Source organism: Schistocerca nitens, chromosome 8 (assembly GCF_023898315.1).
Source record: "Schistocerca nitens isolate TAMUIC-IGC-003100 chromosome 8, iqSchNite1.1, whole genome shotgun sequence".
Lineage (NCBI taxonomy): Eukaryota > Metazoa > Arthropoda > Insecta > Orthoptera > Acrididae > Schistocerca > Schistocerca nitens.
In genome coordinates this window covers 503,125,374-503,197,462 of record NC_064621.1, presented here as the reverse complement: position 1 = coordinate 503,197,462, position 72,089 = coordinate 503,125,374, and the positions used below count along the sequence as shown (strand labels likewise).

The 72,089-nt window shown below is 43.8% G+C and overlaps 2 protein-coding genes and 2 non-coding genes across 4 annotated transcripts; 3 read left to right on the top strand and 1 right to left on the bottom strand.

Annotated features, from left to right (window-relative positions):
* Positions 1 to 1,555: 1,555 nt before the first annotated feature.
* On the top strand, positions 1,556 to 2,383 carry LOC126199645 (uncharacterized; the record flags this gene model as incomplete). The annotated part of the gene is made up of 1 exon (XM_049936572.1): positions 1,556 to 2,383. A coding segment is annotated over one exon (828 nt), but the record flags the coding sequence as incomplete, so codon positions are not given.
* A 40,977-nt stretch (positions 2,384 to 43,360) lies between these two features.
* LOC126199644 (uncharacterized) lies at positions 43,361 to 45,939 on the top strand (the record flags this gene model as incomplete). The annotated part of the gene is made up of 2 exons (XM_049936570.1): positions 43,361 to 43,603; positions 44,887 to 45,939. Coding segments are annotated over 2 exons (1,296 nt in total), but the record flags the coding sequence as incomplete, so codon positions are not given.
* Positions 45,940 to 57,008: 11,069 nt separating this feature from the next.
* On the bottom strand, positions 57,009 to 57,083 carry Trnas-cga (transfer RNA serine (anticodon CGA)). The gene has a single exon. It is a non-coding gene; the product is annotated as a tRNA-Ser (tRNA).
* Positions 57,084 to 57,260: 177 nt separating this feature from the next.
* Positions 57,261 to 57,335, top strand: Trnas-cga (transfer RNA serine (anticodon CGA)). Its single transcript has one exon. It is a non-coding gene; the product is annotated as a tRNA-Ser (tRNA).
* The last annotated feature ends 14,754 nt before the right edge of the window (positions 57,336 to 72,089 follow it).

Sequence of the window (72,089 nt, the reverse complement as noted above, 5' to 3'; positions counted from 1 at the left end):
TAGCCAAAGCGACGTCGAACGGCTTGTATTTTTAATATTGACATTTAAATTTCAAAATGCTCGCAATTTGTTATTCACTATTTCAACATTTTTCGGGGTGCCCTCAGCCTTGTGCTGTCAACTGAGGAGCTACTCCACGGAATAATAGCGGCTCCGGTCAAAGAAAACCATCATAACGACCGGGAGAGTGGTGTGCTGACCACACGCCCCTCCTATCCGCATCCTCATCTGAGGATGACACGGCGGTCGGATGGTCCCTATGGGCCACTTGTGTCCTGAAGACGGAGAGATTTCAACATTACTGTAGGTCAGGCTATAATTCTGACTAATTATGGGCAAAACTTTACCCTTAATTTCGCGGAATATTTTACTGGCTGTGACAGTTGTACCACCATGAAGGAATAATTTGAAATCAGTGAAATGTGTTCCACATATGGAGTAGTACCACAAAGAAAATTACACGAGTACATCTGTGAGCATCGTGGGAGGTAACTGATCTACAATGCCACTCATCGAAACTTATTATATATAACATGCGCTCCACAACAAGAATTATAGTTATTCTTGTGTCATCACATGTTTCGGCTTCACCATCTCACAACTAAACTGCCACCTCGAAGACTAACCTACATAGGTCACCATCACCTATAATTCCAAAAACCGTATAGTCGCAAAAATATTGTTTGTATTCTGTCTTTGAACGTGTATGGCGTTCCTCGCCACATCATCAGTGCATCACGGGTCAAAACTGACGTTCAGTATCGTAAATGAAATCGAACCAAATGAAGCGGTCGAAGAAATAAAAAGTTGTTATTGAGTGAGGCATTCAGAATTATTGAAAAGTTGTAGAGTATTTTAAGAGGGTGTTGTCCCCTAGCTCGTGAACATTTGAAAAAAACGTCATGATTTGCTGACAAATGTGGCTGATAAAAACTGCTTTATTATACAACCATTTCTGGTACACAGACCATCATTAGGTACCATAAAATATTTACAGCAGCTTAGAAGGCGATACAAAATTAATAGAGTCAAATAATAAAAAAAAATCTATGATGCAGAACCCATGGTTATATAGCCTTGTAAGCTTCTGCAAATTGTCATACCTGGTGATGGTTTTAAAATAAAGGAATTCTCATCAGCAGCTCTTGGCGATGGATCACGATGTTTTTCGAAAATTTGTGAATTCTAATACATTTGGTAATAATGAGATGTGGTCCTGGTTTCTGTTGACAGCTACTCATTCGAGACGTACGAGACGAAGTTGGTGCCCGCTGAGAGCGCCCCGCGGCGCAAGCTGATGCGGAGGCCGGCAGCCATGGTAGAGGCCGCAGCGCGCCACGAGCAAGCGGCCGAAGAGGTGGCGGCGGTCGCGGAGTCCAAGGTGTCTGAGGACCTCGCGCCCTCCGCATCGCACCACGGTGGCGGCGGCGGTGGTGGAGGAGGTCACGGTGGTGGCCACGGAGGCGGTCACGGAGGCGGTGGAGGAGGCCACGGAGGTGGAGGCGGCGGTCACGGAGGCGGCGGTGGAGGCCACGGAGGAGGAGGCGGAGGTCACGGAGGTGGCGGTGGCGGTCACGGAGGTGGAGGTGGTGGAGACCACAGCGGTCACTGGGAGAAGGGCGGAGGCAAGAAGCACCACTCCGACCACCACGAGAGCGCCGGCCACAAGGGCGACAAGGGCTACAAGGGCCACCACTCGTACGAGAAGGGTGCCAAGGGCGAGCACGACAAGGAAGGCCACAAGGGCCACTACGCCGACCACGGCGGCAAGAAGAAGAGCCACCACGAGGACGGCGGCCACTACGGCGAGCACCATCACGGCGAGAAGGGCGAGAAGGGAGCCAAGTACGGCGAGGGCGGCAAGCACTCCAAGGGCCACAGCACCAAGGGCGGACATTCGGTGCACAAGAAGGACGAGTACGAGAAGAAGCACGAGTTCTACGACGAGCACCACGAGGGTGGCGAGCACGAGAAGGGCGGCGAGTTCCACGCCCACCACGAGGCCAAGGGCGGCGGCCACAAGAAGGGCGGCCACCACCACGGCGAGCACCACGAGGCGCACCACGGCAAGAAGGGCCACCACGAAAAGGGCGGCCACCACGACGACCACAAGGGCCACAAGTCCGCCGGCGGCCACGAGGAGCACCACGAGCACAAGGACGACTACGGCAAGAAGGGCGGACACGACGAGGGCAAGCACTGGGGCTACAGCTCCGGAGACGGCGGCGGCGGCGGCGGCGGCGGTGGAGGCCACGGGGGCGGCGGTGGCGGAGGAGGTCACGGAGGCGGTCACGGAGGCGGCGGTGGAGGCCACGGAGGCGGTGGTGGAGGTCACGGTGGCGGTGGCCACGGAGGTGGAGGCGGCGGAGGTCATCACCGATAGGAACGCGTCCTGCAGCGCAGCACCGAAGGTTCTTTTTGAAGCCTTCACGTCTGTGATGCCGCCGTACGGTGGCCTATCCACTACGACTTGTGCGATTACGCGCGCTGATCGTCTCGTGTACAAGGTCTGCCCCCTCTGACACGTCCTACCTGCGTACTGTGTCCTAGTCTTTCCTTATGCGGTACCGCAAAAATTCGGCCTGATGTGTTCTCTACATCTCAGTAGACTCGCAACTAGTCTGTGATAATATCCAACTAGAACTGTCTTTCCCAATACCGTCTAGCTAACTCGCACATTTCCCAATCAGACTAAAATAATTCTCTTTTTCTCTTCCTAATATGACGATAAAGCCCACAATTTTTTTCGCTGAATATGTCGTAGTACAGTAAATCGGACATTAAATAAACGGTATTATCTAAAAAGTCATATTCTAGCCTGATGTAGCGATGTCTCAAGTCTCTCACACTTTCTTCATGCAGTATGAATAATTACGAAAAGCTAAAGTAGCTGTCAATGCATCAACTTATTCGACGAACTCGCTTCATTTATACTCGTATACTGACTGACGTTCGCTGCATCATGCATCTCTTTCGTTCCCTGTTACATAATACAATCCTGTTGCTTGTGAAATACGTCACACTAGTTACATAAATTTCCCTTTTTCCCTTACTACTGAGCAGTCAGTAGTTGCTCATAATCTGTGATGAAGAGTGTAATTGTTAGTTTATAAATGTTACAAATAAAAGTGATAACTTCAAAATAAAATCGTCTAATTTTATCTTCCCCTCCTACTATTCACAGCTTTACTTACTATGTCTTCAGTATATACTAAGTATGAATTAATGCTGCGAAGTGAAAAAATAAAGTGTAATATAAGCTATATACTCAGGACATGAGCATACCATGGCGGACCTAAAACTGATGAGAATTCGTTCGCTCCAGAAAATGGAAATGTAATGACAGGTTCTTCTGTTAGGTGCCTCTACTATAGCCCATACTGAATCAGGTGACCAACTGTCATATGTGTGGAAGAGCCAGATAGAAGTGTTGATTTTGGTAACTATTATTTCACAAATTAGGCTCTTTCACAGCTGCAGGCTTGACAAAATCACGTGGTGGCACATAGTCTTGCTTCCTGTAAGAACAGTCAGCAAAGTGAATCGTTATGCTAGAAACCAAGCAACATTCGATCCAGTGAAGGACAACGTCACCACGATTGAAGAAAATAAGCAGGGTAAGAACAACAAATGAAAGGAATGATTTTCAGATTTTCGACGTAAAGGGATAGCCCAGTATTAATAAGTTCAAGTCTTAAATTTATGTGTTGGCACTGCAGAAAAAACGGTCCACATTCCGGGGATCGAAGGACTAGCTCCTACACCACTAGGAAGCTCCCATTCACAGGGCTGACTACCAGGCAGCTTTTAACCAAAAATAAAGTGCAACTGTTTCGCACTCACCCCACCACCAGTTCTAGCCCTTGTGATTTTGCCTCGTTCCACTAAATAAAAATGGATCCAAAAGCGCAGCATTTCCAGGTGGTGTGAAACAAATATCACGACGAAACTTCGCACTGCTTGAAAAGATGTTCTCTTCAGTGGGTTCCGTTATTTAGTGTTAGTTCACATATACAGGGTGATTTTACTATATGGGGATAAACTGCAGGAAACGAACACTGACGGTATAAGAAGTCAAAAATGTCGCATGGGCAATTTCCCGGGAATGCATGGTGTCAATACTACCGAGTATTTGTTAATTCACCGTTCCTGTACAGCTCAATTCAGTGTAGGACATGCTTTGGGAACATCACCGTTAGACAAGTGTTAGAAGCGTCCCCACAGGCCTCGACATATCTGCCAATACACCGGAGCAGCGACTAACGCACATGTTCAAACGTACCACCCCACAAGTTAATAAAGTCACAGGCAGCATGACCGCTTTGGTCAAGTGTTCGCACGTCCGGGATGGGTTCCATCAGAGCCGACTTCTTTCAAACGATACTGCAGTGCCTCTGTTGTTCAGAAGTACGATGCAAAGTTCCTACAGACACGCATACGTGTCCGAAGCAACAAGCACTGCGGTGACTGCAGCTGACGGTTCTTCGTATTGGCAACTGCGGATACATTTCATGTATTACACAACGGCTGTAGTCGCCGCAGTGCCTGTTCTTGCACGCATGGCCGAAGGAACATTGCATCGTTCTTGTTAACAGCACAAGCTCTGTAATATCGTATTTATCCACCGAAACCGGGCAAGTGACTTTCAAGTAAAGCGTCTCCCCCGTACAGGGGTATACATAGTGGATGTATGAGGAGGCACATGGTTGAAGACATATAGAAGTTTGAGTCTGGGAGTGAGATGTGCTGCGATAGCGTAAGACTAAGCTGACCGCTCACCATAAGATGGATTTCCGGGACCGAGACCCTGTTAGGCACAAATTTTCACTGTCGTCATTCCATTGTCCATATTCGTGACTGCGAATACATTTAACGACGTCTTTCAGGTAGCCCCACAGGTGGAAATCTAAAGGGTTGAGGTGCGATGACCAGACGGGCCATGCGACTGGACCACATCGGTAGATCCTTCGGCCGGGGTAGATGTTGTCGAAATGCCACCGTAGGGCAGTGCGCAAGTGAACAGGAGCACCTTCATGTAGCCCTTCGAACCGGCGGTGCTTGTCGCTGCTGTCATAGTATGGGGATCTCCTTAGCCCTTAGGCGAGTATTGTAAGAGTTGCCATACCGCTCCTCTTAAAGGCAGTCTCATCTGTGAATGAGATGGATGACGGGATTCCCAGCACCGTGTGGGTGTGTGCAGCGAACCAGTGACAAAACGCTCGTCACGGAAGCAAGTCCGTAGGTAATAACGCCTGCACGCATTGTAAGTGATACAGATAGTGGTAGTTGTCCTGGAGAACGTTCCACACGGTCGTCTGGCCCACTCCATGCTGCGAACCACCTGCAAAAAACTGTGGTGATAGCGTGTCATATTCGACAGTGTGCGACATCTGTATTTCCGAGACTTATATACGTACCAGGCGCATCTGCCTTTCTTCATTACCCATTCCTGTAAATGATCATGTCTCACACAAAAGACGATGTACTGTTGCAAACAATTTATAGCTGTTTGCTCTTGGCGAGACATACTTTTCCCAGTACAGTGATGCCACCCACCCATTTCCATTTGACTGTCCGTATGCAAGGATCATGTTGGCCTGTTCCTAGTCGGTATATCGGACTGTCACATCTCAGAGCGCTGCGCTATACGACGCACATCCACACCAAGGTCAGTCGACACCTTTACTTTTTTTTTCCATCAGGCAGCGAAGCGGATGCGCCCTAGTACTGATACGTGAGTGTACCAACATTATTGACCTGTTGAGTGTGGAGCTAAAACACTGGTACAGAAAAAAAAAAACATTGGCACTTGTGTGGTCTGTTCTCACGTGTGCGTTCAATCACTGAAACCTGCACTGTCAAGATCTTTTATCTCAACTTCCCAGTGGGTACCTCCCTTGGCACCCACTTCTAGATACAACCCATATGACTTGCTCGTTAATCGAGGTGCCGTCCCATCTTGAAAGTGATCCTCTGGCAGCAACACTCCAACCGTGCAATTCGATGCTGCGGCGTGAGTGGAAGATGGGATGGAGATGTGTGCGCCCGTAGTATCACTGCTAATAACGTGCTCACGAGCTAACGCCTGGGCTCACGAGCCCTCTTACCTGCGCTGTGGTAGCTGTACGATCTGCCCTTGCGATACGGCGATCCTGGCTGTCGTCTGTGCTGTGTGGAGGTCCAGAACCTCGTTTAAGGGTGTGAGAATGTTCACGTGACCAGGTCCAACTTGTTTGTTAATTCTCCGAAAGGACCACACTGCCACTCGGAAGGCCACAATTTAACCCCTTTCAAACACCCTCAGTTGGCTCTAGGAAGCACGAGTGCATCTCCGTGGTTGGCTGCCTACTTGCTTGATGCGTTTGCACCACACTGAGCCTTCTGCCTCCTGAGCATTTCCTATTAAAGGGGAGACACAGATGTTTTTGTAGCTACGCCACTACGCTATCTGTAGGCGGACGATGTTGAAACCATCATCAGTCCATCTACTATCCCACAGGTGGCATAAGCCGTCATCTGAAGGAAACAGATGTCGTCTTTCCAGGTGTGCTAATTTTTTTTTTTTTCGGCAGTGTATTGTTGAGGCACGTCAGAAATATCTTGGAAGTTATGATCTGAGATCAAGCAATAAGGCCGAGGACAACACAAGCAAAACGAGCAATCAGTAAGCTGAACTCCACCCACTGATCAGTTAAAATTAAGAAAAAGGCAAAGAAGCATTTGTTTCTATAATGCCGAATCCTAGGAAACGACAAAACAAGACATAAAAAGACTTGAAATCGAGCAAATGGATTTTTTTAGGGTAAGTTGTAGAATTTCAAGGCAAGAGAAAAGCCAAAAACATTAAAAAAATTAAAATATGAAAAAAATAAATCAGGAAGCAAATAAAAACTCCCATGTACATCCGAAAACACGGAAAAATGGCATTTAAAATGGTGTGGGCATTTGATGAGAGTAGGTCGTGATGCCCGAAAACAGTACTCCGTTGGTAACCTCCAAACAAGACGAAAATAAGCACACCATGCGCAGAATGGAAAAGTCAAATGGAGGAGTATGTACAACGAATAAAAGTCCGAGAAGCTTAGACACGAGGCTGCGAGGAATGGCCTCAAGAGCTATAAATAACACATAAATTTAATTAAAATTTATTTCCATGTAACATATGAATATAATGTTTAGCAAAATTTGGTTTTACCATTTAAAATAGAGGGAATGGTTTAAATATGGTAACCGTATTTTTCTTATCACTTCAAGCTCGTTATATCGCTAAAAATGGGGTTCAGGTATGGGCCTTCCCAAAAAGGGCACAAAAACCTTTTAAAATGTATCATTGGAACTAAATGAGACGATAAAGAGCAGTACAATAGCTCACCGTAGCAACTTCTGCATTGTAGCAGCTTAACTGAACATAAAATCGCAAACGTAATGGCTCTTTCAGCCCTAGCGCAATCTGCCCACATTTAGCACATCCAATATTGAACCGACGTTTTTCTACGTCTTGAGAGAACTTCTCATCACAAAAGCTGCAGGTTGAATCGCTCGATTCTCCTGTTTCCACTTCGTTTGCGTCCAGGTCATTATCTGTGTCCGCAAGAGGAGGTTCGCAGGAGTGTGGTTAGCGTGAGGAAGAATCGGATCGTTTCCTGCGTTTGATTTTCTTTCTCAAGGCCTTTTGTCTTCCCAACCCTGTCCCCTAGCCGGCATCGAACCCTTGTAAAACTTAATGACCTCTTTTCAACAGCTCTTCTGTCAGGCGACTTGGTCAGCCGATTCTTGCACGGGAATCTTGCAGTATTAAAATTGGGGGGGGGGGCACATTACGCCAGCCCCATCTAAGGGTGTTGGCTTCTGTTACATATAACGTAAGAACATATTGACCGAAGATGTGTTTCTAATAGTAGCTTAGGATTCTGCTTTCCGGATGGAAGCGCGGAATTACTTTAAACTAACGGTAAGGCCGTATGATTTGCATAATACAATCAAGTGGTTGCAACAAGACTTCACTTGACTTGGTTTCGACACCGACTAAGGGTGTCTTCATCAGAAAAAATCTGAGAACAATTACCTGTAAAAGATTACAAAACGCCGCGCGGGATTAGCCGAGCGGTCTAGGCCCTGCAGTCATGGACTGTGCGGCTGGTACCGGCGGAGGTTCGAGTCCTCCCTCGGGCATGGGTGTGTGTGTTTGTCCTTAGGACAATTTAGGTTAAGTAGTGTGTAGGCTTAGGGACTGATGACCTTAGTAGTTAAGTCCCATAAGATTTCACACACATTTGAACATTTTTTTGATTACAAAACAAATAATATGTAGGAAAAGCCAAGAATAGATTGTTATTATACGGAACAAATTGATGAGATGCCTATATTCACATGTAAACTCTGTTGGTCCATTATGGCCAGGGGACATCAGCTGATACGTACTTTTCAATTCAATAAACTTTACCAACAGCCGTACACTGAAAGATATTTTACTTTATTTCGAAAGCACCCAGTTTCAGCAATTCATTTTGCCATCTTCAGGCCCCATACGCTTTTTTCGAATCAACGAGCTTATCGTATAGACCCATAAAACTGGATATCGTGAATTCCAATCATTGTCCAGCTGATTCATGCGAAAGCGTGACAGTTGCCATTTGATTATAAGTCGGTGGCTTCATTCAGTCCAATGTTTCCTTAAATGGTCGAGTAGGTGTTGCACCATCACGCGACCATTTTGCACTGCTGTCATCTGGTAAAGGTTCGCCAGAAGAGCTAGGTTCAGCGTGGTGTTTATGAAAGTAGGACAAATTTAGAAAGGCATGTTCCGTAGGAAAATTAACGAACAGCTGCTTTTAGAGTTGTGGTTTCGGTAATGGGGGTAGGTAATTAAAAAGTGAGACCTCAAATGTTGCACTGCGTCCCATTCATTAGCAACCCCTTACCATGCAGCTCTATGCACTGGGCTCTGCTAAAATGTACTTCCCCATAGCAGGTGGCAATGACTACTATCTGTGTTGGTACTGAGTACAACCACTGTGAACCAATCTTCTGAAAAAATTTAATGACTTCCGTGGTGTAGGATATTTGGTCACAGACTTGTCGAAGCGAAACGGAGTATATTCGCATAAGTCAGGTTCTGTGTGTATTCGCTTGGTGGAATCTGTGGCATCGCTTTACGATACACAACCACGTAAGGTGTATCAGGAGTCAGTCACCCAATTTTGATCTCATAAAAAGGGGATAATAACCGACTCTTCTTCGCATGTTGTTCTTCCAGGTGCTCATAAAGGTACATCGATGGTGGTTGTCTCGCTGACTGCTACTTGTCAAGCATAGAGCGGTGTAATGTGCCTACTTATACAATGTTAAGTAAGAGTGGTAGTCAGTATTTAAACGTCCACCCTGATAATTTAAATATTTTTGCATACTGAATGGATGATGACGAAATTGAGGAGCATCCCCGTGGCACAGCTGGACGCTAGGGAGTTCACACGTATTCAGTGGAATCACTGGCTTCATGAGTCGGCACTCGCAGTACAGTGTACAAGTATTGACTATGCAAGCCCATTCCTTTCCGCTACGCTAAATTTGTGAAAGTGCGCGTGTGCGCATGCGTGTGACAATTTCTATTCTGTTTCACGAGTCAGATACCGTTTTCAAATTGCATGACAACTGCACATTTGCATAGCTTAAAAGTATCAGGGCTCGAGTGTCACTGCTTATGGGTGTAGTCTTCCATATTTTTATCGCACACACGTCTTCCAAATTATAAACCCAAAGAAATTTTGAGCAGAGTACAATCATAGAGCTATGAGGAAAGCAGAAGTCTTCCTAAGTAGGAGACGGTAGCCAGCAGTAATATCTCAGGAGTAAACGAAAGTTTCACGATTAACGCTTGTTATCACTCTTGCAAAACTTGCTTCTATTATATAAAGATAATAAAAGACGCTCATATATCGTATTGCGAAGAATACAAGCTTGCGATACAGAGATATGACCAGGACCCAAATCGAACATGTACACCAGAGGAGGAAACGTTTGAAATTATCAATTCCATCCCTGATGTGAACAATTATCAGTCCTTTTAGGTTGCTGTACTTGTATACATCTTTTGCAACACTGAAAATTGACAAAATTTTCATTCAGATATTCGTGCTTTGGTTACAATCTCCTGTTCTGAAGCACATTGTGGAGAGAAAGTAATTTACTTGCATTAGAAATAAAATTGTCTACAATTTAATATTGAAAGGAAACATTGATAATACAACAAGGGAAAAAATGGTTCAAATGGCTCTGAGCACTATGGGACTTAACTTCTAAGGTCATCAATCCCCTAGAACTTAGAACTACTTAAACCTAACCAACCTAAGGACATAACACACATCCATGCTCTAGGCAGGATTCGAACCTGCGACCGTAGCGGTAGCACGGTTCCAGACTGTAGCGCCTAGAACCGCTCGGTGCCGGCCAACAGGAGAAAATTTTAAATCTGTATTTATTACGATTTAATCTAGGCATTGATTTACACGAAGGATAGAACTTACGAGTCTGACGAGTCAGCAGAAAGAATCTCACATACCGCTATGCTGGTCTCCATTTTAGATGCATTCTCACATTTATTCTGTTCTGTCGGCTACTGTGGGACCGACACAAACAACGTAGGAGAGACGTTGCGATGGACTGTGGCAGGAATTCAAAATGACCCGTACCAAACGCTTCCTAATTAATAGAAAACTATTTCTGTTAAAGGCTGAAACAATACTTAACTTCATGCCTATTCTTCCTGCGCCTCCGACATTAAGGTACTCTATTACTACTCGTAGAACGCAGGCTGATAACGTCTTCTAATTACTCAGTACTGACTCTTTCGAAGTTTTTGACCGAAGTGGGCCGACGAGTTATGGGAGGCTGGATAAATCAGCGTTTACAGGGGCGATGAACTGTCATGGCGGTGTGGTGCTGCCCGTTATTTCCCTTGGCGCGCGCAGTGCCTTCTTGATGCCGTTTCGCGGTGCTGCGCTGGTCAGTGAGACGTCGACGCTTTAGGTTTGCACATTCCTCCCTCCACCCCCACCCCCACCCCAAAAACGGAACACAGGTGTCATCTAGGGAGCCCTCTTACGACAACTGGGGGCGGAGGGGTGGGGGGGTGGGGAGGCAGGAAAGTGGGTGGCATGAGGTGAGGAGCCGGCTGCCATATTCCTTGACTTCCGGTAAGCGTTTGACTCGGTGCCTCACTGCAGACTCCTAACTAAGGTACGAGAATATGGGATCAGTTCCCAAGTATGTGAGTGGCTCGAAGACTTCTTAAGTAATAGAACCCAGTACGTTGTCCTCGATGGTGAGTGTTCATCGGAGGTGAGGCTATCATCTGGAGTGCCCCAGGGAAGTGTGGTAGGTCCGCTGTTGTTTTCTATCTACATAAATGATCTTTTGGATAGGGTGGATAGCAATGTGCGGCTGTTTGCTGATGATGCTGTGGTGTACGGGAAGGTGTCGTCGTTGAGTGACTGTAGGAGGATACAAGATGACTTGGACAGGATTTGTGATTGGTGTAAAGAATGGCAGCTAACTCTAAATATAGATAAATGTAAATTAATGCAGATGAATAGGAAAAAGAATCCTGTAATGATTGAATACTTCATTAGTAGTGTAGCGCTTGACACAGTCACGTCGATTAAATATTTGGGCGTAACATTGCAGAGCGATATGAAGTGGGACAAGCTTATAATGGTAAATGTGGGGAAGGCGGATAGTCGTCTTCGGTTCATAGGTAGAATTTTGGGAAGATGAGGTTCATCTGTAAAGGAGACCGCTTATAAAACAGTAATACGACCTACTCTTGAGTACTGCTCGAGCGTTTGGGATCCCTATGAGGTCGGATTGAGGGAGGACGTAGAAGCAATTCAGAGGCGGGCTGCTAGATTTGTTACTGGTAGGTTTGATCATCACGCGAGTGTTACGGAAATGCTTCAGGAACTCTTGTGGGAGTCTCTAAAGGAAAAGAGGCGTTCTTTTCGTGGATCGCTACTGAGGAAATTTAGAGAACCAGCATTTGAGGCTGACTGCCGTGCAATTTTACTGCCGCCAACTTACTTTTCGCGGAAAGACCACAAAGATAAGAGAGATTAGGGCTCGTACAGACGCATATAGGCGGTCATTTTTCCCTCGTTCTGTTTGGGAGTGGAACAGGGAGAGAAGATGCTGAAACTTCCTGGCAGATTAAAACTGTGTGCCCGACCGAGACTCGAACTCGGAACCTTTGCCTTTCGCGGGCAAGTGCTCTACCATCTGAGCTACCGAAGCACGACTCACGCCCGGTCCTCACAGCTATACTTCTGCCAGCATCTCGTCTCCTACCTTCCAAACTTTACAGAAGCTCTCCTGCGAATCCTTTCTTTCAGGAGAGCTTCTGTAAACTTTGGAAGGTAGGAGACGAGATACTGGCAGAAGTAAAGCTGTGAGGACCGGGCGTGAGTCGTGCTTCGGTAGCTCAGATGGTAGAGCACTTGCCAGCGAAAGGCAAAGGTCCCGAGTTCGAGTCTCGGTTGGACACACAGTTTTAATCTGTCAGGAAGTTTCATATCAGCGCACACTCCGCTGCAGAGTGAAAATCTCATTGTAGAGAAGATGCTAGTTGTGGCACGAGGTACCCTCCGCCACACACCGTATGGTGGATTGCGGAGTATGTATGTAGATATAGATGTAGATGTACTGGGAATCACGCTGCGCCTCCGACCCCGCCCGAACATCCGTCCTGCGGTCCGAAGGGAACATCGGTCGGAAGACACCCGGAAAGGCTCCCGCCCTCTTCCTGAGCAAATCCGACGAAAAACGGAAAGGGTGGCAATACTGCCGACGGCGACGACGACTGCTCGTCCACGGGGGGCGCCGGGAGGTTAAGCTGCTGCGGCGCCGAAGGCGATGGGCCCCAGCCCCATCGGTTCCGCCGGCCGCAAGACCCTGGTGGGATGCAAATCTGGGAACAGAAAACTGCAGAAGAATCTCGCAATAGACAAGCACTAATCTGGTTCTGATGGCGTCGCAGTAACCCAGCATGAAAGCTCCCAAGATTCGAAGAATCATTCCTCTCTCCCAGCACCTTGTGCGACCAAAACCTCCGAAAAAAATAGAAATACTTGTGTAGATGGGAGGCGTCATGTGCTGCCGTGGCTGTAGCAACTGGATCAGCGTTTGGTGCCGCCGGCCATGTAGAAACGACAGAGCGTATTTTGAGCAGTATCTTGCGAGGGGCGCGTAGTTTATTCATCTGTTGCTTGAACGTATGCACATAAATTTCAGCTTCTCCGCTCGAATGAGAATGAAACGGACCACTGATAAGGTGAGTGTTACCATTGGCTGTACAAAACTGTTCAAAGCTATGAGCCATAAACAGTTGTCCGTTGTCTGTAACCTACACTTCAGGCAAACCTTCCAAGTAATAAATAGATGAGAAAGCTTGAATGATACTCTGCGACGTAGTCGAGTTCATGGGCATTGCAAACGAATATTTGTTAAAAGAGTCCACAAGCCAAAGAGTGTTCCAATAGGAACCACCAACGTCAATATGCACCCGTTGCCAAGGCGATTGAAACTTTGGCCAAGCTGAAAACGCTGGCACCGCGGGCAATAAAGATTCAGCACAAACTTGACACTGTGAAACTTCTTTATTAAAATTCTTTTCTGCTTCTGTTGCTGAATGAAATGGGTAGTTGAAGCTTCTATGTTATTTAATTCTGAAACAGCTGAGTAAACCTGAATGTACTGAGCCTACTTTCTCTTTACTTATTTATATCATGTCAACACTGACCACAATATTCTAGCGCAACGCAATCTTACTGCTCAAAAAAAGGATAACTTTACTTCAAATAATTAATTCAAAAGAATGACGCTGACTAAAAAGAAATCCTAACAATAACCTATACATTTCATGAAGCACTTATCTCAGAAAAATCTTCATTACGCGAACTACTGCAATACAGCGAGCGTCAATACTGCCAGCTAAATAAAAGATTCTAACTACTAAAGCCACTAACTACTAATAGGTATGTGGTTAGCAAAGGAAAGATAATGTTGCAAAAACAAATAATGTATGTTCTTACCTTAATATGTGACATCCAGTTCAAACACGAATATAAATCGTCATTGATATCTACTACAAAGGTATATAATCATGACTAATATTCAGTCTCCAAGTCGAACATGTAGAGATCGTTAGCCTACGCTAACACTTCGGACCTCTACCCTCCATCAATGCTAACTTCTCACATCTAACATCCATCACTGCTGGCTGTTCACCTCCAACTGCCCAGCAGTACTTTCATCAGTGCTGGCGGCTGACTTCCAACTGCCCAACAATACTGGCGATTAACTTCCAACAACGAGTCCAACCGGCCACAGAGCCTTTTACAAAGAAAGCGCAGTTACAGATCCAACGCAAAGCGCTACACAGCGTTGCCAACACAGACGCAGCCCACTTACAACTGTGACGCCATCTGTTCAATGTGGGCGTCCATGGCCGGCCAAGTACACGCTAACTGTTTTGTGCGTACAATTCCCCTATGTTTTCGGTGGAGCAATCGCAACGATTATTTTTTTGCAACACTTTGGGAATTAGCACATGCGATTGTCGAGAGTCGCTTTGCAATAAAATCACGCCGTGGTAGGCGGAGAGGCTTTGGCGAAGAGCAAAATGTCGGTGCCCAAAAGAGTTCTGAATGTTTCTCACTGAACGAGGTCAAGCAGAACGAATGTAATGCAACAAAAGGTTTAAGTCAAGGTCTGCTTCTGTGGCTTGTGCATTTTCCTATAGCTCAGTGGAAAAGTCTGTAAAAGCACAGTGTCCTGCGTATCGATCTGATAAGATGGGATAGGAGCATCGAATTCAGAATCAGGACCAACAGGAAGGCGTAAAACGGTGTCACCATTTGCAAGCATGGACATGGGTAGGTACAATATTTCCTGCTGATACTGTGACAATAACAAATTGACAATAAGAAAGCCCAATGCTGCAGTTTCTGAGCCGTGCATGGCTGACCAGGTTTGGACGGATGAAACAGACTGAAGTGGCTTACGGTCCGTCACTAGATAAAACTCCCGACCAAACAGATAATGGTGAAACCTCGTCACGTCATAAATAATAGCGAGTGCTTCCTTCTCGATTGAGGAATAGTTACATTGACTATTGGCCAATAAGTTGGAAGCGAAAGCAATCGGCCTGTCCTGCGAACCAATTCCGTAAAAAGAAGCGTCCACTGCCAAAACCACAAGCTTAGCAGTATCGAAATGAGCAAGGCCTCTGTCACTCAACAAGGAAATTTTATTTCTGAAATGCATCCTGACACCTTTTTCTCCAAAAAAGACACGTTCTTCCTGCTCAAACGATGCAATGGAGCCGCGATCTGGGTAGCATTGTGTATAACTCCTACATAATAAGTGATCTACCCGTGAACTGACTGCAATTCCGTGACGATCCGCGGCGCAGGGAGGTCCCAGATGGCCGGCAAACGTTACTGAAGGGGATCAACACCTTGACTAAGAAGAAAATGGCCTAAATACTAAATTTCAGTATGAAAAAAAAGGCACATTTGTCCAAGCGATGCTGCAAAACTGCATCTGAAATCGCTTGAAAAAGCGTAAGATAATTACTGGTATGTTCCTCCAGTGTACGTCCTGACACTTTCGAACACTCATCGCGTAAGCCAATTTTGAGACATAGCGGCATGCACCAAGCCTCTCGGTTAATTTTTCAGGGCGGGGCAACGCATAGGTATCAAGTTTTGTTTTGTGGATTCACAATGGAAATAAAATCAATAAGATGACGAAGGCTTCTAGAAAGCTTTGGTATGATTACTAAGGAAGAAACCCATTGAGCAGCCTGGATAGGAGCAATAACACCATTGTCTTGCCATTCTTTAAGTTCACTTGCAGCTTTGTCTCTAGGTGCATAAGGGATAGGAGGCACCCGAAACGTTGTGCATTGTCCTTCATTGTAATGTGCGCTACAAAATTATTTGCTCTGCAAAGTCATTCGGGAAATAGATCAGTAAACATTGCAATCAATTAACACTGCCTTTTGCGTTGAAAGCAGACACAGAAAGTACATTGTCCTGAACAAGAAGACCAAAAAACAACCAAATGAATCTAACCCAAAAATATTTTCACAGTCTCACGAATGCTAAATGCTAAATGTCATTGTGCTGATATCAGCCTGGATTGTGGCCGACAGACTAAATGTACCAAGCACTGGAATGTTCTGACCATTCTACGGAGTAAGTTCCATGCAAGATTTTGCAAACTGTGGCGAGTCTGACTGTTTATAAGTTACACGATTAGGCATTGTAACGGAAGCTCCAGTGTCTAATTGAAGTCGCATACAGTGTCCGGTAACGACTAATTTCACAAACAGTTCATTTAACTGTCACTGCACAGCACTGGGCGGGACGAACGCATACCCTGAATTTGTTCATTATTAGTACCGGTAGCCGGTTTGGAAAAAAACGACATTCACTGAGTGAGGTGCTTACTATAGCGAACATGGGTAGAATTCTTTCTCTGTTGCAAGCACACAGACTGTACATGGCCTGGCTTCCCAGCAGCAAAGCAACTCGCATTCCGCGAATGTCAGTTTTCTCTTTTATGCGTGGAAAAGCAGCTGGGGCATCATTTCACAGCAGACACACGCGTTGACACTTTTTTACTCTCGCCATGGCACGGTGCCCTTTTGCCGTGTGTCAGTCGGTCGAAAACCCATACCTGCTCGTCACTTTGCGATACACTGCAGACGGTAGCTTCCTCCAAGATTACTGTCCACAGTTACATTGAAAACGGCACTGTCGTGTCAAATTCTGAAGCTCAGTGACTTACTGACGGTATGTCTGTTCTGGCTTTTCCTGCAATCGAAAAAACCTGTAATGAGCTGCAGCAACCTACACCTGATCCTCGTAATACTTAGTAAGGGCGGGAACTAAATCTTCAAAAACCAGCAACTCCGGCCTAATAGTAGGGAGAAACTTCTGAGGGGGGCAGCAAACTCCTGTGCCGTTGACAAGAAATAAGAAAGTTCGCAGTACCTTGCATTTGTGTAGCGCATTGAGCGTCGAACTGAGCGTAGTACTTCTTCCTTTTCTCTTGTTCATCGAAAGCTAGGAATGGTGGAATGCACGCAGGTGATGCCCTGGATGTAGCTGGCTGTAATGGCGGAGTTGATACAGCAGCTGCTTGTGCATTAATGAGGTGCTGGAATGCCGTCATCAGCTACGACAGTTGGTGGTTCTGGGAATGAATAAATTGCATTAAATTAAAGCCGGCAGCAACAGGAGGCGTAGGCAAAGGTGGTGTAGGAGGCGGTTGAGAGACCATTTTAATGAGAGGAGTGCCGCAACAAAGTAATTATACACAAATAGCGAAAGCGGTGCCGCTAGCCTGTAAGAAAGAACACAATTAGTAGCAATGCGTCTCTGAAAGAAAAGAGGGAAATATCAATGACGCGCTGTGACGGAGCGGTGTAGAGCACAGGTAGCGTTGGTTCTGTAATCCTCGTCGCAAGATAATGTGCCGGCTACTGTTGGAGTCTGCATCGATTCAAACAAGAAAGGAGGGCAGTTGCAATGGCCGATGTTAGGGATCCAAAATGATCTCTTCAAAACACTTTCTAATTAATGAATAACTATTTCTATTAAAGGAAGAAGCAATACTTAATTTTATTTCTATGCTTCCTGTGCCTCCCACATGCAAGTACTTTACCACCGTCGGAGGGTCGATTCCTCCCTCGGGCATGCATGTCTGTTTGTTGCCTTTAGCGTAAGTTAGTTTTAGTTAGATTTAGTAGTGTGTAAGTCTAGGGACCGATGAATGGTTCAAATGGCTCTGAGCACTATGGGACTTAACATCTAAGGTCAGCAGTCCCCTAGAACTTAGAACTATTTAAACCTAACTAACCTAAGGACATCACACACATCCATGCCCGAGGCAGCATTCGAACCCGCGACCGTAGCGGTCGCGCGGCTCCATACAGGGACAGATGACCTCAGCAGTTTGTTCCCATAGGAACTTACCACAAATCTCCAAACAATACACGTACTTTACCTCTATTACTACTCGCAGAACGAAGGCTAAGTATCTTCCTACCACTCGGTACTGACGCTATCGAAATCTTCGATCGAAGAGGGCCGCCCAGCCGTGGGCTCCTGGTTAAATCAGCGTTGACAGGGGGCTCTGAACTCCGCCTTCATGGAGGTGTGGAGCTGCTCGCTCTTTCCACTGGCGCACAAGTCAACGCTTTCTTGGTGCCCTTTCGCAGCGCTGCGATGGACGGTGTTCAGTGGATGCCTTAGGACTGCAAACGTTCGTGGTCGAAATTCACCTCAAAAATACAGCCACTATACAGTTAAAATAGGGAACTTCCAGAATGCAGTTTAGGCCATTTGTATGCAAGTGGTCTGCACAATATTTGGTAATTTCCTAGAATGATTGTCTATCGAATTCGGGGGGTCCAAACGATATATATCGAACGTGCTATCGTAAGTCGATCATGCGACCCTGGTGGCGGGCGTTATGAGTAAGTTTACAGTGGTCGCTACAGCAACGACAAAAGAAGACCGATACAAAAACTCTTGTAATTGCAAAGGAGACGACTTACCTTACTCGTCGTCGGTGTTGTCATCATGTGAAAGTCCATTACGGTGGTCTGGATGGATAATTTAGAAGAGTCGAACCATGTATTCTTCCTGATACTCGTTCGTTTTCGGCACTGTCCGCAATGAAATTGTAAACGGTATTTCAGCATCGAAACTGTTCTTACGAAGTTTTACACACTTCGCACCACCACCTTGTACATAGTTCGGTTTTGCTCGTCCGGTGGTACTCCATACTTGCGACAAAAAGTCAAACAATTTTCTACGCTGGAAAAACATGGAATTAGATATTTCCTTGTGACAGAGTCCGCCCAAGAAACGTCAAGAACACCAGACATCCCACTCACTAACGACATAAATCGTCTGGGATTCTCTAGCAACTTATAAATAATTCGCAGAGGTAGGTAGATAATTTAGAGCAACTAAAGGAATGACGGAAAACAGATAAAAAAACGATCAGAAATTATACAACGCCCGCCACCAGAGTACCATGATCGACTTACGATCGCACGTTCGATATGTATCGTTTGGACCCCCGACTTCGATAGGCAATCATTCTTTGAAATTACCCAATATTTTTGCCCTTAAGATTAACTGACTTTGGGAATGAGATATTTTGCCATAAGAAATAAACACTAATCCCTACAATCGCTGAACAACATTAAAAACAAATTACAACTCTACGCACACACATATTTAGAGGACTGTTTCAGTGACTTTCCGTTTAAAATATTAATAAAAACACAACGCAGCCAGTCACTAAGCTAAGTTTTCTGTTTATCGTAGACTTTGGAGGACTCGCTCCATGATCATGTGGCAGTTCAGGTGTTCAGCTTACGTGCATTACTACCGAGAAACGAACGATGTCGAAATATGTTGTCCATATTGCGCGTGATTACTCCCTTTGGCCGTTACCAAGCAACGGCTTCATGTGTGAGCGCTTTTCAGACCGTTTCCTGTTGCTGTGCGTCTGCACCATGGTGCCGACTTTAACTTGCTGTTTTCCGCAACTTCGCTCTCTATTCGTCTGCCGTAGTTTCTTGCTTGTTGCTCGTTACTGCCGCCGACAGACTTGAAAAAGTTTGATGTTAAATTGCTTCTACCTGTTAATTTGTTCCTATTATCACTGGCAGGAATAAAAATGTTATTTGCCCTAAGTTTAAATTGGCCATATATTCGTTTGTGTACCGGAGCGTAAGGGAGAATAGAGCTGACTCATAGAGGAGGCCTGAGGTTGCTCATTGGATACGTCTGGTTTTAAGATTTTTATTGTGTGAGCTTTATAACTTATTCTAGTGAATGCTGTATCACTTGCCTAGTTCTGTTTGGTTAGGCTTGCGTCACCAGTACTGTTTCCCACTGGTTTCAGACCAACTGTTTTACGCTTGTATCAGGTTCTCCGGGACAAGTTGTTGGTTTATTATTCAAGATTTAATGGCTATTGGCTTTAGATTCAAGGACTATTGTTTTAACTTATTCTTATTTTTGTTTAAATTACTGTTTAGTACTGTGAAATGTTATTTTAAACTTGTTTTTGGGTGTGGGAAATGCAATGTGTAATCCTGTGAAACTCTGAAGAGCCGCCTGCTTTTGTGAAACGGTTAGTGTGCATTCGTTATGTATGTGCTACTTGTATGCTTTAGAAGTACCTGTGACTGCACTATTTGGCCAGCATTCTGTAGAGCGACGCGTCCAGTACTGTGAACTGGTGATGGGTTTGAGTCCCAGCAATACTCAGCTAATTGTAAAAGGAAGCTAATAGGACACCTGCTGGCATTTATAATTGCACTGTCAACTTTCAGGCAGTCATTTGTAGCTTGTTACCCAAGTACCTACCTCACAGTCAGATTCACTTAGCATATTCTGTCACTTTGATTGAAGAACGCAAATTGATATTTCGACATCGTTGCTTTCCCAGGAGCGATGCACATGAGCAAAACGCCAAAACTGCCACCTAATCATGAAGCAAAGCCTCCGAATGTTATTGTAAATTAGGAAACTTAAAATTCAGTTTCTGATTGCATTTTGCTTTTATTTAAATTTTAAGAAAGTATACGTTATATAACATTTGTTACAATAAACACAAGTTTTTCGTAAGTTTACTGCTATTACGCTAAACTAAGCGAAACGATTGGTCATTGCGTCCCTTGTTACATAGATGTCACATCGTGACGAGCGGTTTCCCCGGCGTTTCCCCGGCGTTCATATAAGTGCTGTCAGCTGTTTCTAAAATGTGGTAACGCAGTATACTGCGCGAGAGTAGCCATATATTGTGGCCAGCTCCAGTTCAGTCTCCTTCACACCCGACAGTGAGTAAGCGAACTGGCCACCGTCACCTCAAGAGAACTTTCTGACTGTTTACCCTCACTGTTCCCCTAATCATTTCTGAAACACGTTGCCGACGACACCCGCGTAATTTAGCGCGGCTATTACGCGGTCGGTAGGGCCGCCCCGAAGCACTAACGCTTCCCTCGACAGGTCGTAAGGCGTTCCTTTCTATAAAGCTGTCGTCTCCAGATTCATTTAACGACCAACACAGTCCCACATCCGCGCACGCCGAACATCCATCGTCTTGCAGTCGTAGGGAGTGTATTTGCTGTAGGTCACACCATACATCCGTATATACAGCAAGATCCCGATTACACGCGTCAATGCAGACGCAAGATTTCACGGATGAACGAAACAGAAGGATAATCCGAAACAGACATGTTCCTACCGGAAGCTGCTACACACTGTACGAGGTGTGGTTAGAAAAAAACCGGACTAGTACTGGTGAAACAATAAAACGAATGCAATAAGGCTGAAAGTCGCGTGGCCTGTCACGTGACTCTCGCGCCGCCTACTGCTCGAGTTTCATCTGCCTCCTGCACTCAGTCTGCCCGTGGCGTCTGTTTTAAGTAGTTGACGTTTTGTCTGAACAGCGTGTTAACATCAAATTTTGTTTCAAACTAGGAAAATCTGCAAGTGAAACGTTTGTAATGTTACAAAAAGTGTACGGCGATGATTGTTTATCGCGAATACAAGTGTTTGAGTGGTTTAAACGATTAAAAGATGGCCGCGAAGACACCAGTGATGACACTCGCACTGGCAGACCATTGTCAGCAAAAACTGATGCAAACATTGAAAAAATCGGTAAACTTGTTCGACACTTTCCTTGTCAACTCCTGTTAACTCAGACACTGCTCTGATTGTTAAACGGCGATCTTGTCGAACAAGTTTACCGACAGGCCACGCGACTTTCAGCCTTATTGCATTCGTTTTATTGTTTCACCAGTACTAGTCCGGTTTTTTCTAGCCACACCTCGTATGTACAGGACTGGTCTTGTGACGTGAGAGTAACTTGATTTTCATGTTCTACTTCGAGTTCAAAATGGTTCAAATGGCTCTGAGCACTATGGGACTCAATTGCTGTGGTCATAAGTCCCCTAGAACTTAGAATTACTTAAACCTAACTAACCTAAGGACAGCACACAACACCCAGCCATCACGAGGCAGAGAAAATCCCTGACCCCGCCGGGAATCGAACCCGGGAACCCGGGCGTGGGAAGCGAGAACGCTACCGCACGACCACGAGATGCGGGCCTACTTCGAGTAGATATGTTGAAGATGTTACACAGATCTCTGACGGTGATCTACAGTTTTTTGAGTGAAGTTACTACGCAACGCAGTGAAAACAACCTTCAAAGAACTGTGTATTATCTTCAAAAGTTCTGCTAGTTGAAGCGCATGAAAATAATTGCACATAAAAATAATGGTCCTTAGAGGTGTTTATTTAGTCCGGACGAAAGCAACAAAATACACACATCAAAAAAAGTTTTGCATCACCCCGGTTCCCAGAACTCCTGAAGATAGACGTTGACTGTGGATATTGTATCACAGACACAGTCCCATTGACTGTTCAGAGATGTCACTAAAGCCGCACAAAGATGTAAACAACCATGCATGAGCAGCGCCTGTCAGACGTAGGGGGTCAGACATACGATTAGTTCCAGTCGTTCCATCAGGAAGGAGGTACATAACTCGTGTTATCTGTAGTTCAACCATGCCTAGACGGTCAATACCGCGGTTCCATCGCGTCCGCATTGTTAGTTTGTGCCAGGACGGACTCTCAACAAGGAAGGTGTCCAGGCGTCTCCAACTGAACCAAATCGATGTTGTGCGGATATGGAGGAGGTACAGAGGAACAATAACTGTCGATGGCATGCCTCGTTCAGGCCGCCCAAGGGCTACTACTGCCGTGGATGACCGCTACCTACGGATTGTGGCTCGGAGGAACCCCAACAGCAACGCTACCAGGACGTCTTTTTACGACTAAAACTGTGCGAAATAGGCTGCATGATGCGCAACTTCACTCCCGACGCCCATGGCGAGGTCCATCTTTGCAACCACGACACCATGCCGCGATGTATACATGGCCCCAACAACATGCCGAATGGACCGCTCAGAATTGGCATCACGTTCTCTTCACCGACGGGGTCAGGGATTTTCTCTGCCTCGTGATGGCTGGGTGTTGTGTGCTGTCCTTAGGTTAGTTAGGTTTAAGTAGTTCTAAGTTCTAGGGGACTTATGACCACAGCAGTTGAGTCCCTTAGTGCTCAGAGCCATTTCTTCACCGATGAGTGTCATATCTGCCTGCAACCAAATAATCGTCAGAGACGTGTTTGGAGTCAACCCGGTCAGGCTGAACGCCTTAGACACACTGTCTAGCGAGTGCAGCAAGATGGAGGTTCCCTGCCATTTTGGGGTGGCATTATGTGGGGCCAACGTACGCCGTTGGTGGTCATGGAAGGCGCCGCAACTCCTGTATTATACGTGAATGCCATCGTCCAACCGATAGTGCAACCATATCGGCAGCATACTGGCGTGGCATTCGCCTTCATAGACGACAATTCACGCCCCCATCGTGCACATCTTGTGAATGACTTCCTTCAGGATACCAACATCGCTCGACTCGAGTAGCCAGCATGCCTGGGACAGATTGAAAAGGGCTGTTTATGGACGACGTGACCGACCAACCACTCTACGCCGAATCGCCGTTGAGGAGTCGGACAATCTGGACCAACAGTGCCTTGATGAACTTCTGACTAGTATGCCACGACGAATACAGGCATGCATAAATGCAAGAGGACGTGCTACTGGCTATTAGAGGTACCGGTGTGTGCAGCAATCTCGACCACCACCTCTGAAGGTCCTGCCCTATTGTGGTACAACACGAAATGTGCGGTTTTCATGAGCAATAAAAAGGCGAAAACGATGTTTATGTTGATCTCTACTCCAATTTTCAATACCGGTTCCGGAACTCTCGGAGCCGAAGTGATGCAAACCTTCTTTTGACGTGTGTAAATACTGTGAAAATAAGTGTCCCACTTCGGATTCCTTGAGTGTCACGTAACTTATCACATTCATCATGAATAGAACACAAATTGGATAAGTACCATGTTATATAGGGAACAATTCGAAAAATGTTACCCAGGAAAACGAGTAATGAATCAAAATGAAATTTTGTAAAGTAATGGCTGCTCTGGGTGACGCATAATAAATATCGTAGTGAGTTACAGGGATCAGAAATGAGATTCTAGAGATCAGTGAGAGGCTGCACGAGACTCGATGGATTTAAAAATGGCGACGTTCAGAAAGATCTGAACATTTTAAAATGAAGAATAGAATTAACGAAAATATAGTAAGATTGCTATCACATCTGCACTGAATGGAAGAGGGAAGAATGCAAAAATAAATTTTATCACACTGACAAAATGGTAAATAATGAACCGGAAGACCAAGGAAATATGAACAACTTTCTCTGTGAGCTGAAGAGGCGTTTGAATGAAGAAGGCAAAACATATTATTTGTCACATTACGTAAGTTTGCCATACTATCTACATGCTAGATGTCGGAAACTGACAACTTAATTACAAAGTTATACTTAAAACACACTTAATTTCGTACATGTTGCTGTGAGTTGTTTTTTGGGAAATAATCGTCCAATTATTTCTGTTTCTACAATGAATTTTCAATCTGCATCGGTGTGTGCGCTGATTTAAAACTTTCTGGCAGAAAGGAACTGTGTGTCGTATCGAACCTGACCATAAGCTTTTCGCCGGCAAGTGTTCTGACGACTGAACTACCCAAGCACTCCTCAGAACCCATCCTCAAAGTTTTACTTCCGCCAGTATTCTACTACCTTCCGAACTCCACAGAAATTCCCCTGCATACCTTGTGGGACTATACTAGCTCTCCTGGAAGAAAGGATATTGCCGAGAAATGGTTTAGCTGCAGCCTAACGGGTTGTTTCCATAACTTAATTTTCAATAGCATGTGAAATACTTCATTTATCTAGAGAAGTTCTGAGACTCCTTATTGATTCAATTTCAAACGGGACATGCATTTGAGAAGGCTATCAACACGAAAAGAACAATAAATGAGATAAAGATTAAAAATAGTAGAAATTAAATTCATGGTGGAGAGTCTCGCAGATGAAGCCGTACATGGAGAGTGCAAGGATGGACTGGAAGAGGTGTTGTCGAAGTCCGACAAGAAAATATAACATGAAGTTCCGTTCAGTAATTTCCTGCGAAGGTAAAGGTCCACTTTCGTGCCCAATTGTGGCATAGTTTTGATCTACAGGAAGTTTTCCTTTGTTTCTGTTTTCCACTCACTTTTTCCCTGATTATAGTCTCTAGTTACCGGGGAGTCAAAACATTCGCATAGTCAGACAAATATTGTTCCGAACGCTCTAATAACACGAGGGGTGTTCAGTAAGCCATGCAACAAGTTTTCGGTTTTAAAAATGTACAATTTGTTGTGAGACATCGCGGAATATTTCCGGTTCAACCCCTGTAGTTTCGTAAAGTTCCAATAGGTGGAGGCTCTATATGTAGCCTTCAAAATGGCGTGTGTAGCGGAGCTGTCACTAAGTTTCTTTTGATGGAAATCCAGAGCATCGCAGACATTGATAGGCACTTGCAGAGTGTCTAAGGAGATGGCAATGAACAAAAGCGTGGCGAATCGTTGGACGAGACGTCTGTCGTCATAACAGCAATGTCGCGCTGACCTGCCCGATCTGGTGCGTGCGGGCCGGATGTACACAGTTGTGGCTCCTGCAGTTTGGAAGGTGAGGACACACTCATTCGAAGTGATCGACTTTAGCGTGTTCATTATCACAAAAAACTGCAAATGAACTTCTCCTTCTCCATCACAACGGAAAGCCTCACGCAAGTCTGCTCATCCGAGAGGACTCACAGAACTTCATTGGATTGTTGATTCTCATCTGCCCTACAGACCAGAACTCACACCTTCCCACTTCTAACTGTAGCAGCGGGAAGCAGTACGTGGATGATCGGGAGGTGATCGATGCAGCAAGATGTTGCCTCCGGGGTCGACCAGTAGAATGATACCACGCTGTCATACAAGCCCTCCCAGTAAAGTGCCGTCATGCCGTCGCATTGAACGGAGACTGTGACGAAAATTGGGGTTTTGTAGCTAGAGGAGTGGGGGATAATATGGTGTATAGGAATCCTGAATAAAAGCAACCTGATTTCAGAAATATAATGTGTTGCGTTACTTATAGAACTCCACTCGTACATCAACACATTTCAGTACCTCTTTTTGCGTTATGACGGATTCCTCGATTCCCTCGTATTCGCTATCTTCCTCTATAGAACACCCTTTGTTTTCTACGTTGTCAGAACAACACTTTGCGTCTATCAGTCGTCTTCCTAGAACATGTAAACCGTTTGTAAATCAAGTAACAACAAGAAATTTGATAAAGATTAACCCTCATTGTCAATTATCAACTTTATATGCTATTGTAGAGACCTGTCGGCATTTAGAGAATTCCTCCTGGCGATGTTTAGTTACATACTTTCATTTTGTATCCCCACAAAGCAGGATGAGATAAGAGAAACACTAAATGCTCAAAATGACGTCCGTCAACCTCAATGCATTTGGCAATACGTGTAACGACGTTCCTCTCAACAGCGAGTAGCTCGCCTACCGTAATATTCGCACATGCGTTGACAATGCGCTGACACATGTTGTCAGGCATTGTCGGTGGATCACGATGTCCTTCAACTTACCCCACAGAAAGAAATCCGGGGACGTCAGATCCGGTGAAACGTGCTTAGACGACCAATCCACCTCTCATGAAATATGGTATTCAATACCGCGTCAACCGCACGCGAGCTATGTGCCGGACATCGTAGTAACGTCGGTAGAACATTACGTAGGAAATCAGCATACATTGCACCATTTAGATTGCCATCGATAAAATGGAGGCCAATTATCCCTCCTCCCATAATGCCACATCATACATTAATCCGCCAAGGTCGCTGATGTTCAACTTGTCGCAGCCATCGTAGATTTTCTGTTGCTTAATAGTGCATTATATGCCGGTTTACGTTAACGCTGTTGGTAAATGACGCTTCGTTGCTAAATAGAACGCGTGCAAAAAGTCTGTCATCGTCCCGTAATTTGTCCTGTACCCAGTGGCAGAACTGTACACCGACGTTTTTGAGATTCCGGATTCTCGAGCAATTTGTCTGCTACTGATGTGCGGATTAGCCGCAACAGCAGCTGAAACATCTACTTGGGCATCATCATTTGTTGCAGGTCGTGGCTGACGTTTCACATGTGGCTGAACAGTTCCTCTTTCCTTAAATAACGTAACTATCCGACGAACGGTCCGGACACTTGGATGATGTCGTCCAGGATACCGAGCAGCATACATAGCACACGCCCGTTGGGCATTATGATCACAATAGCTATACATCAACATGATATCAACCTTTTCCGCAAGTGGTAAAAGATCCATTTTAAAACGGGTAATGTATCACGAAGCAAATACCGTCCGCACTGGCAGAATGTTACGTGATACCACGTACCTATGTGTTTGTGACTTTTGCTGCACCATCTATCACAAAGGGAAAAAAGTGGTCCAACTGAAACATTCATATTTCTTTACGTACTACACGAATATGTAATAAAGAACGGGGGTTCCTATTTAGAAAAAAAAAAAACAGTTGATATCCGTTTGACCTATGGCGGTGCCATCTAGCGGGCCAACCGCAGCGCCATCTGGTTTCCCCCTTCAAACTACAAGCGTTTCGCTCTTTGCAGTTTTATCGTTTAATGCTTATTTCGTGAGATGTATTCACAAAGTATTATACTAAATTAAATCACATTAATTCTGTTGCTGTGTGCAACTATGAGTATACCTAGAGGGATTGTGTCACATAGAATAATGGCGGTGTGCCAAATAATTATCTACAGCGATGGCAGATATGCGTCCGATCAGGACGGTTTCCAGAAAAAAAAGGGTGCCGCTTTCTCGGTAAGACAACTGAACAGCGTAATTATTCTAATGTTTCAGCAGTTGCACATCACAATCGATACAACCGCTTACACTAATTAATATCTTATGTGATTCTTTATTTATATTCTGAATTTATATCTACGTTTTTGTTACATATCCACACCCACCCTGCAAATGTGCCTTTAGATGGTACAGTACATGCCCACACCAGGTTAGGTTTCTTACACGGCTGGAATCCTTGTGCTTGCCTTCCCCTTTCACTAATCTTATTATCCTTCCTTCCGCTATCTTCTATTCTGGTCCTCAAGTAGGCCTACTTGGAACTTTCACTTTCTTTAGTACTTTATGTTGTGTTGGCAAAAGAGCCAACACCGTGTTACTAGTGGAGGCCGAAATGCACGCGTTTTGGCTCACGCAGGCTGGCGTGAGGAGGGAAGAACTGTACTGACGTGAGGTCTAGAACATGACAAGGAATGAGACTTCAGAAAGTGGACGTAATTAGTTTGATACTTAACTTTAATCCATTAATGATGAACGTCGCTCTTGACGGTACATGATTCACAATATTATCTGTTCAGAATACATTCATAGTAACTGAATATGGCGCCTTGCTAGGTCGTAGCAAATGACGTAGCTGAAGGCTATGCTAAACTGTCGTCTCTGCAAATGAGAGCGTATGTAGGCTGTGAACCATCGCTAGCAAAGTCGGCTCTAGACTAGACCTGCCGTGTGGCGGCGCTCGGTCTGCAATCACTGATAGTGGCGACACGCGGGTCCGACGTATACTAACGCGCCGCGGCCGATTTAAAGGCTACCACCTAGCAAGTGTGGTGTCTGGCGGTGACACCACACTTTCCCTCTAAAACAGACTCCGGCGGAATGAATAGCAGGACTTGAGTCACGTAGTACGGCGTCGGTGTTGCGTTTGCGTTAGATATGCACGCTTGCGCCGCATTGAGTAAGGACTACCATTTGTAATTATGGCCTTATAGAGTTCAAGCATTCGCCGTCGAGGCGTATTTAAAAAGCAACAAGTCTCTCATCAAAGTTCAGCGATCCTCCCGTCGCCATTCCGAGTTGAAACGACATGGTGAAGTACATGGTGAAGTCCTGGATCATTGGCTGACTGAATAGTAGGTCCAACAATTCAGAACTAGTGCAAAGAAGAAAAGTCCAGGGCAAAGAAGGACGCAGCGGACCGCAGGGGAGCACTGATCCGAAGACCCCACTGTTCTGCTGCGTCATTTATTGGCGCTAACAGTGACAGGTCTTTCCGTGTGGCGCATCTTCCTTGATGACGTACATGTCCACCCATACAGAACGCAGGTCGTACAGAAACAAGTACATGATAGACCTTCGCTTTACGCTTCCTGGCTTCTTCCAGATTTCTTCTTATGGGAATAATTGATAAGTCAAGTGCACACCGTACATCCCTATACCGTGGCTGCACTCATGGAAAGAATACGTATGGCTGTGTAGGAAATCCCGTCGAACATGCTGAATCAGTTGATGGCAGCTTTCGTCGCCTCCTGGAGGAATACACGGAAAGCGTTGGCGACCTTCTGTTTGGTACTGTATTCAAAACTAAATATGTAATGGGCGTATATTACACTTAATAACATATATTTTTCGTTGGTTTCAAAGTGTGTTTCAAGACATTTTGTAAATTTGTTTCCATGATCAGTCCGTTTTAGATCCCACTATTCGTTCTGCCGGACCCTGTACTTATATCTGCTGCTACTCTCCTCTCATTTCTCATTGTCATCATCACCTCCCACTTCTTTGCATCAAATTTCTATCCATACTGTCCCATCAATTCGTCCTATACATTAAGCCTTTCTTGTACCTCTCCTTCTCTATTTCCCCATATCATTAAATCATCTGCAAACGCAATTGCTTTTATATTTTCATCTTCTATTTGCACTGTCTCTCCTGTCGTTATCTTATCCTCGTCGGTAATGAAAATAAGAGGGTTAGTTCACTCCCTATTTTCTGTTAAAATCAGTTTTTCTCTTGTCCTATTTTTACGAACTTCCTTAATGTGAGTGGCAATGAAATGACAATAATAAAGAAGTAAAAATGTACGTAAACAATGTATTATTTCCGAAGGAATCGCCACTGTGAAGCAAAACGCTCAGTGTCTTCTTGGAAAAATGATTGTATGGGAACATGATTGCGCCCAGGCGTGCATCTCTTCTTCCGAAGCAAATCGACGGGGACGAATGCCTTTCGTCAGGACTGTGCCAAAGTTGTGTAAGGACTTCGCAGGGAAGCTTCTGCAGCGATCTCGAAACAACCTTGGCAGCATGTGAGAGTGAATTAAATGGATTAATAATTATGACGATTACTTTTGAAATAATAAATAGTTTACTTACTTTTCTCCCGTCTGCCTCGTTTTAACTGGACTGTCCCTTATGTATTTCCTTTATTGTTCTCATAGGCAGACTTCCCCTATTCTGAAGAGTTTCCCAGGCGTTTTTTCCATTCACAGTATTATACTTTATGTTGCGCTCTACCAAAGCTACAGTTCAGTGGTTTTGATACAGTACATAAATGACGTGGTAAATGGTAATATGATGTGACGGAACCGGTTTATAGTATTTCGTGACTTCAATTACTTATAAATGATATTTCAGGTAGATCAAAAGAAATATAAAACCAGTTACCTATTGTCAGCGTAACAATTCGTTTGATCTCAAAAATGATTACCCCGGCTAATATTTGTCACTCTGCTAAAGAAATCTCCACTTGACGTTGTGTAGAAACGTTGTCTGTAAAGTCGTGTGAGTGGCACGAAATTGCATATCACTTATCAGATTTTACACAACTGTTACTTAATCTATTTCATGTAAATCGTCATAAATAATTAGGCTTCATACATCAGCAAATAAGAAATTGATATTACGTAACATGCTGTGAGCACTGTTTTTAAAGATTCAATCTGAGTTGAATTCTGTCTTTTAAAGTAAATTCGGGACCACCGGTGCACATTTATTTCCATTCATTTATATCTAACAACATTTATGTTTTTTTTTTTTTAATTATCGATTCAAAACTGCTGCGGAGATATTTTTGCTAAGATGGCGGCAGACAGACGATAGTCAATTTGTCTATAGTTATTCTCGATTCCTTTTATATCAAGTTAATGTATTCAGGTAAAAGTCTTTAAGCCTTTTGTTCTCTATTCTTTAGCACTTAAAATTATTCTCAATGAAAAATGTTTCATATTTTTTATACCAGCTACTAGTAAACTCCGCTGTAATTTAGTAGCGCTAATGGCTGCGCTCCTAATTGCGGAGCTGAAAATTAACACTTAAAACAGTAATTAGATTGGATTACAATTGAAATAAATACAAATCCACGTCTAGACAACATCTACTCTATTTTTCAATAAATTATAATATTTTTCAATAAATTATATATAATTAACAGGTTTTCTCTTTACAGGCCTCACACGTCTCACGTCCGAACAGTTCATCGGTTAGCACAGGAAGAACAACTGAACCACAATTACCACAGATAACAAAAAAAGATTATAATTGTCGTTGTCTATGAATGTAGTTCTCTGATAATAGTTTTAATTCCCACAGAAATTAAATTATTACAGAAATAATGAAATAATTATCGTCATTTTTACACGGTAGAGCCTTTTTTATAAGTAGTATCGATGATATTTGTTGAAGTTTGTACACTTACTTCATTTTAACATCTTGTGACTAGAACATAGTGTCGTGGATATTACAATGAGCGGTAGTATCAGTAGCACTAATAGGGAAGGAAACATAAATGACTGTGTCAGTAACTGGGAACCAACCGCTTGTCTTGGTATTTTGTTTGTTTGCTTATTTTGTATGTTACTAGTTTTGTAAACCCTCGTCGCCAGTTGTGTAAAAGGGCTCGTTGCTACTGCTGTGGAGACCTAGTTGCCACTGTTGTTACTGCAGGCCGAGTTTGTGAGTTCGTGAAACGGCTTCTGGGGTAGTATACCGGTAAGACAATTTTTCCAAGCCACGATTACACAGCTATGCCCCAGGGTCAGGTAACAGGACAGGAGCACGAAGGTTCTGCAACACTCCAACAAATCAGTAACAAAGTCGCAGAAATGAGTTAAAAGGTTTACTTATCTTTGTAACTTCTTGCATAATGAAGTCTGCAACACAGCTTCTAATGTAACACGAAAAAGGCCCCCAATGGCTGAGTGCAAATAATCATAGGTAAATTTCACAGTACATAACAAGCGCAATTTACAACAACTCTCTGTTCATTCTAAGAGTTCACCAAACGACATTCTGTGTCTAAGTCAGCCCTGGACGATGAACTATAACCAAGGGGGCGAGAGCTGCTCTTCTATTTTCCGAGAAGACTTTTGTCCGTTGTCGTCCGGTCACTTGCAGATTATACTCGGCGGGCAATTGGCGGCGCCGGCGGAACCCGCGCAAGTGGAGAACCTCAACGGCCTGCATCCCTGCGCCCGCGGCGCCCCCACCCCGGCCGGGTCCCGCTCGGATGACACAGCTGTTAGAACGACATATGGTTCAGTGTTAGTTCAATGAGTATTGTATAACTTTAAGAAATATATATTGCATTTTATAGGTGATAAAAAATTTGTTTATCACGTAATTGCTGCCTTTTTATGTGACCAAATCTATCACTTCTGATGTAAGTACAGTTTACATGCACAAATATAAAAGAAACTACATAATCATTATCGTTATTTTGTAATCAATAGAACATTCTTCGGTATGAAGAAAAGCAAGAATCTCCTGTTATTATTGATAAGTTCGAAAGTTGTTTATAAACTATAAACATCTTTTATAGAAGCTTGACGAAGTATTGAAGAGATGGTTGAAATATTTTTGTTCATTGTTCTTTTGTTTTATCTTTTTTGAGAAAATTGCGTTTTCTAGCGCAATTCAGATAGTGAAGAGAAACGAAAATTTAATAGTCATGGGGGACTGGAATTCGATAGAAGGAAAAGGAAGAGAAGAAAAAGTAGTAAGTGAATATGGAATGGGGGTAAGGAACGAAATAGGAAGCCGCCTGGTAGAATTTTGCACAGAGAATAACTTAATCATAGCTAAAACTTGGTTTAAGAATCATGAAAGAAGGTTGTATACGTGGAAGAGGCCTGGAGACACTGGAAGGTTTCAGATAGATTATGTAATGGTAAGACGGAGATTTATGAAAAAGGTTTTAAATTCTAAGACATTTCCAGGGGCAGATGTGGATTCTGACCACAATCTATTGTTTATGAACTGTAGATTAAAACTGAAGAAATTGCAGAAACGTGGGAATTTAAGGAGATGGGACTTGCATAAACTGAAAGAACCAGAGATTGTAGAATGTTTCAGGGAGAGCAGTAGGGAATGATTGACAAGAACGGGGGAAGAAATACAGTAGAAGAAGAATGGGTAGCTTTCAGAGATGAAATAGTGAAGGCAGCAGAGGATCAAGTAGGTAAAAAGACGAGGGCTAGTATAAATCCTTGGGTAACAGAAGATATATTGAATTTAACTGATGAAAGGAGAAAATTCAAAAATGCAGTAAATGAAGCAGGCAAAAAGGAGTACAAACGTCTCAAAAATGAGATCGACAGCAAGTGCAAAATGGCAAAACAGGGATGGCTGGAGGACAAATGTAAGCATGTAGAGGCATATATCACTAGGGATAAGGAAAATAAAAGAGACCTTTCGAGAAAAGAGAACCACTTGTATGAATATCAAGAGCTCAGATGGCAACCCAGTTCTAACCAAAGAAGGGAAAGCAGAAAGGTGGAAGGAGTATGTAGAGGGCGATGTACTTCAGGACACTATAATGGAAATGGAAGAGAATGTAGATGAAGATGAAATGGGAGATATGATAGTGCGCGAAGAATTTGACTGAGCACTGACAGACCTAAGTCGAAACAAGGCACCAGGAATAGACAACATTCCATTAGAGTACTGATAGAACTGGGAGAGCCAGAGCTGACAAAACTCTACAGTCTGGTGAGGAAGATGTATGAGGCAGGTTAAATACACTCAGAGTTCAAGAACAATATAATAATTCCAATCCCCAAGAAAGCAGGTGTCGACAGGTGTGAAAATTACCGAACTATCAGTTTAATAAGTCACGACTGCAAAATACTAACACGAATTCTTTGCCGACGAAAGGAAAAACTGTTGGAAGCCGACCTCGGGGAAGATCAGTCTTTTCTGAAGTATTTGTATGGAATGTAGGCATGTATGGAAGTGAAACATGGACGATAAATAGTTTAGACAAGAAGAGAATAGAAGTTTTCGAAATGTGGTGCTGCAGGAGAATGTTGAAGATTAGCTGGGTAGATCACGTAACTAATGACGAGGTATTGAACAGAATTAGGGAGAAGAGGAATTTGTGGCACAAGTTGACTGGAAGAAGGGGTCGGTTGGCAGGACATGTTATGAGTCATGAAGGGATCACCAATTTAGTATTGGAGGGCAGCGTGGAGGGTAAAAATCGTCTAGGGAGACCAATAGATGGATACACTAAGCAGATTCAGAAGGATGTAGGGTGCAGTAGTTACTTGGAGATGAAGAAGATTGCACATGATAGAGTAGTATGGAGAGCTGCATCAAGCCAGTCTCTTGACTGAAGACCACGACAACAACAACAACAACAGCAGCTCTATACGATAAATCTGAAATTAAAAAAAAAAAAAATTAATACCCGTCCCTCTGCTCCACATTTACAAATCAACAGTTTTCTAATAAAATCGGAATTAAACAATGACAATTTCAATTTTGCTGTAAATACTGTTAAGTTCTAAGTAACAGAAGGAGGATATCTATGTAGAGCAAAAATATTCAGTAAGTGCTTTATTCATCCTCACTCACTTCCCAACCCGTTCACCGCTGCCGTTTTCTAGGGGAATCTGGTAAGAGACTGGCTACATACGTAAACGAGGCGATCGAAATGAGGTATGCAACACATCGAACGGACAGGTTGTGATCTTAAATGACCATAACTATAGGTGAAACGTCCCCTTTGAACAATTATACAGGACTGTGCTTACACTGACACACAGTATTTTTAGCGCAACGCAATCTGACTTTCAAAAATCCCTACAAAAGAATGGCCCTGACTAACATTAACCTATACCTTTCACAAATCACTTACCTCACAAAATCTTCGTTACTCGAACTACTGCAATACAGCGAGCGCCACTACTGCCAGCTAAATAAGAGATTCAAACTACAGAAGGCACTAACTACTGATAGGCATAGTTAGCAAATGAAAGATTTTAATAGAGAACAAACAATGTATTTACCTTAATAGTGTTGAAAAATCACAATATACATAGCAGTTCATGACATCCAGTCTTACAAATTTCAAAACTCCGCCACCTCTCTCCCCACATCCACCACTGCTGGCGGCTCACCTCCAACTGCGCAACGCTACGCGCTGTTAACATCCAGCTGCCCAACACTACAATGGCAGACAACAATGCAAACTAGCCACAGACTGCGCACAGCACATACAGAGCGCTACGTGGTGTTACCAATATAAAAACTTAAACAGCCTACTTACATAGGAAAACTGCCGTAGTCTCCGCTGACTTACGATAGTCTACGTTAGTCTCCGGTAGTTTCACAATTCTAGTCACACGTCTCCTCACTGTCCACTAATACCATTACCAAATCCTCATCATGTTAAAAGTCTTTCTATTGAAGGTGTTTTGGTTCAAAAATTACTATCTCTGTCGACCGTCCCGGTGTAAACCCTTGTCGTTTCCCGCTTGGTCCTCGTCCCCTTGGGGCAGCCTTAAGCGTCTCTAACGGCTTTTCGGGAATGATCGTCAGCAACTTCTGTCTGTTGCAGAGCAGAAGGGAAACGCATTGACGAAAAAAAAAATCTCAGCACCGAGAAGGAGTTGTCTGAGTAGGAGTTGTGCGACATAAATGAAATTTGTTAGTAGTGTTTCTACATCTAAAAAACGATATCAACTCCAGTTTCGCGCCAGTTTCACAAGAGCGGCGCTAGTAGAGCCACTATGAGGTGCAAATCAGGTTTGCTTTAAACACGCGCTGTAACGGCTGTGAGCGTCAGGTACCTTTGAGATTGGACGTGATGAGTTGATATTGATCAAGAATGCCTTTAAGCCCACAAAGACGCCATTATCAACACCTTAGTTTGAACGATATCGTATAATAGAGCTACGAGAAGCTGGCTGTTCCTTCTGCGGTGTTGCAGAAAGACATAGAAGGAGTGAAGCCACTGTACATGGTTGCTGGCAGTGCCGGTCACGGGAGTGTACAGTCGCAAGAAGACCGGGCTCCAGCGGACGACCACGTGGTACTACCGAAAGGGAAGACAACCATGTTCGGCGTATGCTTCTGGATCATCGTAGTCCATCAGCAGCAGCAATCTGATCAGGACTTTTCACCGCAGTGGCATAACGAACTGTTAAGAATCGGTTACTTCAAGGGCAGCTTGGAGCCAGAAGGCCTGTAGCGTGCATTCTGCTGATCCCAAACCACAGTCATTTGCGACTTCAGTGGTGTCAAGTGAGAGCTCACTGGAGGGCAGGTTAGAGGTATGTTGAGTCTTGCGATGAAAGCTGACTCTGCCTCCTTCCCAATGATCGCAGTGTGTTGGTTAGCAGGAGACCAGTGGAGGGGCTGAAGTCAACTTTTCTGGTCTCACACCTGTAATTACGGTCTGGAGTGTGATTCTGTATGACAGCTGGAGCAGTCTAGTGGCTATCCCAAGCAATCTGTCGTGTCCTGAGAGAGAGTAAGAAGGACATGTTTTAATTACAAGGGCTCACCTCGATCGATGGAATCGACGGGCGACTTTCGCTTGGGCAACTGATGGATTCCGCCCTGTAAAGAAACTACAAGCTTAGAGGGTGATCGGAGGGACGGAATTCGGTGTAACTCAAGGAATCTCAGGTTGTATTAAACTACAAATAACGAAGTTTAATGACAATTCACTTCTGGCATTAATGACTTCAATTCATTTATTCAATGCACGATGTGGCACACTCGGCTGTAACAATCAGCTGCTGCCTATCTTCTCAGTACTGTCTATTTCCCAACACGGCTCTATATATTCTAGGTCCTCAGCCTGACGGCGACCGGCACAGAGGAAGTGTCGCAGATGACTACCTACTGTGCTCTCCTTTTAGTTCGGGCGATTCCCCTCTTTATAGCGCTCACGAAGTTGCTAGAACATATCCTCTGACGCACATCACCGGCAGGTGGAGTGTACATTGCTGTATATGGGGCAACTCGTGATGCACTTGTGTCACTATGACGCCTTGCTATACAGCATCTGGGTATGCGCTGGCTGTCCGTATCTGTCTCCATATATGTATAGTCTGTGTACCGTCCTCGCCTGCCTGTCGCTGTTTGAATAACCGACTGTGCCAACGCTTCCACCGTTTTTCCTGAACAGCTCCTAGCTGCAGCTTGAATATAATGCCGTATTTCCTCCCTTAATACTGCAATCCGAGACAGTCCTGACTGCAAATGTGTGATTTGACCTCTTGTGGCTACGGTCGCAGGTTCGAATACTGCTTCGGGCATGGATGTGTGTAATGTTCTTAGGTTAGTTAGGTTTAAGTAGTTCTACGTTCTAGTGGACTGATGACCTCAGAAGTCCCATAGTGATCAGAGCCATTTGAACCATTTTTGACCTCTTGTGCTGCCATTCATGAACATCATTCCAAGGGCATGTTCTCCGAAAGATAACGCTCGCCGACATACCGCTGTGGAGCGCCGAGATGTCGCTTTAGCCTCCTCGATCATCAGATCTGTCTCCAATCGAGCACATATGGGACATCATGGAGCGACAACTCGAGCGTCATCCACAGCCAGCATTAACTGTGCCTGTATTGATACTGACCGTCCAAGTGCAATAGGCATGGAACTCCATACCACAACTGACTTCCGGCACCTCTACGATACCATGGATGTACGTTTGTATGCTTGCATGCAACTTTGTGGTGATTACGCCGGTTATTAATGGACCACATTTTCAAATTTACAATGCCTTATCTCGCCCTTACATTAACCCGTGATCTTGCAATGTTGATCACTTAAATTCGTTACCTACCGAACGTATTCCCGAAATTTCAATACCGTACATTAATTATTTTTTTGGTGTTGCAGCTTGTTTTCTTCAGTGTACAATACCTATCTTGGAGTCCGCCTGCTTAGCTGAGTGGTGCCGGCACAGTAGCTCTGCGTGTTCAGTCAGAGCGTTAGCTGCCCTCTGTAATATAAAAAAAAAAATTAGTTCATGGATCACCGACGAACTCGAACTAGCGTCATGGTACGTCCGCCCCGAACAAATAGAACGAACACTAACGAACAAAATGAGATTAAAAGAAAGTGGTTACGTTCTTGGCTACCATGCAGAGGGCCCGGCTTCGATTCCCGGCCTGGTTGGAGATTTTCTCCGCTCGTGGACTGGCTGTTGTGTTGTCCTCATCATCATTTCATCCCCATCACCGGCACGCGAGTCGCCCAATGTGGCGTCGACTGAAACAATGCCGGCCGCTGTGGACGAGTGGTTCAAGGCGCTTCAGTCCGGAACTGCGCTGCTGCCGCTGCTGCCGCAGGTTCGAATCCTGCCTCGGACATGGATGTGTGTGATGTCCTTAGGTTAGTCAGGTTTAAGTAGTTCTAAGTTCTAGGCGACTGATGACCTCAGATGTTAAGTCCCATAGGGCTTAGAGCCATTTGTACCATTTGACTGAAACAAGACTCGCACTCGGCAGCCGAAATTCCCGGATGGGACCTCCCGTCCGGCAGTACCATACGATCATTTCATTTTTTCACCTATCGTGGACCATAAAGGCTGGAGATAAAATTCCATTAAGAAATATAGCTATGGAAGACCAAGCGATGTTGTAGTGGATAACATACAGGCATTCGTATCCGTACCGAGGGTTGTGCCTGCTAATAATAAGTAAAGTAAAATAAATAGCACGATATCTGACGATTCCGAGTGACATTGTCTCTATACGAAAGAATCTACATTTCGAAGAGCTGCAGAGACAGGCGAGAGGGCGACCGGCCGCCCTGCGGATCATCGCGAAAGCGTGCAGCGTGCCCTGTGCGCGGAGACGGGCGCCTCGGCTCCCGGCGAATGGGACCAAAGAAACCGCGCGGCCAACGCGGACGGCGGGCCGCGGCAGGGAAGGGACCGCCGTAGGAGAGCAGGGAACGGCAGGCCGGAGCAGCGCGGAGCGAGCCCTGGCGGAACGGATCGCGCCGCCGGATAAATAGCGCCGCCGCAGACTCCCAGCCATCACAGCCCGGCCGTCTCCAGCAAGCGACAGTCGCACAGGTGGGTCCGCCGCTCGCTGGCTCTCTGTCTCACAGCTAAGCTCGCCTCACTCAAGCTGACACCCAGGACTTTCGGAAGCTGCACTCGTACCACTCATTTTTCAAATTTCTAAACATTTTCTTAAAAATTTTGTAAGTCTTTTTAAGTGGAAATACTATTTTACCTTTCCAGCCTCTGCTCGCACAAATACTATCATTACCAATTTACACAACTTAGAAAATCATAATCAGATGATACCAATACGTCCCATAGTAAATCTTCCTGAGGTTCAGTGCAACACTTCGGTAGAAATACAGTTTTGCCGATACGCTGCACTCAACCTTTCGTAAAGTTGCTATTTAACGTATTCAAACATCTGATAGTGATTTCCTAAATGGACTAAATCGGCAGTGATAGCACCTGTGTGTCACTAGGCTACTAAGGTAAAATATGAAAATGTTCATTTTTACGGTTCCGAATCTCCTCCAGTAGAAACAGAAACCCTATCTTACAGTATCACTTTGTCGTCCGTCTGTCTGTCTGTCTGTTAATATGGCTTTTTCCTAGGAACTGGTTGCTGCATCAAGTTGAAATTTTTATCAAACACTAAGGTCTACTGTTTCTTCTCGGTGTAAAAAGCTGAAGCCTCTAAGTAAAGCCGGCCGCTGGTGGCCGAGCGGTTCTGGCGCTACAGTCTGGAACCGCGCGACCGCTACGGTCGCAGGTTCGAATCCTGCCTCGGGCATGGATGTGTGTGTTGTCCTTAGGTTAGTTAGGTTTAAGTAGTTCTAAGTTCTAGGGGACTTATGACCTCAGCAGTTGAGTCCCATAGTGCTCAGAGCCATTTGAACCATTTTAATCTAAGTAAATGTAATCAAAAGACACGCCCGCATCTCGTGGTCGTGCGGTAGCGTTCTCGCTTCCCACGCCCGGGTTCCCGGGTTCGATTCCCGGCGGGGTCAGGGATTTTCTCTGCCTCGTGATGGCTGGGTGTTGTGTGATGTCCTTAGGTTAGTTAGGTTTAAGTAGTTCTAAGGTTGGTTGGTTGGTTGGTTTGGGGAAGGAGACCAGACAGCGTGGTCATCGGTCTCATCAGATTAGGGAAGGATTAGGAAGGAAGTCGGCCGTGCCCTTTCAGTGGAACCATCCCGGCATTTGCCTGGAGTGATTTAGGGAAATCACGGAAAACCTAAATCAGGATGGCCGGACGCGGGATTGAACCGTCGTCCTCCCGAATGCGAGTCCAGTGTCTGACCACTGCGCCACCCCGCTCGGTTAAGTAGTTCTAAGTTCTAGGGGACTGATGACCATAGCTGTTAAGTCCCATAGTGCTCAGAGCCATTTTGAGCCATCAAAAGACACGGCCATTTATGTCACATTCTTTGATGCTCACAAACTCACTCATCAAAACTTACAGGTCAATTATCTGTATACACAATTAAGCTTGTACGGAATCCTCAGAGCGCCAGTCCTTGATCGGTATTTTTTACTAACAACCGGGTGCTTATTTCTCAACAAACATTGTTTACATTGAACCTGAGCGTCGAATAACTAGTATCTTCCTAAGCATACAATTCCCAAAAAAGCGACAAATTTAAGACCTCCATTTCAAATGAAGTGTTTGAACGTTTCCCATAGTTGATATTCCGATCAAAAAAGCCTTTTTGTGTTCCTTTCGCTTGGCCCAAGGACCGAAATTTTGTCACTTGTCCAATTTGAAACTGACATTGGATTCGAGAACCACTGATCGTAAAATTGCTGTTTCCGTTTAAAGTCACAGGGAACACTCCGAAAAGGGTCACATTCCAGTGCTAAAAAAGGAATCTGTGGCCAATTCTACGTACCTTGTGTCTCATTGTAGGGAACAATACCATTTAGCGAAAACATTATATTCTGTTAGCAGAAATGGTAACTGACGTAGTACATTCTTTAAATCTATCAGTGACACATTCAAAAGAACAACTTAATCGTTTCCGAACACGCAGTGGTTATTTTTCTGACTCCAGCCACGTTTTAAAAATGACCACACAATGTAAGCACCTGATGCTACTAAACGCGGCGTGTGCAACTAGTTTAATTTTATCACTGACTGGCTGCAATTGGTTAAATTGTGAAATGTTATTCTAATTCTGCAAATAACAGAGTAAAATAACAAAACAGTATAGTTCAAGGCATAGTTAAAATGATTATTTTGCTCAGCATCTTTCCTTCTCTCTGTTAAGTTCTGCATCTAACATGATCCTCTAACGTGCCAATACGTGAAGCGTCATCGAGTTTACCATAGTCGAACAGAAAAATCGGTGCCTCTAGATCCACTCGTCTGGACAAGACAGTCGTGTACGGTCAATCGGTTGCCTGAAGAACTGCCACAGAATCTTTCCTTTGTGTCAGACGAGGAAGTAGGAAGGTAGTTTGCAGTTTAATATCCCGTCGATGACGAGTTCATTACACAAAGGACGATCCCAGATTGAGTATGTATTGGGAAGGAAATGGACCGTATCATCTCGGGTTTTGCCTTAAGCGACTTAACCAAAGCTCGGACATGCGAATCTGAATATTCGTACAGGGATCTGATTCAGTGAAACCCCTGAACGAGAGACCAGAGTCTTAGCGTGTCTAAGACAAGTTACTTAATCCTGTGTTACTCCACTACTTTGCATATTAATCTCAACGGACAAAATGTTAGTCACCTCCTTAAGAAACCGCACTAGCTGCTTTGGCGTCTTGTGGTAGTTTTAGAACTGTTAACAGGTGATAATGTGCCTTCCACCGCTGACTTAAGTCATGCCAGTGAATTACGATTCATCTCAACCAGTTTTCGAGCTCGCCGATGAAATCGGGTACCGGTCACGTGACATCTCGCGCTCGCTGTGTGGTGTGATCTTTCTCTTGGCCACCAAATTTACGAAAGCCTTTTTAGAATTCCATCGCAGATAAATACCTATGACGAGCAAGACTATAAATATGACTTGCTGCTCGTTTCATTCGCAGGAATTTTAACTTTTCTCCTATATTTCTGGCTAACCACGCCCTCGGAAATCGCGATACATTCGGGAAAAAATGGTCAAATATTTCTGACAAGGTCAAATACAAATGTTATTGCCAGTTATTTCACTCGCACCAGTTTCATCTTTCTTTAGTTTTTTAATCAGACTGTAGTCACGAAATGGAACAGGCATTACTGAAAGAGTACGCTCTTGTATGAAACATCGAATATTGCAGAACACGCTTCTGCAGGTCTCTATTCACAGGACCACACCGACCGCTGCTTGTTTTGGCTTTATTATTCCTTATATGAAACCTCCTTAGGACTTTTACAGTCGAACACACATTAACTATCACAAATCCTAACTAGAGTGATGCGTTTGTGATAAACCATCCTTACGCTGTTGCCTTTTAATGGCGTACTGCCATAACACGCAAGTTAACGCAAATACAGTGAACCCAATATGGCGAGCAAGGGACTTCACGTGACCCCAATCCCAGCCGCACGTCTGGCACTTCCGAATTTTAGTCACTCATGGACGGAGGAGCTATTATACCGATTCCTTCGTTGGACGACGGGTGAGGTCAGGTAGCGCATCCGGCGACCGAATTCCACTGGCACTGTCAAATCCGATCTATAACGATGCTGACACCTTAAAAATATGAGAAAAGGAAAAAGAAGAAAGAAAAACAAAAGTAGCAGGTGACATCCCTGCAGTTGCGTAGCTCTACAGGATGTAGTCACCAATGATAGCTTCCGCTGGACATGGTATACTGAAGAGACTTGTGGACTTCGTCCCTAGCCAAATTGAGACCATCATCAATCTAGAATTAGCGTGAAGTGTCCTGGAGGTGGCTATCAGTACTTCGGAGATCTTTCATATGTAGGCTTAGAAAGGATTTTGTCTGCCCAGTTATGTCCGTTATTGCTAATATAGACAACTAAATGAAGCTCTCGTCACTTGCTGGTTACAGGTGAACTGACCGCCGCTGCCTGTTAGACCTTGGACTGTCGGTGATGGCGCGGATGGAGCGCCTCTGCCTCTACGCGGGGCTGGCGCTCTGCGTGGCCGTATTGGCTGGCGCCCGGACTGTGGGCAAGGAGGAAGAAGCCGCCCCCGCTGACCTCGAGTCGGCCGCCTCCCACTGGGGACATGGAGGCGGAGGAGGCGGTGGCCACGGAGGCCACGGGGGCGGCGGTGGTGGTGGCCACGGAGGCCACGGGGGCGGCGGTGGTGGTGGCCACGGGGGCCACGGGGGCGGCGGTGGTGGTGGCCACGGGGGCGGCGGTGGCGGCAGCGGCGGCCACGGCGGACACCACTTCGAGAAAGGTGGTGGCCACGAACACCACTCTGGCCACCACGGCGGCCACGGCCACAAGGGTGACAAAGGATACAAGGTGAGACTGATGAACGTGGATTGAGATGCGAATTTTTTCCACCTTCTTACTGGCCATTCCACTCGAGTCCAGCAGGCGACCCTGTACACCGAATTTCTCACAGTTTAAAAGTTGTTGTTGTTGTGGTCTTCAGTCCTGAGACTGGCTTGATGCAGCTCTCCACGCTACTCTATTCTGTGCAAGCTTCTTCATCTCCCAGTACAGAAGAAGAACAAATAACTGATCACATAAAGTGATCTGTCATTCACGGGCAGATGTGTTCTTAAGGGAAAGCTCTCGTGAACCCTTTGGCTCGTTTGAGCACGACAGTGCTTTCCTCGTCGTAGTGGTTTTGCCTTCATCTGACCTATAATCTTACCTACCCAGCAACTTACAGGGGAAATTACAGTTTAATGTGAACTCAGAACAACAAAACTGGTGACTATCAACACAGAAAATATAACAGATTCTTCTCCACACATTTTCTACACTGTAATTCCTCAAGTGAAACTGGGCTGTCGACACTGCAGCGAAACTTCAGTCCCGATCGTCTTATCCAGCATTATTGAACATAAAAATTTAGAGTCTCTTACTTGATACAGATTTTCACCTTATCAGTTCATTCGTTTAATCTAACTGTTGTCGTGCTAAAATCTGTTCTACAAAGCGTTCCATACAATTTTTCTGAAGGCTGATGGTTACAGCCACTTGCTGATAATACCTACATCATGTGCTTAATTCAAGTTGATTGTCTCAGTACTTTTCTGGAGTGAGAAAGTATTAAATGATAAGATTCAGCCTTGTGAGGTCAAATAAAGAGCTGTTAGGATAAAGTGGCAGTGATGTTGCCGAGTTACTGTCACATTAAAGTTTTGCAAACATTGGGAAACACGCTACTTTTATTATTATTCATTATTTTCACAACTGTACACGCATTTCTGAACGTGTGTCCTCCTTCTATAAAGTCTTCATATCTTTCCTTCGTGGAGCTTTAGTCTCCCTTCTAGCGCCAGCAATTCTTTTTAAACATCGCAGCTTCTACTTCTGGTAGTCTCTTGATCGTACTTTTTAGTGTTTGTGTCTGTTAACTCTTATCCTCAGCCACAACAAGCTAGTTTTCATTTGTGTGTTCGACCCCTTATTTAAAGTAAATTCTTCTGTTGACTAATTTAGAATATGAAAAATGTTAACACTTAAGATACTTGTCGACTCAGAGGAACCAATAGTTTTTAAAAAAAATTTAAATTAGTACCTCCTTTTCGATGAAAGCATAAATGAAAAGATAATGTTTTCTTTACGAACAGGGATACCATGAGCACGAGAAGGGTTCAAAGGGCCACCACGACAAGGAAGGGCACAGTGGACACTACTCTGACCACGGAGGCAAGAAGAAGAGCCATCATGAGGAGGGCGGTCACTACGGAGAACATCACTACGGCGAGAAGGGCGAGAAGGGCGCCAAGTACGGGGAAGGTGGCAAGCATTCCAAGGGTCACAGCACCAAGGGCGGCCACTCAGTGCACAAGAAGGACGAGTATGGAAAGAAGCACGAGTTTTACGATGAACACCACGAGGGTGGGCACCACAGCAAACACGGAGAACACGGCTCGCACCATGAAGGAAAGAGCGGTGGACACAAGAAGGGAGGCCACTACCACGGCGGCCACCACGAGGGCCATCACGGCAAGAAAGGCCATCACGAGAAGGGAGGACACCACCACGACCACAAGGGTCACAAGTCCGCTGGGGGTCATGACTCGCACCACGGACACCACTCTGATTATGGGAAGAAGGGAGGTCATTCCGAACACCACGAGTGGGGACACAGCAGTGGAGGCGGCAGTGGTGGCGGCGGCGGTGGCCACGGAGGCGGCGGTGGTGGACACGGAGGCGGCGGTGGCGGCCACGGAGGCGGAGGACACGGAGGCGGAGGTGGTGGTGGACACGGTGGACACGGAGGCGGCGGCGGTGGCGGACACGGCGGACACGGCGGAGGAGGCGGCGGTGGACACGGTGGACACGGAGGCGGCGGCGGTGGCGGACATGGCGGACACGGAGGCGGCGGTGGAGGACACGGAGGATGGGGACACGGAGGCGGCGGCGGTGGACACGGAGGCGGCGGCGGCGGCCACGGTGGACACGGAGGCGGCGGTGGCGGACACGGAGGATGGGGACACGGAGGCGGCGGTGGTGGACACGGAGGCGGCGGAGGCGGACACGGAGGATGGGGACACGGAGGCGGCGGTGGTGGACACGGAGGCGGCGGCGGCGGACATGGAGGCGGCGGCCATGGTGGTTGGGGACACGGAGGTGGTAGCCATGGAGGTGGAGGAGGTGGACATGGGCACGGGTGGTGAAACAGAAACAGACGTGGCACTGATGAATACATACACATCCATTAGAAAAAGAGAGTTCACAGCCTCATTCTTGACGGAAGTGGATTCTTACTCACTGATCTCGTTTTCCTCCCTCCTGTTGTTAATGTTTGTTGATCGCTCTCCCTTACTGGGAGAAATTTGTTGTATCATTGTTGACTAAGTGACTGACAATAAAACGAATTTACAAATAATATTTTCAAATTATTTTAATGCTATTCCAAGCCAGACAATGAGGGTTTATCAAAGAAAAAACTTTGTCCCTATTAACAACTAATTACCTATATCACATTAAAGTTTAAACAAAATTATCATACAACAGAAAAAACAGCGACTATATACGTATAATATCAAAAGGAGCTTAAATTTCAGAAGTAAACACGATAAATAAAACAAGTATGAATAAAATACCCTGGTGGTGATGCCAATTTTGTTTTGTCAATTTAATTAATATAGGATTTGCAGTTCATTGTTTGAATATGAAAAAAAGCAGTAGGTAATTAAAGCTGCTAGGCTTTTCTCATCCCAGCTGTTCCAACATGAAACACTTGGAAGTATGCCCTCTTGCTGTGCTTGTGTGATTAAGTTAGAAAATCATCCATCACCATTGTTTGTCAAAATTTCCATCTTTCATCGAATAATGTTTCAAATCTGGTCTAACAGAGACAATGTTTATTACCAACATCTTGTAAAAAAATTATTAGAATACTTTCGTTAGAAGTGTTCAACCGAATACAAACAAAACTGCGCAAATTTATTACGCATGACATGAACTAGCAATTTATAGAACTTGTATTTAGGTGTAGCCACATATAAATCAAAGCTATGACTAAAATTCCTCACCGATGCCGTCAGTGTAAAAGCCAGAAACTAAAAGTGGAAATACTGCTTTTTCCACGAACAATAATATGATCTGTACAGCGGCCTGTCGTGTTTCAATTTGATAAGACTATTCGTGCTTCCAGCTTCGGCGAGTGGTTTAAATTTCAGCAGCCCTTAGCGGCTAATCTAATACTTCACCGTCACTTCGAGGTGACGGCTTTATAGAACTGTGCTACTGGGCGTGAAGTCGCACGCTGCCAGTCCACCATTAACAAAGTACACCAGAGCTTCACCCTCGCCGTGCCAAGAACCTACGCCGTACCCAGCTGCAGGCTACCGTCTTTATTCACGTGGTACCTGCTACTCACATTTCTACAGTTTCTTTTAGTACGCTAACCCATTAACAACTGTATTACTATCATAATGAACCTCAAGCAGTCGACTTATAGAAGTCACAATTGCCACTAAGAATCCAACAATGACACAAACAACATTTCTGCACACTGAAATTACTAATTAACACAGTATCTTTATTTAATTCAAAATTATATAATTATGGAACTTAACAGCGAGATATTTAGTCACTTCACAAGACCGTAATTGTAACACACTCGTTATAAATGGATGATAATAAATTCCAGTTGATGTTTTGATAACAAATATTCTGAAATCAACCAGTATGCACACAATAACAATCAATACTCATCCGTAATCGGAAACCTATACTAATGGATGATAATGGATGATAATAAATTCCAGTTGATGTTTTGATAACAAATATTCTGAAATCAACCAGTATGCACACAATAACAATCAATACTCATCCATAATCGGAAACCTATAAAATTTGCCTGGAATAAAAATTCTTGTAGCCATATAAGTAAACATTAAGCATTCCATGTACAGGGTGTTTCAAAAATGAGCGGTATACTTGAAACGGCAATAAAAACTAAACGAGCAGCGATAGAAATACACCGTTTGTTGCAATATGCTTGGGACAACAGTACATTTTCAGGCGGACAAACTTTCGAAATTACAGTAGTTACAATTTTCAACAACAGATGGCGCTGCAAGTGATGTGAAAGATATAGAAGACAACGCAGTCTGTGGGTGCGCCATTCTGTACGTCGTCTTTCTGCTGTAAGCGTGTGCTGTTCACAACGTGCAAGTGTGCTGTGGACAACATGGTTTATTCCTTAGAACAGAGGATTTTTCTGGTGTTGGAATTCCACCGCCTAGAACACAGTGTTGTTGCAACAAGACGAAGTTTTCAACGGAGGTTTAATGTAACCAAAGGACCGAAAAGCGATACAATAAAGGATCTGTTTGCAAAATTTCAACGGACTGGGAACGTGACGGATGAACGTTCTGGAAAGGTAGGGCGACCGCGTACGGCAAGCACATAGGGCAACGCGCAGCTAGTGCAGCAGGTGATCCAACAGCGGCCTCGGGTTTCCGTTCGCCATGTTGCAGCTGCGGTCCAAATGACGCCGACGTCCACGTATCGTCTCATGCGCCAGAGTGTACACCTCTACCCATACAAAATTCAAACGTGGCAACCCCTCAGCGCCGCTACCATTGCTGCACGAGAGACATTCGTTAACGATATAGTGCACAGGATTGATGACGGCGATATGCATGTGGGCAGCATTTGGTTTACTGACGAAGCTTATTTTTACCTGGACGGCTTCGTCAATAAACAGAACGGGCGCATATGGGGAACCGAAAAGCCCATGTTGCGGTCCCATCGTCCCTGCCTCCTCAAAAAGTACTGGTCTGGGCCGCCATTTCTTCCAAAGGAATCATTGGTCCATTTTTCAGATCCGAAACGATTACTGCATCACGCTATCTGGACATTCTTCGTGAATTTGTGGCGGTACAAACTGCCTTAGACGACACTGCGAACACCTCGTGGTTTATGCAAGATGGTGCCCGGCCACATCGCACGGCCGACGTCTTTAATTTCCTGAATGAATATTTCGATGATCGTGTGATTGCTTTGGGCTATCCGAAACATACAGGAGGCGGCGTGGATTGGCCTCCCTATTCGCCAGACATGAACCCCTGTGACTTCTTTCTGTGGGGACACTTGAAAGACCAGGTGTACCGCCAGAATCCAAAAACAATTGAACAGCTGAAGCAGTACATCTCATCTGCATGTGAAGCCATTCCGCCAGACACGTTGTCAAAGGTTTCGGGTAATTTCATTCAGAGACTACGCCATATTATTGCTACGCATGGTGGATATGTGGAAAATATCGTACTATAGAGTTTCCCAGACCGCAGCGCCATCTGTTGTTGACAATTGTAACTACTGTAATTTCGAAAGTTTGTCTGCCTGAAAATGTACTGTTGTCCCAAGCATTTTGCAACAAACGGTGTATTTCTATCGCTGCTCGTTTAGTTTGTATTGCCGTTTCAAATATACCGGTCATTTTTGAAACACCCTGTACATAGTCACAGGAGTTATATGGAAAAACGGCGGTGGGTGAATACTTAACATTATCTGGTGCCGCAACTTTAATTGTCGTTTTGTCTATCGAGACACTAAAAGCATTCATCCTCTACTTTTCTATATCCACGTGGATTCTCCTTAGGATCAGTCTATATACTGTTTCCGTAATGAAATCTTCACTACCAGAATGTTTCAAAGCAGTGTATACTCAGCTGCAGGATTCAAGATGCGTTATAGGAAGAACTCCTCGGCAGTGCGTAATTAATTCTACGCGGCACGCTTTCTCTCAGGAGATCAGATCCAAGAAGGTAGGTAGAAGAATTACTGAACAGTGTGGAAAGTAGGAGAGAACGACTAGCAAACGGAAATTGTGTAATGGGCTGTGTGACACATCTGGATATCACACTCCGTAACAGCACTTTTCGTGACAGGTAAAGATCCACGTTCGAAGTCTGTCCTAGTACATCATTTTCACCTGTCACAAGCTGCTACCATACTTTTCACTACTCCACACAGCATTTCCGCGACTTCATGGAATCATGCACCTAGGACATAAGGATTAATTATGCAAAAATAAAGATGAGAGGTTTCATTAAAAAATAGTTCAAATGGCTCTGAGCACTATGGGACTTAACTGCTGAGGTCATCAGTCCCCTAGAACTTAGAACTACTTAAACCTAACTAACCTAAGGACATCACACAAATCCATGCCCGAAGCAGGGTTCGAACCTGCGACCGTAGCGGTCGCGCGGTTCCAGACTGTAGCGCCTAGAACCGCTCGGCCACTCCGACCGGCGAGGTTTCATTAGAAAAAAACTTAAACAACGAGTACGATCTAGGAACCTAATGATAATATCGTTCCCATAAGATTCCTCATAAGCACTATATTTTAGTCAGGAGATCCACTATCATCGATTACTGTAGATCTATCCATTTAAATCCATTTAAACTATACTTATTTCGCACCTATCACTTTTTAATTCTTTGTTTAACCAAAGATCAGGTTGAAGCTAGACTGAAATTTTCACTCTACAGCGGAGTGTGCGCTAATATAAAACTTCCTGGCAGATAAAAACTGTGTGCCGGACCGAGACTCGAACTCGGGACCTTTGCCTTTCGCGGGCAAGTACTCTACCAACTGAGCTACCCAAGCATGACTCATGCCCCGTCCTCACAGCCTTAATTCCGCCAGTACCTCGTCTCCTACGTTCCAAACTTCACAGAAGCTCTCCTGCGAACCTTGCAGAACTAGCACTCCTGGAAGAAACGATATTGCAGAGACATGAGTTAGTCACAGCCTGAGGGATGCTTCTAGAATGAAATTTTCACTCTTCAGCGGAGTGTGCGCTGATATGAAACTTCCTGGCAGATTAAAACTGTGTGCCGAACCGAGACTCGAACTCGGGACCTTTGCTTTTGCGGGAAAGTGCTCTCCTGCAAGGTCCGCAGGAGAGCTTCTGTGAAATTTGGAAGGTAGGAGACGAGGTACTGGCGGAATTAAAGTTTGAAGCTGTTAATAAATTAATTGTATAATCAGAATAATGTTTTTAGGGGATCAGATCGTGGATCACGTAAACCAAATACGACTTTTGGAGGAACCATGAACCATTTCTCTTTTATGTACACTTTCAAAAATGAGACGCAAAAATCTTCAAGTTTCGAACTCATTTTGTAGTTCAGATGCTATCAAAATAATCAGTGATAATGGTTAAGACTGCAGTTTATCCAACATTGTTGTAAATTATACTAACATTTATCTGATTCGGTTAGCTCATAAATTCTACTTGCAATACAGTTTTTCGCATCATTTCTACTTTATTATTGACCGTACTTTGTTATTTTTCCAACGGTGTATCAACAGACAAGAACATTTAGTTACAAAAAACAGCACCACCAGTAACTCATGATGTACATCCTCAAAAAAGTTATTCCTATGAAATAAGAACATTGTTCATTATAAACGAACGTAACCAGTCGTAAAGAGCCTTTGACTTATCTTCTTCGAGAGTTATAATGTAGGGAACAAATTTTAACGTGAAACGAAGTGTACATGGTACCGAACGTGGCATTTTGTGAAACCAAAGCGCTGCGTTATGCTATTATTGATTACGTTAAGGGGAATGTGACGGGGAATTTGACTGAACAACAGTTGGAAAACGCCTCGTAGCCAATTTGACAACAATAGTTCGAAGAAGCCAAAAATGAAATCCAGCACGCCATACAGAAGCAGCTGCTGCTAGCCTTCTAGTAATGTCATGAGAAGATCATGACGAAATGCAAAGTGACGCAGACAAGATACCGGCAAGGCGCGAAAAACTGCAATTAACCATAAAGAACAAAATGTGTGAAGCCCTTCCTCCACGTGAGTACAAAAAAATTTCCGTTAAATTTCTGTTATGGGATAAACCACATGAATATTAAGATTGTCGGTTCAACTAAATACCTAGGAATTACAGTTACGAGGAACTTAAACTAGAACCTTCACAAAGAAAATATTGTGGGGAAGGCGAACAAAAGACTGGTTTTTGTTGGCAGAACACTTAGAAGCTGATACAAATATAAAGAGACTACCTACACTACGCTTGCCACTCCCTTTGGCGAGTACTGCTGCGAGGTATGGCATCTGTATCAGATAGGATTCACGGAGGGTATCGAAAAAGTTCAAAGAATGGCATCTCGTTTAGTGTTACCGCTAAATAGGGGAGAGAGTGTCACGGATACTGCAGGCGAGTTGGGCCGGCCGCGGTGGTCTTGCGGTTCTAGGCGCTGCAGTCCGGAACCGCGGGACTGCTACGGTCGCAGGTTCGAATCCTGCCTCGGGCATGGATGTTTGTGATGTCCTTAGGTTAGTTAGGTTTAATTAGTTCTGAGTTCTAAGGGACTGATGACCTAAGATGTTAAGTCCCATAGCGCTCAGAGCCATTTGAACAGGAGAGTTGGGATGATGATAATCATTAAAACAAGTGCATTTTTCGTTGCATTTTTCCCAAGTGCTGGTCTAGTATGGGTCGGCTGAAGAGTAGTCTGAAAGTAATTCCATCTCCCCTGCCAAACACTTAAGTGTTATTTGGAGAGTTGTCATGTGGATGAGGTCAAATTAAAAAATTATGTGTCATTAGTCTCCATCTACGTCTAAACTCTGCAAACCACTGTGAAGTACATGGCAAAGGTTATCTTCCACTCTACCAGTCAATACGGTCTTTCCCTGCTCCATTCATGTATGGAGTGCGGCAAGAACGAGTGTTTAAATGCCTCCGTGTGCACTGTAATTAAACTAGACTTGTTCTCACGATCCATATGGGAACGATACGTATGGGGTTGTAGTATATTCCAGGTTCATCATTTGAAGCCGTTGATCTTGAAACTTTGTAAGTAGGCTTTTGCTCTGGATGGTTTACGTCTATCTTCAAGAGCTTACCAGTCCAGTTTCTTCAGCATCTCCGTGACACTCTCTCACTTATCAAACAAACAAGTGTTAATTCGTGCTGCCCTTCTCTGTATACGTTCAATATCCCCTGTTAGTCCTGTCTGGTACGGACCCCATACACTTGAGCAAGATTCTAGGATGGGTCGCAAGTGTGACTTGTAAGCAATCTGCTTTGTAGACTGATTTCATTTCCCCAAAATTCTACCAAATAAATCGAAGTCTATCACTTGCTTTACCCACGACTGAGTCTATGGGATCATTCCATTTCATATCCGTACAAAATGTTACATCGGTATTTATATGAGTCATCGATATCCTAGTTGTGACTCATTAACGTGATACTTATATGCTACTACGTTTCTTGTTTTTTTTCATTTTATAAAGTGCACAATTTTAGATCTATGAACGTTTAAAGCAAGTTGCCAATTTTTGCTCCTCTTTGAATTCGTATCGAGATCTGACTGAATATTTATGCAGCTCCTTGCATGCAGTACTTTATTATAGGCAAGTGCATCATCTACAAAAAGTCTGAGGTTACTACTAATATTGTCTGCAAAGTCATTAATACACAACACTTCCCTGGGACACACCCGAAGTTACTTCTACATCTGTCTGTAATATCTCTTTGTATTCGATGAATTATTCTGATACAATTCTACCCTTGAATGACATTTACTTATTTTCTATCTTCATACTCGCAGAATCCATGCGCAAAGTAGTTTCATACAATAGCTATGCCATGAGCGCATAATTATTCTTTGTAGTACTCTCTCTGGTGATTGTTAGAAAAAGCTTCCGAGATTATCTTCGTGCCGATTAGCCTGAGCATTGTTTGAAGAATTGTAATCTGAATATTGAGATTTATGACAAAAGATAACTGATACGAAATTGTACGATTAAAAGGGAAATATATATAGATTGCTCCTTCATACAAAAGGTGTGTATTTGACATTTGAGAATTAATGATATTCATCGATATATTGCGTAGTTGTTAATCAGAAGGGAACTTCCGAAAGACTGGATAAGAACCTGCATTTAATAATCCAAGAGCTCCATTACTTCTTCGGAAGGTTAAACTTCATCAAAACCAAATATCCGCTTGATCTGAGGTTTCCAGACTGATTATACAACGCTCCCAAAAATACGAGGCATTTTATTTGTACAGATTAGCAGACTGCCGCAAAGCACGAGCCTGCAGAGAAGAAGAATCATCGCCTGATTTCATTCTAACAAGTAAAATTTCTGAATCATTTTGATTGACTGAGTTATGATTGTGTTTCCTATTATGAATGATTGATTGCTCGAACGAATTGAGATTTACATAACTACATAATTACATAGATAGGAGGAAAAGTTACATGTCGATATCTCTCCATATTTCTGTATTTCCGGAAAGCAATTGGCACAGTGCCCCATTGCAGGCTGTTAACGAAGGTACGAGCATATGGAATAAGTTCATAGATACGTTGAATGGCTCGAAGACTTCTCAAATAATATGACCCAATATGTTGTCCTTGACGGCGGGTGTTCATCGAAGACAAGGATATCGTCAGGAGTGCCCCAGGTGTGTGATAGGGCCGCTGTTGTTCTTTCTATACATAAATGATATGCCGGACATGGTGGGCAGCAATCTGCGGTTGTTTGATAACGATGCATTGGTGTACGGTAAGGTGTCGAAGTTGAGTGACTGTAGGAAGATGCAAGACGACTTACACAAAATTTCCAGTTGGTGTGATTAATGGCTGCTAGCCCTAAATGTGGATAAATGTAAGTTAATGCGAATAGGCAGGAAGATCAAACTAGTAATGTTTTGATACAGTATTACTAGTGTCCTGCTTGAAACAGTCAAGTCGTTTAAATATCTGGGCGTAACGTTGCAAAGCGATATGAGTGGAACGAGCATGTGATAACTGTGGTAGGGAAGGCGAATGGTCGACTTCGGTTTATTGCGAAAATTTAAGGAAAGAGTGGTTCACCGGTAAAGGAGACCGCATATAGGACGCTGGTTCGACCTATTCTTGAGTTCTGCTAGAATGCTTGGGATCCTTAGCAGGTCCGATTGAAGGAAGACACTGAAGCAATTCAGAGGCGGGCTGCTTGATTTGTTACCGGTAAGTTCGAACAACACCTAAGTGTTACGGACGTGCTTCGGGAACTCAAACGGAAATCCCTGAGGGAAGACGACTTTCTTTTTGAGACACACTGGTGAGAGAATTTAGAGAACCGGCATCTGAGGCTGACTGCCGAACTATTCTACTGCCGTCAACATACATTCTGCGAAAGGACCACGGACATACGGAGACAATCGTTTTTCCCTCGCTCTATTTGCGAGTGGAACAGGAAAGGGAATGACAAGTAGCGACACAGGGTACCCTCCGCCACGCACTGTACGGTGGCGTGCTGAAAATCTATGGAGATGTTGATGTAGATGTAGAATTTAACTTGCTGCGTCCTCCTTAATTCTCAATCCCGCCACAAATTTGGCTTGATACTCTATACGACCTTACTTCTGCTAATAAGCGTAGATATGGTACTGAGTCAAATGCTTTACTAAAACCAGGAAATACTGCGTCTACCTGATTGGCTTGATCCAACGCTTTTCTTAGGTCAATGTGAAACGTGTGAGCTGTGTTCCACATGATCGATATTTTCGGAATCCATACCGCTTGACATGGAGCAGGTCATTGTGTTCGAGATATCTCATTATGTTTGAGCTTATAATATGTTCCAAGATTCTACAACAAATCGGTATCAAGGAAACTGGACTGTAGCTTTGTGGATCACTTTTAAGACCCATCTTGTAAACGGATGTGCCCTATGCTTTCTTCCAATTACTTGGTGCAGTTTTTGATAGGAGGTAGCAACGATAAATTATAGTTAAATATAGGGCTAACTCAGCCACAAATTCAGTATAATAGAATATAGGGATTTCATGTGGCCTTGGGCCTTAATTCCATTTTAACGCCGGTCGGTGTGGCCGTGCGGTTCTAGGCGCTTCAATCTGGAACCGCGTGACCGCTACGGTCGCAGTTTCGAATCCTGCCTCGGGCATGGACGTGTGTGATGTCCTTAGGTTAGTTAGGTTTAATTAGTTCTAAGTTCTAGGCGACTGATGACCACAGAAGTTAAGTCGCATAGTGCTCAGAGCCATTTGAACCATTCAATTTTAACTATTTCCGTTGTTTCCCAACACCACTGACAGAAACACTTATTTCACTCAGTTTTCAGTAGTACGAAGATTAAAATAGGACAGTTTTTCCAGCTTGTCTTTGTAAAGGAACATTTGAAAATGGAGTTAAGCATTTCTGCTTTTGCTTTACTACTCTCAATTTGAGGTCCTGTCTCATCCACGAGCAGCTGGACATTAACTTTGCTGCCGCTAACAGCCTTTACATACGATAAGATTTTCTTTGGCTTTTGTAAAACATCAGTAGACGAATTTCTGATGCGGAAGTCACTGAAATCTTAACGCATTACTTTCTTGACAGCCAAACGCGTTTCATTCATCATCTCTGTCTATAACCCTCTGCTTTGTTTTAACATATCATGCAGTAGTTTGTGTTTCTTCATAAATTTCTTTACAGTGACTGTATACCATGTGGGGCTCTGCCATTATTAACGGTTCGACTGCGTACAAATCTACCCAACGGGCTGTCAACTATTCGTTTAAATTTGAACTGTAGTTCCTCTACATGTTACTGTCCTCTGATAAAAGCTTCACGTTCCTCATTAAGATGTGAAACTGTCCTTTTATATATACGTAGTCTTTTGAATATATGCATCTTTCTACAGGTATTGAGTTGCGCGTAATACCTTCGCAATCATTGTTGCCACAACTGCGTCGTGGTCACTGATACCAGTTTCGCTGAGGACATCCTCAAACTGGTCAGCTCTGTTTGTTGCCAGTAGACCAGAGTTGGGTTCCGAACCATCTGTTCTAGGTGGTTTTCAGAAAAGCCATTCAGCAGTGTTTCACAGGATGTCTTGTCACGCCCACCACTAAAAAAACAGCAATTTCCAATTGACTGTTGTATAATTAAAGTCTTCACCATTGATTACAGTATGATTGGGGAGCTAAGTCCAAGTGACCTGCAGTTTTCTCTAAAATTTTCGGTTACATCTAGAGGTGAGTCCAATGGTCGACGGTTTGATGTCCATTCCTGATATTAAGTCTTGCGTGAGTCCTTACAGTAGCGTTTATTGTATATTGTTTTCAACACCAATTTCGTGACTGTAGTTTATTTGCTTTGTGTTTTAACGTCTAACGTTCCTTCATTTCCAGAATGAGATATTCACTCTGCAGCGGAGTGTGCGCTGATATGAAACTTCCTGGCAGATTAAAACTGTGTGCCCGGCCGAGACTCGAACTCGGGACCTTTGCCTTTCGCGGGCAAGTGCTCTACCAACTGAGCTACCGAAGCAGAGTGAATATCTCATTCTGGAAACATCCCCCAGGCTGTGGCTAAGCCATGTCTCCGCTATATCCTTTCTTTCGGGAGTGCTAGTTCTGCAAGGTTCGCAGGAGAGCTTCTGTAAAGTTTGGAAGGTAGGAGACGAGATACTGGCAGAAGTAAAGCTGTGAGTACCGGGCGTGAGTCGTGCTTCGGTAGCTCAGTTGGTAGAGCACTTGCCCGCGAAAGGCAAAGGTCCCGAGTTCGAGTCTCGGCCGGGCACACAGTTTTAATCTGCCAGGAAGTTTGGTTCCTTCATTTGTTAGTCATTTGCTGTCGGCTATTTAGGCACGTACCGAAACGCCTAGTGTGTCATCTACAGTCGCAATAATAAATGCTTAGAAATGTACAGCTGTGTTCTGCTTCTGATGACGTCCATTGTTTGCAATGTACATTTTAAAGAGGTTAGTCGTACGTTTTTCTCCTGAATTTTGGCTGGCTTTTATGAGTCTCATAATGAAATCAGTCTCTCGTTACATTAAGCCACTTTAAACTATAGGATACACTCCACGACTAGATCAACGTGTCAATCCCAACGACTCGCATGCAACGTAATATCTCGTTCTTAAACAAACGAAACCTAATCCACGTTCTGAACAACCAAAACTAATGTGACGTTGAACTGAAAAACTACTAGGAATACAGGGACCGGCCGATGTTGCATGATGATTTAATTTTCATCTTGCAGCGGACTGTACTACCCAGAGATTCTGATTGCAAGTAGTCTGTCGCTACAAATACCAACGAACTTTCCAACATTGTAGTCTGTATTACCACAGATGAATCATTCTCAACTATAGTAAAATATACCTTCGTCTTGTTTTCACTTACCATTGTCCGCACTTCATTGCTTTATGAGATTCTCTAATGTGAAGCTCAAAATATTATGTCAGTAGTAGGACACCATATGTTAACCACTTTACCTCTGTTTAATATTTCTTAAGTTTTATGAGTTACAGTGTTCAGTAAACACACAGAAGAAAGTATTATTTAAAATTATCAAGCAATGGAGTGCCAACATAATCGACCTGCCCACACCATTTCCAACTGTCACGTACAAGTCGCTAATCCCTCTAGATCCACTACGACTGATACTGAACTGAGCTGAATTAATCTCTCGGCGGACGAACACGGCACCTCCGTGATTTATATTGCGATGTGTAGGTCATAGTTAAATCCGTGCCACACGTCACAGCATTAAAACTACTCGTGGGATCGACTAAAAGTTTTCTCGGCTATTTTCTTAATGGCTGCCGCTTTAATATCATATCGCCATGCAGAATTATTTATAAATACTAAGAATTATCTGTTTTGAGTACTCTCTACGTTTAGTAAATACCCACTATCATTTTAGGAAATAAAAAATGACTAATTTGCTGCATAATAAGAATTCTCAAATTATTACTAACCCGTCGGACTGGTTCCTATTGTAACCCATACAATGAGATCTGAGGATGATTTTATTGGAACCGAAAACGGTCATTTAAAAAAATGGTGCAATGTAGACGGACTCTCTAAATTTCTGTATACAGAATTAAGGAATTCGGATTGTCCATATGATCGGGTAATGGCAAATATACATCCTGAGAGTACGTCAAGATGATTTTCTCGCCTTAAGCATCATTAGAGAGCCATTTTAGGCCAGATGATGAGACGGAGAAGACCTGCAAAACGCGATCATAATTATGTTAGTTAGGCAACTTCGAGATGTCCGTAACAGGAGCGAACCAACTTTTCGTTTTATAAGAACTGATGACGGTTCTCTCCGAAAACAGTGTGTCAATTTTTGGAAAACATACAGTGTGAGTCACTAACTATTGCCTCCTAGAATATCTCCGAAAGTATGATAGTAGCTGAAACGTTTGTGGGACAAAAGCTGCATGGGGCAATGGGGGCCATAATACGACGTTGGTTTTTTGTTGCTACGTGAGACCGCTTCATAGATATGGTCAATTTTTTTTTAATGGGACGCTATACTTTGGTACTTCTTTTCTGATAGTTGCTATCGAGACGAATCGAGTGATGTGTAACAGTAAGGACTTTGAAGGTCAACGGAGGTCAAAAGGGTGGTATGAACGTCCATTTACATAAGCCGTTCCAAGTGATGACCATTGGTATCAATGCAGTGTTGCACTCTTTTTATTATGGATTGAGTGGCATTCCTTATCACTTCGGCACTTATCGAAGCACATGCTCTGACAATTCTCTCTCGTATATCGTGCAAATAGTAAATAATCGCCGAAACGGCGTATCAATCTAACGTGCCATTGACATGTAAACACCATTCGGCGGTTTCGCAATGCAACAGTAAAAGGAACGGTAAGACTAGTATCGTCGGATCGGACGAATGGGAATGATGTGTGCCTTCGAGAAACAAGTCGATATGCTTCTCATTTACAGAGAATGCCTACGAAATTCAGAGAGAGCTAGAGACTTATATTCTGAAAGATATCCTCAACGAAATCACCCTACCCGTCGTACATTTAGACATGTGTATGATAAATTGAGAACAACTGAATCTTTAACGCATCGGAAACTTATCCGGGAAAGGAACGTTACTAAAGAGGAAACGGTAATTGGTACTCTTGCCACTGTGGTTCGAGATTCTTGAGTCAGTTCGCGTCAAATCGCAAGGGAATCTGACATGAGCCAGAGTAGTGTTGTTCCTAATCTGCATCGCCATAAATATCATCCTTACCATATCAGTCTCCACCAAGAATTAACTGGTACGGATTGTACGCGTCGCATTGGATTCTGCCGATGGACTCAACTTCAGATTCAAAAGGATGACACATTTATTAATTCGATTTTATTTACTGACGAGGCTACATTCACTAACCATGGAAATGTTTATTTGTACAACATGCATTATTGAGCAACTGAAAATCCATGTTGGCTGTGGCAAGTTGCACATCAAATACCGTCGTCGGTGAATGTGTCGTGTGTGATTATGGACGACACATTTATAGGGCCCTATTTCATCGAAGGAAATCTTAATGGTAGGTACACATCTCAAGAGAATTGCGTGGTTGCATTCCTTCTGAGTTATCTGAGGTGTTTCGATTCTCTTTTGTCGCTTCCAAGAGTAAGCAACAAGTTCCGATGATGTATTATGTAACAATAATTTTAATAATATTTTAAACAACTTGCATTTACTTTTTCTTTACGTAGTCCACAAAGAAAGCAGGTAGCCTCCACAAGTTTCCAGGTCTTCCAGAACTTCTACGTTTTCCTTTTTTTTTTTTTTTTCTGTCGTATACATGGATATTTTGAACTTCTTCGGCATTTTCGAGTATGGTTCAAAACGAGTACAACACATGTTCTGTCTTTTAACTGATGTCTAATGGTTACCGAAGCATTTACTAATTCTACAGAGCGCCAACTCCTGATTTTATTTTTTTACGCAAGAGAATATTGGAAATGCACGTTCATCTGCAGCATTTGATATAGACAATGTTAGTGACGCTGCTGCAAAGTAGACAACATCCCAAAATAGGACATCACCACCAGCTGTGTATATATCTTATGGAACCTCCATCCCGAAACCTACAATGTTTGGCTGGGCTATCCATTCTGAGGCGATGTCACCCATTTTATCATTTATCTTTGGACATCTAGAGCTTGAGAAAGTGGAAGAGCACCTTGTCTATATTGGGAAGTTGCAGTAGAAGGATGAAGTACAGTCATCTTTTGCCAAAGTGCTATATTTTCTGGCAATTGCCCTTGAAATTCCCTACAATATTTTACTACCAACTTCTTGCACCTCTCAAAGACACCGGAAGGTCCTTCTGGCTTGAGAGTTGGTGCCATATACTGGAATTTATAACCCAAGTACAAGGCTAAAGTATGAATCAGGTGATCTTCAAAATAAATAGCCGAATACATAGCTAGCCAACGTGTACCAGAGAATCATTTAACTTTTTTGGGATGGTAGGTCGATATCATAGTCTGATAAAGCAGTTTGTATTGGTCCAGTCTCTTAGGACTGTAAGAAAACAAACAGTGCATTTCTCTAATAAGGAATTACAATTACCATGGAAAGAATGCAGCAGCTTTTTTGCACAAAGGTAAAGAGAATGACAAACACGCTTAAAAACAATTAAGTCAGAAACTATTTCTTTCAGAAGAGCAGTTACGAAACTATGGGCTCCTTCTATTACACCTACACCATAAATCCCAGTTCCCATCAAGTCTTCCACTTTTAAAACATCGTTTCCAGTTTCTTGTTCAGGACATTATAAATGGTTGGGGCATCACGAGCAGTTAATTGCAGAATGCAATACAATGTAGTTATAATGCACTTCTTCAAATCAGAAAGCTACCTAAGCAAAATCCAAAGCTGATTTTGATTCGTTACATCTGTACTTTTATTAATAATTAAAGAATACGGATCATTTCTTAAATATTCTTGCACGCTAGCACGGTTCACATTTTTAATTATCATGGTACATTTTGTGTGATGTACTTTCAAACCTGCAAAGAAATTGAAGGACCTATTATTGGCAGCAGTTGTAACTGATTTACACTATTAGTGGAGGAGTGGTGAGCAACATGAATGGCAACTTTTAAGTCTGCCCTTTTAATACAGTTCTTGATTTCAAGAGGTTTTATTTTTTAGCATGATATTGCTATTTTTCCATTTCAAGTTTTTCTTGGCGGTTTTTACTTTTTGCGTTATCTAGCAGATCCTTTTTATGAGCTTTAATCGTAGAATGGCACTATTTACAATAAGCTCTACATTCTTGACCGGATGGGTCAGTGGCAATCCAGCCTGAAAAGCAACGAAGAGGGAGGTAGGTTACTAATTAATAGCAAGCTCCTTATAACATGCATGAAACATATAGAGAGCAGTAATTAGTATTTATTTTTGCCGATGACATCTTCCGTTAATATTGTACAAGTCGAGCTATGTATTCATGCATTCACTCCAAAAATCCATTGCGGGAAAATACTAGGTAGAGATCAGTAGTTAGTATTTATTTTCAACGACGAAACCTTCCATTAAAACTCTGCTTGTTGATCGACGTACTCATGCATTAATTCGAAAACTCCATTCCGGGCAAATAGTAATTTTTAATATTCTCTAAAAAATCATTAATTTCCGCATGACGTATTAAGATGTAAATCGTACCAAATAGGCTACAAGCTAAGGTACATAACATCGTCACTGTTCAGCTACGCACATAATATAAAAAAGAAAACAGAGATAAACGTACCTTTCAGCAAGGGATGTGATTGTCACGTTTCGGTGTATCTCTGGAAATACTTTTTTGTCCCTTGATGTCATTTCACTTAATATATACACACACTTAAAACGCTTTCAAACATCAGTTCACAAGCTTCACTGTACCGTTCCTCTTTACTGATTGACTGCTACTTACTCATTTGATCCATACACTCTCTTTGAAGCCCCCGACTGTACGCAATCGGGGTAATCCCCAGTTCAATAACAGTTTCGGTTGCGGAAGCGGTCGTAAAGGAACGCTGCCAACTAAAAATCAGGAATAAAATACATCGGTGTAAGCTGGGACTACAAATTTTTTAATCGACATGCGTTATTCATATTCGAGAAAACCCAAAGAATTCCTCACAAATCATGCTCCCCTCGTATTTTTCCCTCTGAAGCACTTAATCCCCCTATATTCCCCTCTAAGGGAGCTGATTCCACCAAAATTTAGGAGGAAAGCCCTCAAGGTGGCAAGGTGGCAACACTTTAGCGGAAGAGAGACGAACACCTAATCACGGGTCCCAAATGGGGAAATCCACTGACAAAAATCTACTCTCACAAAGGGCAGACTGTTATGGCCTGACGCCTTTGAACGATCACCTCGTAAACGGCGGTGCTGATCAGCTGTTTGCGTGCTACTGTCGTGAGCACCTACGGAATATGGTTGAAGGAAGGTGAGGCCACAGGTAGGCGACAAGGTGTTGGATATCCACGACTCATCTCAGAACACGGAGTAGCAGGCTTGCGCAGTAGGCAAGGACGTGTGGCAAACCTAACGACAAAGTACAGCACTGGTGCAAGATTTTCGGAAGACACCACCCAGCGTAGATTTTCAACATACTGTGCAACAAAAGACGAACCTATGTGTTTCTATGTTGACTGAAGGATGTCGTCAATTACAATCGCTGTGGGCACGGGATCGTCGCTATTGGCCTGCGGATCAACGGGAATGCGTCGCCCGGTCGGATGAACCTCGTTTGTTGATACACCGGACCAAATGCGTCAGAATGTGCCACCATTCAGGCGAACAGCTGAGTAGTCAGTCAGTTAGCGAGTCAGTTTACAGGTATACGTAAACATGATCAGTGTTAACATTAATCAACACATCACTTTTTGGTCTTGCCCATGCCAACTTTTATTTCATTATATTTTATTTTACAGCCAACCAAATTTTAAATAGGAATTAGTGCATGGATTAGAAGGAGTTGTCGAGGAGAAATCATTTTGGGTGAGATTTAAAACTTGCTTTGGTACCTGCCCGACATTTTACAGTACTAAGAAAACGATTAAAAATTTTGGTTGCTGAATATTGAAATCCTTCCTGATCCAATGACTGACAATAATATGCTGTTGTTGTTGTTGTGGTCTTCAGTCTGAGACTGGTTTGATGCAGCTCTCCATGCTACTCTATCCTTTGCTCTCCATGCTACTCTTCATCTCCCAGTACCTACTGCAACCTACATCCTTCTGAATCTGTTTAGTGTATTCCTCTCTTGGTCTCACTCTACGATTTTTACCCTCCACGCTGCCCTCCAATAATAAATTGGTGATGCCTTGATGCCTCAGAATATGCCCTACCAACCGATCCCTTCTTCTAGTCAAGTTGTGCCACAAACTCCTCTTCTCCCCAATTCTATTCAATACCTCCTCACTAGTTATGTGATCTACCCATCTAATCTTCAGCATTCTTCTGTAACACCACATTTCGAAAGCTTCTATTCACTTCTTGTCTAAACTATTTATCGTCCACGTTTCACTTCCATACATGGCTACACTCCATACAAATACTTTCAGAAAAGACTTCCTGACACTTAAATCTGTACTCGATGTTAACAAAATTCTCTTCTTCAGAAACGCTTTCCTGGCCTTTGCCAGTCTACTTTTTATACCCTCTCTACTTCGACCATCATCAGGTATTTTGCTCCCAAAATAGCAAAACTCATTTACTACCTTAAGCGTCTCATTTCGTAATCTAATTCCCGCAGCATCACCCGACTTCATTCGACTACATTCCGTTATCCACGTTTTGCTTTTGTTGATGTTCATCTTATATCCTCCTTTCAACACACAGTCCAACACACAGTCATCGGCGAACCTCAAAGTTTTTATTTCTTCTCCATGGATTTTAATTCCAACACCGAATATTTCTTTTATTTCCTTTGCTGCTTGGTCAATATACAGATTGAATAACATCAGGGATAGGCTACAACACTCTCTCACTGCCTTCCCAACCACTGCTTCCCTTTCTTGCCCCTCGACTCTTATAACTGCCATCTGATTTCTGTACAAATTATAAATAGCCTTTCACTCCCTGTATTTTACCCCCGCCACCTTCAGAATTTGAAAGAGAGTGTTTCACTCAACATTGTCACAAGCTTTCTCTAAGTCTACAAATGCTAGAAACGTAGGTTTGCCTTTACTTAATCTATTTCCTAAGCTATGTCGTAGGGTCAGTATTGCCTCACGTATTCCAACATTTCTACGGAATCCAAATTGGTCTTCCCCGAGGTCGGCTTCTACCAGTTTTTCCATTCGTCTGTAAAGAATTCGTGTTAGTATTTTGCAGCCATGGCTTATTAAACTGATAATCCCTTAATTTTCACATCTGTCAACGCCTGCTTTCTTTGGGATTGGAATTACTTTGTTCTTCTTGGGGCCTAAGGGTATCTCGCCTCTCTCATACATCCTGCTCACTAGATGGTAGAGTTTTGTTAGGCCTGGCTCTCCCAACGCTGTCAGTAGTTCTAATGGAATGCGCCGGCCGGCGCTAGAGTCTGGAACCGCGCGACCGCTACGGTCGCAGGTTCGAATCCTGCCTCGGGCATGGATGTGTGTGATGTCTTTAGGTTAGTTAAGTTTAAGTAGTTCTAAGTTCTAGGGGACTGATGACCTCAGACGTTAAGTCCCATAGTGCTCAGAGCCATTTTTTCTAATGGAATGTTGTCTACTCATGGTCGACTTAGGTCTTTCAGTGCTCTGTCAAACTCTTCACGCAGTATCATATCTCCTATTTCATCTTGATCTACATTCTCTTCCATTTCTATAATATTGTCCTCAAGCACATCGTTCTTGTATAGACCCTCTATATACTCCTTCCACCTTTCTGCTTTCCCTTCTTTGCTTAGATTTGGGTTTCCATCTGAGCTTTTGATATTCATAGAAATGGATCTCTTTCCTCCAAAGGTCTCTGTAATTTTCCTGTAGGCAGTATCTATCTTACCCCTAGTGATATGTGCCTCTACATCCTTACATTTGTTCTCTAGCCATCCCTGCTTAGCCATTTTGCACTTCCTGTCGATCTCATTTTTGAAACAATAATATAATGAATAATAAAAATTTATTTTCCTCTAGTGTTGTAGGTATGGATACCACTGTTCTCCTCAAACGTCGATGGATTATTTATGGCGAATTTCATTAGAAGATATATGTATTGTGACTGTATATTTAAAATGATCAACTCCTTGAAAAGGTGCCTACATGATAACCACAGATGAATAACTTACACATGCACAACTTCATGGATGTAGGCCCGTGGTGGTAGTATTATGCTATGGGGGAGAGTTACCTGGGCCTCCATGGGACCTGTGGCAGTAATCGAAGGTACCATGACAGCTGTGGAGTACGTGAACATCACTGTGGAGTCCCTGCATCCCCTCACGTTTGATGTCTTCCGCGACGCCGATGGCATCATTCACAACAAGACCACTGTCCGTGTCAAACGCCATAGGCGTGCTACAGTGTTTTGAGAAGCGTAATAGTGAACTCTCATTAGTGTCTTGGTCACTAAATTTGCCTGGTTTGAACCTGATGAAACACACCTGGGCTCTGTAGGGCGACATTTCAGCACTAACAAACCACCAGACCATAAATGACGGAAATTAAGTGGCCTGTGCGTAGAAATGTGGTGCTATGTACCTCGACTAACCGCCAAGAACTAGTTGGTTACATACTCATGAATTCAATTCACCGGGAACACTTATGGGGGATTATTTTACCACCAGGATATCTTACGTATGCTGATGTTACCGCGATTAAACCATGCATGTCCCCTGAGAATGTATCGGCTGTAGTTCCCCCTTGCTTCCGGGCAAGCCACGGTATATAATGACTGTACTGGCTAATGACACAAAGCCAGGGCAGGTTGCTGTGCCTCTTCAGAAACCGCACTTTCATCGGTCCTCTCCACAAAGGCCGTTGCGACGCGGTCGTACCTTCAGTAAGACAGTCTGCGTTTTGAGGCGCACAACTCATCACTTCGCATCAAGACCCATGGTTCGCAGGATTGAGGGGCAGGCGAGAAATGTGCCATGTCTTATGGTATCATATTTTTGGGGACCTCTAAGCGTTCGCAAAGACTATTCTCAGCCCAGAAAAATCAGTTATAAAAGAACGCTGCGTTAGTTCGCGTTATTCGGGCTGACCATTAATTTTTGGTGTGTGGCATGAACGCATTCTCATGATCTGCAACATTCACTGAATGTACTCTAGGCAAAAGAACTGTTTTCAGTCGGATAACACTTTGTTGAACAGTATTCAGAAATGATGCTGTAATCCGCAGTCTCTGTTTTCAGTGGTCTTCAAGCAAAACTAAAGCGTGCGAACACTAAACAAAACATCAAATATAAGTCGAAAGATTTTCTTATATCAAGTTACTTTTATTCTGTTATGAAACTCATGCAGTATTTTACAGACTTTTAGTGTAATGTATTACTTATTTCAATGCCCTATCCCTTGTATCAAACCGGCCTGTGTGGCCGAGCAGTTCTAGGCGCTTCAGTCTGGAACCGCGAGAGCTCTACGGTCGCAGGTTCGAGTCCTGCCTCGGGCATGGATGTGTGTGATGTCCTTAGGTTAGTTAGGTTTAAGTAGTTCTAAGTTCTAGGGGACTTATGACCTCAGATGTTAAGTCCCATAGTGCTCAGAGCCATTGGAACCATTTCTGAACCTTGTATAAAATTTCCGCATTTTTACAAAAATTTCTAATTACTTTTTTCGGCAGCGTGTAAATTAATTAGTGAGCCGTCTGCTGTAAGAGTAGTTTTGGCTCATATGTTCTAACGGAACTTTAAAAATAAATAAATGACGGTACTCGTGCAGAGAATGTATCAGAACTACATAGACAGTCTCTGGCCGAAGATTGTGGCTTACAAAACTCACACACCACTGGATAAAAAAAAGGAAAAAACTGATTGGCATTGAACGTACTGACAGGATTTCGTTAGTTCTATTAAAAGTAATCGTGTTGGTAATGTACTGATCTGACTATTTTCTTTCATTACTTGTTATTCGTAACCTTATCCATGTTGGTGTTGGAGTCTCGGATACAAATCGAAAGAAGTTTCCTTCATATGCTACGGTAAACGACGGCCCTTCTGACCACTTTCCTGCAGTCCTGCTTCACTGACGCTCAGTGTTCGTAGAATTGGAAAGTTGAGAGACTCTAAGAACGGTTTCGACAAGTGGGAGAAACAATCTGCTGTGTCAGAGATTTGAGCAGTACGAAAGCTGACGAAGAAACCGCAAGATATAGCATTCAGCTAAAATTCATATGCATGTAGGGAACAGTAGACACATTGGTAAAGTAGAAATTCATACATCCAGTGAATGGACTTTGATGATTTCATTGCAAACAATATGAACACAAAATTTATAGCAATTAGACAAGAAGCTGTAGAAAACTGCTTTGAGTAAACAAATGATTCGCTGTCTGGAAAGACGGTAGTTTTTGTTCTTCGTCTCTAATGAGTTGGATGTCAAGAAGATATTAAACTCTCACGTACCTCTCTACATTCTTTGCATCTTGAGTTACGTTTGAAGCATGCCTCAAATTACCTTTTCCTTATAATTACCTGCGACATTCACATACTTTTTAAGCTTAGGTAAGTGTTATTTTTATACCAGAACCGCTATAGTATTTCGTCCGTTCTCTCAACAACAAGACTTCTTCTTGATATTGGATGTACGTTTCATATCAAAGTTAGTATCGAATCGATGTTCGAGTCCTCCCTCGGGCATGGGTGTGTGTGTTTGTCCTTAGGATAATTTAGGTTAAGTAGTGTGTAAGCTTAGGGACTGATGACCTTAGTAGTTAAGTCCCATAAGATTTTACACACATTTTTTTTCGAATCGTTGTTCCTAGGAGTAAGTATCGGACTTTACGGTGGCTGAGACAGAATTTCCACAGGCACAGTTTTCGTGTGACATGCACAGTGTGTGGGAGGACATTACCACGAGTAAAACAAATTACAGCTTATACGTAGTCATTTCATGAAGAACCACACTTGACGCTTTCAGACAATGTTCGCGCACTGTGACGACAACACCCTTATGAAATAGAGGAAGTATATCCACAGTTGCGAATAAGGGCAACATCAAACTGTAGGCTGGAATAACGACATTGTATATTTGTGTCGGACCGAGACTCGAACCTGGATTTCCCGTTTGTCGCAAGCACGCATGTCCGAAGGAACATTACAACGTACTTATTCCAAATACAGGCACTACAATATCGTATTCATCAGCCGCTACCAGGCTAGCAACTTTCGATTAAATGGCTTCCAAATACGGAAATAAACAATAAGTGTGCGAAGGCAGGTTAATGACACATGGACGACGACATATGGAAGTTTGGGGCTGGTTAAGAAACGTGCACAGATAGCTGAAGTTATTAAAGCGACCACTCGTGACAAGCGGGACTTCTGGGTTCGAGCACCGGACCAAGACAAATTTTCGAATGTAGTCGTTTCATTCTAAAGTTGTAGGTTGCAAGTATTCGCAACTGCGACTACAGTTTATGTATAATGTTCATGAAGTTCGCTTTAAATTATATGCCTAGATCTTTTCTTCAGGCTTTTGTCTGATTCCGCCAATGTCTGCGAAAGGCTTTCCATTGGTTTCATTGTGAACAATACTTCGCGATAACGGAAGTTATAGAAAATGAGAGAACTGCTGACTACGAAACACAGGTTTCTTCTTAGTTCTGATAAACCACTATCTTTACTTCGCAGATAATCCTTGTCCTACACCAACTGAATTAGTAGAAACGTTGTGTAATTTTTCCATGCTTGTGATGAAGAAAGTGTTCGTAATTACAGCTTTTGCTATGGTGTTACAAGAAAATATTACAACGAGATTTAGAGAGAAATGGTGCGAAATGCTCTGTTTTTGAGATGTACGCCTCAGTAAGGGTGAGTGCTTACATTTATTGTACGCGATATCAGAAACCCCACCCAACAATGATCAGTATCTCTGGTGCTGTGCTAAATCAACCAGTAACCTTCTTCATATTTACAAATTTTGCAGAGGTTTATACATGTTGGGTGGACGTACAGACACAACGCCTCTATATAAATTCTGCCTCTGCTGTGGTGACTAGCATAGCTACAGGCACGCATAGCAGCCTTGCGACCCGCAGCCACCCATTTTGCAGGATGAATTTCCTGGCTCTGCGACATCGACACCTGCAAAATTCCTCTGCATGAGGTTCTCAGACGATGGTCTCCTTCTGCTGACACACTGGTATACTTTGAATTAAATAATATGCTTCGGAGGCACTTGGTCGGCTAGCAAATACACAACTGGCTATTAAAATTGCTACAACGAGAAGAAATACAGAAGATAAAAGGGTATTCATTGGACAAACATATTATACTAGAAGTGACATGTGATTGCATTTTCACGCAATTTGGGTGCATAGATCCTGAGAAATCAGTACCCAGAACAACCACCTCTGGCCGTAATAACGGCCTCGATACGCCTGGAAATTGAGTCAAACAGAGCTTGGATGGCGTGTACAGGTACAGCTGCCCGTGCACCTTCAACACGATACCACAGTTCATCAAGAGTAGTGACAGGCGTATTGTGACGAGTCAGTTGCTCGGCCACCATTGACCAGACGTTTTCAATTGGTGAGAGATCTGGAGAATGTACTGGCCACGGCAGCAGTCGAACATTTTCTGTATCCTGAAAGGCCCGTACAGGACCTGCAACATGCGGTCATGCATTATCCTGCGAAATGTAGGGTTTCGCAGGGATCGAATGAAGGGTAGAGGCACGGGTCGTAACACATCTGAAAAGTAACGTCCACTGTTCAAAGTGCCGTCAATGCGAGCAAGAGGTGATCGAGACGAGTAACCAATGGTACCCCATACCATCACGCCGGGTGATACGCCAGTATGACGTTGACTAATACTCGCTTCCAATGTGCGTTCACCGCGACGTCCCCAAACACGGATGCGACCATCATGATGCTGTAAACAGAACCTGGATTCATCTGAAAAAATGACGTTTTGCCATTCGTGCACCCAGGTTCGTCGTTGAGTACACCATCGCAGGCGCTCCTGTCTGTGATGCAGCGTCAAGGGTAACCGCAACCATGGTTTCCGAGTTGATAGTCCATGCTGCTGCAAACGTCGTCGAACTGTTCGTGCAAATGGTTGTTTTCTTACAAACGTCCCCATCTGTTGACTCAGGGATCGAGACGTGGCTGCACGACCCGTTACAGCCATGCGGATGAGATGCCTGTCATCTCGACTGCTAGTGATACGAGGCCGTTGGGATCCAGCACGGCGTTCCGTATTACCCTCCTGAACCCACCGATTCCATATTCTGCTAACAGTCGTTGGATGTCGGCCAACGCGAGCACCAATGTCGCGACACGATAAACCGCAATCGCGATAGGCTACAATCCGACCTTTATCAAAGTCGGAAACGTGATGGTACGCATTTTCCCACCTTACACGAGGCATCACAACAACGTTTCACCACGCAACGCCGGTGAACTGCTGTATGTGTATGATAAATCGGTTGGAACCTTTCCCCATGTCAGGTGTCGCCACGTCGCCAACCTTGTGTGAATGCTCTGAAAAGCTAATCAATTGCATATCACAGCATCTTCTTACTGTCGGTTAAATTTCGCGTCTGTAGCACGTCATCTTCGTGGTGTAGTAATTTTAATGGCAGTAGTGTACATACTAACGTAGTGTTGTAAAAACGGAATATATTGTTGAGACCCTGTTCCCTACAGCCGGCCGTAGTGGCCGAGCAGTTCTAGGCGCTACAGTCTGGAACCGCGCGATCGCTGCGGTTGCAGGTTCGAATCCTGCCTCGGGCATTGATGTGTGTGATGTCCTTAGGTTGGTTAGGTTTAAGTAGTTCTAAGTACTAGGTGACCGATGACCTCAGAAGTTACGTCCCACAGTGCTCAGAGCCATTTGAACCATTTGTTCCCTACAATTAAGTTGATATACATAGCATTAGGGTGTCCATAATCAAAGTTCCAGTTTCAAAACGCTGTAGAAAGAGAACCATGGGTGGGAATTACTTCAGATTTGAACAGCATATTACTGACAAAAGGGAAACGTCATGGAACAAAAAAAATTAAGGAATAATTTACCAATAGATGTAAAAGGGGTCGGCTACAAACGAGAGATGAATCGTGAGTTGATTAGTTGATGATTTGCACATTACGCCATCCGTACTTTCAATGTGTATGACTGCACAAGTTGGGTAGTCAACAGTTGTAGCACAGTTAGTTAGGTAAGTTTTTGTTGTTGCATGTTCCTGTGTCTGGCCAGGGACTGTGATGAGCGTGACTCTCGTGTGAAAACATAATAGCTTCAGTATGGTGATTGACATAGAGTTGTGAAAACATAATAGCTTCAGTATGGTGATTGACATAGAGTTGTGATTTGACTGTGTGTTTTCAATTATTGGAGTTCTGTAATTTTTTATGTTCAATGTGTCATTATT